Source organism: Pituophis catenifer, unplaced genomic scaffold (genome assembly GCF_029215685.1).
Source record: "Pituophis catenifer annectens isolate HBS135680 unplaced genomic scaffold, rPitCat1.0.hap2 SCAF_7, whole genome shotgun sequence".
NCBI lineage: Eukaryota > Metazoa > Chordata > Lepidosauria > Squamata > Colubridae > Pituophis > Pituophis catenifer.
Window position 1 is genome coordinate 76467155 of NW_027256887.1, and position 60948 is coordinate 76528102.

At 40.2% G+C, this 60948-nt stretch overlaps 1 protein-coding gene across 1 annotated transcript; it reads left to right on the forward strand.

Annotated features, from left to right (window-relative positions):
* The first annotated feature begins 32412 nt into the window (after positions 1 to 32412).
* Positions 32413 to 59459, forward strand: WNT5B (Wnt family member 5B). The gene is made up of 4 exons (XM_070947946.1): positions 32413 to 32492; positions 34565 to 34812; positions 47818 to 48110; positions 58318 to 59459. Exons 1-4 carry the CDS (start codon positions 32413 to 32415, stop codon positions 58774 to 58776), a joined length of 1080 nt encoding a protein of 359 aa, XP_070804047.1. The 3' UTR covers positions 58777 to 59459.
* Positions 59460 to 60948: the final 1489 nt, after the last annotated feature.

Consider the following 60948-nt stretch of genomic DNA (forward strand, 5'->3'; position numbering starts at 1 on the left):
TCAGTGGTGCATGAATCCAGGCACCAAGGACAACTCAGAAGTCCTAGTACTTTTGAACAGTTTTATTAGTTGATTAGTTTCAACACAACTGCACACTAGAACTTATCTAAACTTGTCTAAAATAATGCATATACCAACTATTTCCTTTTTTAATTTTCTGATATTTTAACTTTCATAAACATGCTTTGGTTATCCTCTTTCCTTTTTGTCAACACTCTTTCTTTGTATGGCTGTAGGTGTATAAATTATAGTATACTGTAAATATTTTAATACTAAATAATTAGTTTAAGATTGAAACTATTATCATGTAATATAAGCTGCAGTGGGTTTTTTCCTTTCTCTAAAGTTATGCTTAATTTGTATAAGAAGCTAAATAATTTATGGTTGAAATATTGACATCCCAAATCATAATTAATGCTCACAGAAATTTGACATTTCTTCGTTTTGAATACCTTAATCCTTTTAAGAAATATGTTAACTTTTATTATTTTTATATTATACATTACACTGAAATAATATGTATCAAGACTTATAACTATATAATGAAAGAGAAAAACAATGCATTTGCTTAATCCTTGAATCTAATGGTATCAATATCTATATACACACACACTATAGATAGATAGATAGATAGATAGATAGATAGATAGATACATACATACATACATACATACATACATACATACATACATACATATACATATGTACATACATACATGGGTATGTGTGTGTGTATATATATGTATACACACATACATACAAGATGTATATTTAATTTCTACACTACCACTAACACTGGATGGTTTACAATAGCATGTTGTACAAATACATGTGCTATATTTTTAAATAATATAGCTAAGCATTTATGTGAATATAATCTGTATGTGCAGGTCAGTTTTTGTTTCTGCATCATAAGAAACATATGAGAAATCCTCTCCAATTCTCCCAGTTTGTTGAAAACCGGACTGTAATGTAGGCAGTAATTAGGTTTTTACAAGCTGAAATCACATATTGGTTAAGCCATACTGTTCTGTGTTTGGGTTTGACTTATGGTTTTTGTGGATTCAGCCATTATACTTTATAAACTATAGTTTATTATGTCTTCATATAACAAGCAGTATGAATAAATCATCAATCTTTTTGGAATCACACTTAACGAGGTGTTTTATATATTAGCTAATGAATGAAAAAGCCCTGTGAAAATTGGTTAGTGAAGTTTGGTCTTCGAACAAGAAGAAAATAGATGAAATCCACACAAAAATTTTGCATAATTGCTTTTTGTGAATCTTTCCACTCATTTCTTTCTTGGGAAGGAATTTAATATTCAACTTCTTTGAATGATTTAACTCTTTAAGTGTATTAAGCAATCCTCTCTAGTATTTTCATTTTAGCAAATCTTTCTGTTTGTAAACAAGGCTGGAGGAAGGGACCTTTGAGGTATTCTACCTAGTCCAATCCCTTGCCCAAGGCAGGCGTCCTTATAAAAATCTGGAGAAATGGCTGTTAAATATTTTCTTGATAACCTCTAGCGATGGTGCACCCACAACTGCGTAAGGCAAGCTGTTCTATTGATCAGTCATATTCTCACTGTCAGGAAATTCCTCCTTATTTCCAGTTTGGATCTCTCTCTGTCAAACTTCCACCCGTGGCTTCTTGTCCTACCTTCTTCCTTTCTTTATTCTTATATATGTAGCCAGAGGAATTGAGCCACCATCATAGCTAATCATATTTATTCTCATTAGAGTTAAACAAGTACACTAACAACTTTTTTAAAAAAAGAAAATGGATCTTTCTAAATTATGCCAATTGCATGTTATTGGATATCAAATCAGTAGGATTAAACTGATTTAAACGCTAGCAGGCTGTTGGGCTGTGATTTTAACACCTGGGTTTAAAGTAGTGCTATCTACGTTAGGAGGGTAGACATGATGGTTTACAGAATGAGGGTTTAAAACAAATGCTTTAGAGGGATCTGATCCATTTGGTTGCACCCTAACTCTACGGTTTAGTACAAAAAAGGTAGTGACGGGCTATCTTTGACTTTGCATTCACATTACTCATAACTGGCAAACGATCAAGGAAATTAAATAAGTGAGGCTGAAGAAGGGCCAACCAGAAATGTTGCTTCCTCATAAATGATGTGTGTGCATTTCCTGCCATACTCTAATTTTTTTTTTCATGTCCAACTGATCGGCTTGCTTGCTTGCTGAGAGTAATTGGACTGATATTAAGATTCTTTAAAGTGTCTTAAAATAGCCTTTTTTTAAAAAAATGCTCTCTTAGTATCTTTTCAACATGAAGAGACTCATACTGTAAGGCTATTTCCTTTGTTGGTGCCCAGAATCCTTAACTCAGAGAAAGCTAATTTGAGCAAGGTCTTTCAAGAGACAGCCATCTGCCAAGTGATTACTTGGTGCAAAATGTAAGCACTTGGCAAGCTACTTAACAGCATTTTTTGAAGCCAGAGGACGGGATTTTACCACATTTCCTGTGGCTAAGGTCGATCCATAAGTTGTAGACGTAATTTTTGTAATAGGAAAGAACTGTTTATAAAAGTTGACCGCTGTGTGAATGGTTGTTTTATACAACATGCCTAGCCATAATGTGGCTTATTTTTTGTGTGAGTTTTTTTTTTAATGCAGGCATTCTGGTTTATTGTTTAGCATGTTAGACGAACCCAGTGAATTTCACTTCCTCAAGTCAGCAACGTTGGCTCCAAGTAAAGGAATTTTGTTTTTTTAGAAGCCAAGGGACCAAGCAAAAACTGTTTGACCAGCAGACAGATTATTACATGTTCTTTGTAGGTTAATATATTTTTTCCTATCAGTATTTATTTTTTTCAATGAAAACTTCCTGTATTAAAAAAAAGTGAAAGTTTTGAGCAAAATGTGTCCATGTGTGATGTGTAAACCGATTTATGTCTTAATGATTTTGATTGTAGAGTTCACAAATCGTGGTTCCTGAATAAAGCATGTTTACCCAAGCCAGGAACTAGCATAATGTATGAATTCACCTGCCCGCTCTTTGCTGTTTGAGTCTTTTTGTGTTCAAAATCTTTTTGGAGTTGGGGAATTTTTATCAGAAAGTAGGCTTGTAGAAAAATACTTAGAAATCAGCCCTATTTTCCCCTTTTTGATTAATATTTGGCATCCATAAAGATTGCTGTTAATTAACAAATATCCAAATAAGATAAGACATGTATTTATATATAGTGACTTAGAAGTCAAGTTCTAGTACATGAATTAATATATTTTTGTCCTCTGCTTGGCATATGTTTCATAAGAATAAGGAAAAAATTCTCTGCAACAGAATCTTGCTTTATCCAAATAGCAGCTGTTTGCAATTTTTCTGAGCTTCCAGAAAGTCATTAAGACAGATGGGGCAATCGAAACATACATTAAGAGGGTAATTTATCAAGGAGATGTTCATTTTGACTGCCTTGCTCAGCATGACCTTTGCAAATGCCCCCATCTCTTTAGTTCTGATAGGATTTTTGATAGGCTAAAATAGGTACCACTGTGTTATAGCTTGCTCTTTGAGATCTTGGACATCAAACATCTTTGTAGAGATCCAAATGTCCTTCTTGGTATTCACCAATCATTGATCGGCTTCACATATCACACAAGTCATAAAATCATAAAAAGGGCTACCCAAGTCCAGATCCTTGTTCAGTGGAAAAAAGCAAAGTAATTTCACCTAAATGTCTAAATTTATGTGAAGGCTTCTAGTACAGAAGCACCTGTTTTCACAGGTATGTAGTCCTGCTATCAAATTGCTGTTCTTGGTTCATTTGGGTTTTGTTTTGTTTTTTGACATTTAGTCAGAATATTCTGTCCTTTAAGTTAAATCCAGTGTTCTACGACCTATCGTCCTTGTTCCATGTGACATATTTTCAGCCACTTGAAGAATGCTGTCATCCCCTATCTCAGCCTTCTCTTCTCAAGTCTAAATTGAACTTGTTGTCTAGTCACTTGATCGTCTTCACAGACATTCTCTGAACCAGTTCCAGTTTTTCTGAATCCTCAAAGTCTGGTGGCCAAAACTGGATACAGTATTCAAGTACAACCAAAGCAAAATAAAGTGCAACAATTATTTCTTAGGACCTGGGAACAGAGGTGGGTTTCAGCAGGTTCTGACCAGTTCTGGCAAACCGGTAGCGAAAATTTTGAGTAGTTGATCAGGAAGAAATGGGGATTTTGCAGTATCCTTTCCCTGGCGTGAGGAGGGACTGGGGATTTTACAGTATCCTTCCCCTGCACGCCCACCAAGCCATGCCACATTCATCAAGCCATGCCCACAGAACCGGTAGTAAAAAAATTTGAATCCCACCACTGGACGTACTTCCTTTTTTTTTCTTAATCAAGTTTTTATTATTTTTAAATTTATACATATCATTGTGTGAATGGCGCGATGTTTGAGTATCATACATTTCAATACATATAAACATATTCCTAATTATTACATTCCATTTTCCTTATTTCAAATTATTTACTCCTACCTTTTACACAAAATTTTAATTTTCATATAAATATTAACTAGTATGCAATAACATCTAAACCGATGTGCTTTAGCATCCGTATTATGGACGTACTTCCTTGTTGGAGCAGACTGAACCTTTTCTTTGTTACCTGTTAATATTTTGCTATTTCCCTGAGTAGCTGATATACTCATTCTTATCTTTTTCTTTAATTTGAATGTATGGCAGAATCCTTTTTTTGTTGTTGTTTTTGGTATTCTTTGCTAGCTCCAGCTCATTCTGAAAGTTTCCTTTTCCTGAGGCACCAGTCTGCAGTCCTGGGATATCTGCTTGATTTTTCTTTTGTAACTTTTCTCTCTCATCACCTTCCATTCATCTTTTTTTTTTTTAATTTTGGATTTTCACAAAGGTTTTTTATTGGTTTCTTTGGCTGTCTTCTGTCTTTTATTTTCTTGGAATTGTTTGCAGTTGGGAATTCCTACAACGTTGGACAACAAAAGCACAACAATATTGATTCCCCCCCCCCATTAACATTTCCTGCGAAATATGCCATTGATATGTGCACTTATTAAAATCTTAACTTTTTAAAAATCCAACGTAAACAAAGGAACTCACTCGGCATTATTTTTATTTGTTAACAAGAATTCCAGTCTTATAACTCTCTCTTTCTGTATCTCTTCTACTTTTATTCCCAGGTAAAGTCACTGTTGCTTAGTAGGAGGTCAAGTTCAAATCCTCCAAAGAGAAAATGTTCAGCAAGAGAGCAAACAACTTTTAGGAAAAATCACATTTGGGATAAGTGGTGAAATTCCAGTAGATGTTGGGTAATTAAAGTTCCTAACACTATTCACATCTGCTGTTTGGTTTTGAAAATCCACATATGGGTCTTCCCTTCGTTTGGAAAGAGATAACGAAAGTCAACAATATGCAGTTTTTATTTATTCCTCCACTTAAATTTAGAGGTTACAGTACTACCAAATTCATTGACATGAATTTCTGGGCAGATATGGATATTTTTTTAAAATATCCCTTTCCATTTTTTCTTCCCATTAGGTTTATCTTACATCAGTTAAAATACATTTGCCTTCCTGCATTAAAAGTTCAAGCTCAAACTGATTTCCCATACTCTATACCGGTATTATAGTTATGTGGTGTATAGAGACGCGGTGGCTCAGTGGCTAAAAGGCTGAGCTTGTCGATCGAAAGGTCGGCAGTTCAGCGGTTCGAATCCCTAGTGCCGCGTAATGGGGTGAGCTCCTGTTACTTGTCCCAGCTTCTGCCAAACTAGCAGTTTGAAAGCACGTAAAAAATGCAAGTAGAAAAATAGAGACTACCTTTGGTGGGAAGGTAACAGCGTTCCGTGTGCCTTTAGTCATGCTGGCCGTATGACCACGGAGACATCTTCGGACAGCGCTGGCTCTTCAGCTTTGAAATGAAGATGAGCACCGCCCCCTAGAGTCAGGAACGACTAGCACATATGTAAAGAAGAACCTTTACCTTTTATACTGGTAGTCCTTGACATGACTGGTTGCTTAGCAACTATTTGAAGTTATGACAGGGCCCCACATGATGCCATTTTGGGTGCTCAGCAACCACTTTTTTAATGGTCATTTGCAGCGTCCTGCAGTCACACAACTATAACTTGATTTGGCTGAAAACCCAGAGTTTGGGGTCGCTTAATGACTGCCATTAAAAAGGTCATAAAATAGAGCTGGTCACATGGGTGATCCACTTAATGATCAATGGTAGGCTCCATTATGACCATAAGTTTGAGAACTACTTCTAGACAATGCAGACCATGAATTTTATCAATCAATGCTCATCCTGCTTATTTATTTAGTAGTTTAATACACTAATACTCCTATTTCTTCTATTAATTACAGTGTAATACATTTTAACTGAGGTCGTTACAGTTTTGGCTCCAAATTCCTCTGGTTTCCGTTTTAAAACCTATCCTGGTGAAGTTTGTCCTTCAGTCAAACATTTTTTTGAATTTACAGTTTTTATTAATTTATAACCTGACATACAAAGACAATACAAAAGTAAATATTAGGGAAATTAGGAAAGGAAAAAGGGAAGTGGATAGTGAGGGAAAGGGGTGGGGTGGGGGGAGGCATTGACTTCCAACTCCTTTGGTGCAGTAAAATAAGGCAACTTTTTACTTTTTCAAAATAATATGAAGTCAATCTTTTTTTTTTTTAGATATTGTAGTGCAATCAGAACACAAAATACAAGTTGGGTGGATATGACCTCGTAGATCACTCATCACTCTTGTCAAAGACCTTGGAGTATTCATCTCATATGATCTAAGTGCCAGAGCTCACTGTAACAGCATTGCTAAAAAAGCATTAAGAGTTGTTAACCTAATCTTGCGTAGCTTCTTCTCCGCTAATATTGAACAGCAAACTAGGGCATACAAAACTTTTGCTAGACCAATTCTTGAATACAGCTCATCTGTCTGGAACCCGCACTGCATATTGGACATTAATACAATCGAACGAGTCCAGAGATACTTCATGAGAAGTGTCCTCCACTCCTTTCCCCGCAACAGAATACTTATGCCACCAGACTTGAAATTTTGGGCTGAGACAACTTAGAACTTCGCCATCTTCGGTCCGACCTAAGCATAGTACATAAAATTATCTGCTACAATGAATCACCTGTCAATGAAAAGTTCAGCTTCAACCACAACAATACACGAGCAAACAATAGGTACAAACTTAAGGTAAACCGCTCCAAACTTGATTGCAGAAAATACGACTTCAGGACTTCAGTAACAGAGTTGTCAATGCCTGGAATGCACTACCCAACTCTGTGGTTTCTTCCCCAAATCCCTAAAACTTTAACCTTCGACTGTCTACTGTTGACTTCACCCCATTCCTAAGAGGTCTTTAAGGGGCATGCATAAGCGCACCAGCGGGCCTACCATCCCTGTCCTAATGTTCCCTTTTATTCGTATCCATTTCATGTATTCATAAGCATGTTTATACTTACATATAAACTCATAGCTTATCAGTTTTGCAAGGACCCTGCAGCTGCTTTTAAATTTGTGAGGTACAAAATATATTCTGTGTTTCTTACCTTTGGATGTAAGTGTTGATCATTGGGCTTACTCCTTTGTTTCTTTTTCCTCATAATGGGCTTTCTCTCTCAGTTCCTGCAGTAGCATTTGCTTTGTTTTAATCTGATAAATTTTTAATGTATTTTAGGAGTTTAAGCATGGCTGTTTGCTGCTGCAACCCTCTTTTTCTCTGAACATCACTGCAGATTTTCAGTTCCTACAAATATATTTGTTATGGTGAAAGTTGGACCATAAAGAAGGCTGAGCGTCAAAGAATTTGAGGCCTTTGAAATATGGTGCTGGAGAAGACTCCTGCGAGTCCCTTGGACTGCAAGGTGATCAAACCAGTCAGTCCTAGAGGAGATCAACCCTGACTGCTCTTTAGAAGGCCAGATCCTGAACATGAAACTCAAATACTTTGGCCACCTAATGAGAAGGAAGGACTCACTGGAGAAGAGCCTAATGCTGGGAAAGATTGAGGGCAAAAGAAGAAGGGGACGACAGAGAATGAGGTAGCTGGAAGGAGTCACTGAAGCAGTCAGTGTGAGCTTAAATGGTCTCCAGGGAATGGTAGAGGACAGGAAGGCCTGGAAGAAAATTGTCCATGGGGTTGCGATGGGTTGGACACAACTTGGCAACTAACAACAACAAATATGTTAATTTTTTTCCCAGGCAAGAAGATGCTATAAGCACTGCAGCATCCTGTTCATTCATCTTCCTATATGACACTAGTGCTATCAAACTTTTGTTATTTGTTCCTTCCTTAGCCTCTTAGAACAGTCAAGTACACTATGTTGACTTTTGCTCTGCTTGAATTTCTGTGTCAAACCTCTTGTTAATTTGTGCCTTGGATACTAGCTGCGTTATATTCCTTCTGTTTCTGCATTAGCCTAGGCTTACTCAGCAGAAAGCAATAACTCTGAAACCGGTAATAAATCAACAACTCTTAAGATGTGTCCCTTGCAATTAGTAGTAATTCAGGAAGTGATGTTTTCACTCCACACAGCTGATCAACAGGCCCTCAAAAGGAGTTAATTTGTGGCTCTTTCCCCTGATGATCTTATCTACCAAAATCCAGGTAATTTTTCATATGTCCTTCCTCCGTTTGCTTGCTTCCTGACAACTCAGTTGGTTGTCTTCATTTTGGAGTATTAAGTTCTATGAAATAAACCTCTGTGGTTTGTGAATCATAGTTTATGACTGGGTATATTGTGTGATCCTAGGAAGATGGGCTATTTAACAAACCATGGTTGAAACATGGCTTGCCTAATGCATGAGTTCAGTTTATATGATTTTATAACTTTTTTCTCTTTGCTATGTCTTGCATATTAGTGTACCACACACTATGGGATCATGTTTTTGAAAAGTTGTCTGTGTTACTTATGGTTTTCAGTTTATTTCTGAGGAATGAGGAATATAATTTAAGCTTTTACTGCATCTTGCCCTAATTATATTTCTAGTCAACAAATATTGTACTTGTAGATTTCTTTCAAAGGCCAGTTTTGTTCTAATATTAGCTCTGGGTTTCGGTTGGGTTCTAAACATCTAGCAAGCCTTATTGACTAGGCCAGAATCAAACAAACCAAAAACATGTAAACCGAAGAGCAACTACATAGCTCCAGGGCTGTATGTAAACTCCAAATCGCCTTTCAGTGGTCTTTGGAGATTTCCCTTTGAACATGACAGCTAAAAACTGATCAGACAGTTTCTTGCAAGAAAAAACTACAGTTTCAATCCTAAAATAAAAACATCACAAAATTTAAAAAGACAAAAATTAATTCCAAATGGTCCCGCCCAGGGGTGGGTTCCACTTACCTTTACTACCGGTTTGCAACGGGAGTACCGGGAGCAACCCACCAATGGTCCCACCCATGAGTGATATTTCCCACTCCTTTGAATGTTGTTGGGATTAATTACTATGGTTTGCAGATACAATGAATGGATTGTCACACTACGTGAACGCAACTCTTTTAAGATTCCTCCTTCCCTGAACAGAGGTTTAGTAGACACATCTTCACTGAAGTTACATGAAAATATGTGAATATTCAGATCTTGTGATTTGGGGGATTTTTTCCCAAACCCCAGCCTATGAGAGCCGTAGTTGTTTTTAATATTGAATCTTGCATACAAACATTTTATCCTTGGCCCCCTTCTTAGAGCATGACTTCATTTAATAATAATATTTATGGCACACAAATCTGGGTAGCAACAGCCCTGTGGAGTCTGAAGATCTTAAATGTCAAATTGCATTTATCACAAATACACAGTTTTCACCTTTCAAGAGCCAAGCTCCCAAATATGACCACACACATTCCAGTTTAACTACTTTGAAAACTTTCCAAAAGATAAAGTTGCTATTTAAAAAGTTTATAATTTACATTTTAACCCCAATCCAAACTACACTAATCTTCAAAGGGAGTTGAACTTTTATTTATTAGTTACTTGAGAGAATGGATTATTTTACATGTAATTCAAATGGACTAGACAGTGTTTTTCACTCATACTCTATATTATACTATTTGTGTGGCCATGATGAGGTAACAAGATATATATTTCATTTAGATTCACTGTTAGAAATCAACTATTGGTATTAGCGGAATGGCGTTTGAATAGGTTGTTTGGAAATACAGTTTTTATATCTACTTACTCTCTATAGTACTCTTGAGGTACTCTCTATGGCCCTACTACCTAAGAAAAATTACAATAAGGAGAAATTTTGTCTTGGAGATGAAGTGCTAACCCTATATTGAAAATCAATCCGTTGTAGTCACTCTTTCCCAGCTGGAATTTATTTATTCATTTTAAAAATTGTATTAGCCTTGCCTTTTGTCAATATGGTTTAAATCAGTGTCTTTCAAAACTTGGCAACTTTTAAGATGTGTGGGCTTCAACTTCCATAATTTCCTAGCAGTATGCTGGTTAGGGAATTCTGGGAGTTGAAGCCCACACATCTTAAAGCTGCCAAGGTTGAGAAGCACTCCTTTAAATCGTTCTGCAGCAACTCACTGTATCTGTATACTATTACAGCCGAGCGTCAACCCTCCTTCCTTCCAAGGACAACCCAGGAACGCTGGGTCTGCTTTTTTCCTGGTACATCTGTTTCCATGCATCTTGGTATCTTCCCATTCAACGAATGCATACAGAAGAATTGAGGGGGGAAAAATGGGATGAACTCTTAATATAAACAAGCAACAACGGGAGAGGAGTTCATTAGTTGCTTTTCGCATAAACAACCATTCAGTCTAAGTTGCAAAAAAAGGTCTAGGAAGAAGAGATTCAAAACAGAGAGATTTCACCTTAATGAATCCATTAATAACAGAGGGCTGGAGGTGGTTACCTTAATGCCATTTTTTTTCCCCATTGACACTCCTCCTTGAAATCCGTGATTCCTGCTTCCTTGACTGGGTTCTGCAGTATGGAATTGACAGATGTAAACGTTGCAACACAATCTGGCTTTGTTTAGGCATCATACTAAATGACAGTATGATTTATGATAAATCAATTTATGGGAAAGATACAGCCTGAGCTTCTGAATTAAGCATTCCCCTTACCTATTTCACTTCACTTGCAGAAGCATTTATTTCCTGGTTTAAACTAACCATTTGTCACTGCTGTGCTAAATCATGATTTTAGTCAAGCCCATTTTATACAACATAACTAGGAAGAGATTTTCTGTTAAATTTATAGTCTTGAGCATCACATGAAGGATCCCTTAGTTTGTTAAACTATTCATAATGGCCTTATTCACTTATTGCACTAAGTTGAAATCAAAAGAATTCATTATGCCGTGACCCCAACATGTGAAAATAGTCATTGTGGTTTAAAGCAATATTTGGTTCGTTAAACCAGCAAAACATCTCGGGCCTGAAATTTTCTTTTAAAACTGACCAGAGATTATTTTAATCTAAAATCCTTGATTCAACTGCAATGACAAATCACTTCTTGTGTAAAGAAAAACTAAATTTGACAGGAATCCTTATGATTATGTGGGGGGGGGGGTAAAGTTGAAAATATGCAAAGTAGAGGTTTTATCTTTTGCACATTCTAGCTTCTATGTTGTGCTTGAACCATGCTGACTGTAAAGCAATTCAGATAATCCATATAAAGTCGCAAGAATTTGATCAACCATAAGATAGCAGTACAGAGATACTGTAGAGAAAACTCTTAATTCTTTGGCTGAATCAGACTCTAATGTTAATGAAATTTATCAAGTTCCTTTGAACTAGCTTTTGACTACTGGAAAGATCAGGCAATATGATTCTGTATGGCCCTACATTCAATTTGCTCTAGTAATAAGCACAAAATCTAAGTACTGTTCTTATTTCATAAAATAGGATAATTCTGTTGTATGCCATCTTTTTTTTCCCACCATGATTTTTACACATATTATTATTTGTTATTTTTTATACATAACTTGTTTGAATTGTTTAAATTATATTTTCAACTTTTTATTATTTTAGTAGTTTTTGAGAAAATCAAGGAAATTATTGAACAATGCAGCATAGAACTGGTAGCCCTGAATAGAGAAGTATCTATCTATCTATCTATCTATCTATCTATCTATCTATCTATCTATCTATCTATCTATCTATCTATCTATCGGGTGAAATCCAGCAGGTTCTGACAGGTTCTGGAGAACCGATAGCGGAAATTTTGAGTAGTTTGGAGAACCGGCAAATGCCACCTCTAGCTGGCCCCAGAGTGGGTGGGAATGGAAATTTTGCAATAACTTTCCCCCAGGAGTGGGGAGGGAATGGGGATTTTGCAGTATCCTTCCCCTGCCACACCTACCAAGCCACACCATGTCCACCAAGCCATGCCCACAGAACCGGCAGAAAAAAAATTTGGATTTCACTCTGATCTCTCTCTCTCTCTCTCTCTCTCTCTCTCTCTCTCTCTTCATCTATTTCCACCATTTGGTTCAGGATCAGTTTACATAATAATCTATTCATATTGCAAAATTGTTTCTTAGATATATATTACATTTAACTAAAGTTTCATGTATTGCCTTTCCATGTATTCTTTGTAAAAAATACAGCACCTCTTGGAGAAAATTAGAATACACTTTTCACACTGAACAAAAATATTTGTTGCAAATTGCAATACTTATTCATTGCTTCTAATGACTGCTCATTCAAGGTACTGATCTAGTCTATGCCTCTTTAACACATTGTTCAGGTTGCCCTTTAAACCTCATGACTTCAAGAATTACAGAAGGATGCCAGGAGCATAAGAAAATGGTTAACATTACTTCCGTAAAGTTAATATTTTAGAAATTACTGTCTCTGTGAACTGCATTCAAGACCCACTACATCTGTAGTACTTTTTGCCATCCTAACATAATAAGTCATGCTTCCCATACTGTTCCTATTTCATCAGCCAGAGTTTTTTGCAGCTACTTCTTATATATGTGCATACATATATGTACGTGTACAGTGTGTATATATGTATGTATGTTATGTTGGCTGAGACTGATCACTGATGGTAATTGTAATACAATACATTAGAGGGTACCAAATTGGGGAAGGCTGTCTAGAGAGATCTTCAAGATGGCAAGAATGGTAAAGATCACACACTGAAATATATTTTTGAGGTTAATTCTAAATGATTCAGCAGTAATGCAATTTTCTACTCGGGGACATGCGTCATTATCCATGATGGTTAGAATAACAGTGGGGAATAAACAAAGATAGCATCCCTGTCTGATAACAGAACTAGGCCTGGGGGTGCAAAATTTTCAGTAGAATATCTCTCCCGCTTTCTTCTTGCTACATTTTACCTCAGTAGAAGATATAAGAGGAAAGATTTTTTAGTTTACTGATGTCAATAGTCCAGTAACGGAGCTCATGTGGAGACCTGAAATAGAGAAATAACTGTTCGGTTTTAATTAATTTGTTTGTTACCTGCTTTAAAATATACAAATCTGTTGGATTATTTCGAATGCCTTGTGGTTATGTGATCAAAATTCAGATGCTTGGCAACTGACTCGTATTTATGACGGTTGCAGTGTTCTGGGGTCAGATTTCCTTAACAACTGTGTTACTAAGTTCACAATTGCAGTGATTCACTGAACAACCGTGGCGAGAAAGATCGTAAAATGGAGCAAAATTTGCTTAACAAATGTCTTGCTTAACATCATAAATTTTGGGCTCAACTGCAGTCGTAAGTCGAGGACTGCCTGTATTGATAAGCCAGGGATATATTCAGTGGTGGGATTCAAATAATTTAACAACCGGTTCTCTGCCCTAAAGATTTCTTCCAACAATCAGTTCATCAAACTGCTCAAAAAGTTAACAACCGGTTCTCCCGAAGTGATGCGAACTGGCTGAATCCCATCACTGGGTATATTGCTCAGGGGAAGCAGCTTTTAGTAGTAACACAAATACTCTTAACTCTTCAAAATGTTTCTGCCATTTATGAAAATCTTTTGATTGGAACACCTGGCTCTCTGGTCTTCAGGTGTGGGAAAAGTTGAGTAGATGGATGCCAAGAAGGTGTCCAAAATGCCATATTGCCTGTAAGCCTTTATTTAGTGAATATGGCAGGCACGGTGAAATAGCTGGTGTTTGTGCAAGGCCGAATGTTTCTATGGCTCAACAATCTGGATCAAAGAACATGCAGAGTTTCTGTGATTTGGCTGTTTTTTTAGATAGCATGTTCTTAGACTTCCATCTGTTACAACTTATAAATTATGGTTTCTGGCTTGGAGTAATAGTTAATCCTAGCCAAATATATTCTGTTAAACAAATAATGTTAAAGAAGCCATTAGTGAACCCAGCACTAAGTTATGGTTTAACTATGGTGTGCTGTCTAAGGCCATAACTGCTTGCTTTTATTTATGGTTTGTTGACTAAGCTACAGTTGCGTAGAGTCAAACAACACACTAAGCCAAGATGAATCAAACCGGATTATAACTCAGTCCATTGTATGACTCCAGCCATTGTGATTTGATAGCCATGGGTTATAGTGTAACCTGTTGTATGAATACAGCCAATTGCATCTCGACAGATAAAACATAGCTCAATATTAATACAGTATGTGTGAACCCAGTGGTTAGGTTAATATTGGGAGTGAGACATTGGCCCCCACGGAGAGGGCGCGTAACTTGGGTGTCCTCCTGGATGCACGGCTGTCTTTAGAAGGCTGTGGCCAGGAGGGCTTTCTATCAGGTTTGCCTGATATGCCAGTTGCGCCCCTTTCTGGATCGGGACTCCTTATGCACGGTCACTCATGCCCTCGTCACTTGCCGCCTGGATTACTGCAACACTCTCTACATGGGGCTCCCCTTGAGGAGCACTCGGAGGCTCCAACTGGTGCAGAATGCAGCCGCGCGGGTACTTATGGGGGCGACATGGCGCTCCCACATGACACCTCTCCTGCGTGAGCTGCATTGGCTTCCAGTGGTCTTCCGGGTGTGCTTCAAGGTATTGGTTCTCATCTTCAAAGCGCTCCATGGCTTAGGGCCCGGTTATTTATGAGACCACCTTCTGCCACTGATAACCTCTCACCGGCCAATATGCTCTCACAGAGAGGGCCTCCTCAGGGTGCCGTTGGTCAGGCAATGTTGGCTGGTGACCCCCCGGGGAAGAGCCTTCTCTGTGGGGGCACCTGCCCTCTGGAATGAGCTACCCCCAGGGATATGATTGATCCTGGACCTCCGTACCTTCCACCGGGCTCTGAAGACTTTTTTATTTCAGCAAGCCAGGCTGGGTTAAAAATCTTTTAATTGCTGAATTTTATGGGTAAGGGGTTTTAAATTGAGGGAAGCCAATATAAATTTAATTTTGTTTTTTATAGTATTTTAATGTTTATATTGTATGTTTTTTAATTTTGGCTGTTCACCGCTCCGAGTCCTTCGGGAGAGGGGGCGGTATAAAAAATTAAAAAACAAACAAACAAACAAACAAACAAACAAATAAATAAATAATAAATTACAATATTTGCGGTAGATTTACCATCCTGTCCCAATCCAATCATTATGCTTTATAATCCTTAATTTATGATTTAGAGAGAGAGATGAAAATCACGTTCATTACTATTGCAGTTCAGGAGAAATTGACCTAACTGAAGTTTTGCCTGAGTGTCCTGATGCCAGCCATCTCCAACCCAGTGTCCTTTAGATGTGTTTAAGATCACAACACCCAAATTTTCCAGTGAGTGTAGCTTGGGAAATCTGGGAGTTGCAATTTCCATACATCTGGAAAACACTAAGTTAGGAAAAGCTGTTGTATTATTTCTGAGGGTATTCAACTCCTATGACATAACTGATCCAGACTTTTCTCCCACCACCCATGGTGGTCTTTGAGACATTTTAAACAACTTGCCCTGATTTCTTAACTGCTATGTTTCATTTTTTTAATGCACTCTTTGCTCATCGTTTATAAAGTATTGTTCGCTCATGTATGCAAGACCTTATATAAGCGGTAGGTATTTTTATGGCTGTTTTCAGCAGCTCATCTTCTCTAGCCCCAGGACATCTGACGCTGCTGGCTGCTTCTCGCAGATTTTTCCTTTCCCATCAAATTCATTCACACGCATCTTTTTATCTGCTGGTTTTTTTTTTTTAACTGGTCTAACCCACACTACCCCACGTAACGGGTGAGCTCCCGTTCCTTGTCCCAGCTTCTGCCAACCTAGCAGTTTGAAAGCACATAAAAAATGCAAGTAGAAAAATAGGGACCACCTTTGGTGGGAAGGTAATAGTGTTCCATGCGCCTTTGGCATTTAGTCATGCCGTCCACATGACCATGGAGATGTCTTCGGACAGCACTGGCTCTTCGGCTTTGAAACGGAATGAGCACCGCCACCTATAGTCGGGAACAACTAGCACATATGAATGAGGGAAACCTTTACCTTTACCTTTAACCCACGCTGATCTTAATACTGCTCATGCTGCTTTCTGGAATTTGCGCTGTATAGTATAAAACTGCTGGAGAACTTGAGATGAAAGTAGTGACATTTTTGATAGCTTTAAGAAGCCTGAAAAAAGTGACACTACCGCGGCTGTTTTGCCAATTGCCCTTAGCCATAATGTGGCTGATTTATTTGTGGTTTGGTATGTTATAAATAAACAACCATTGTAGGCTATCAGCTATGGTTTGTGGCTTGAGGGGTGAACTCAAAAATTGTTTATCCAATGAACTGTTGCAAAACAGCTGTGGTTTACGGGAATCCCAGGCAATAACAAGGACCTGAGATAACTGGGGAAGGCTATTATAAAAATGCAACTGGCAGGTAAAAAGGCTAGAAGAAGGTACATTCAAGCTTTTTCAAAAAGCTGTTGGGTGCTTAAGATTTTAATCCTAGACACCCAAATAGAGAGATTGAATTCCACTGCTTACGCTAGCTAGTGTATGTTAATGCTAACTGTTGGATTGTTTTAACCACTTCGTCATATGATCCAAAAATAGTTCTGCCCATACCACATTATAATGTAAACCACGGCTTCCAGACGTGTTCTCAAATTATGCTAAGGAAAAATTTAAATTCATGAAAGATATAGGACTGGTGCAGTGATGCTACATTTGGGGACAAGGCTGAAATATTTGCGCCTTTTTTTCTTTCTGGGTTTGAGAGTTAAATAAAATAGTTTAGTGAAATTGGAGGCTTAATGTGTCCTTTTAGGTGATATTTCATTCTTTTTTTAAAAAAAGTCTTTGTTGAATTAAAGCTGGAACCATACATCACTTGGACTCATGTTTTGAAAATAGAAGTCATCAGTGTAGAAACTAATTTAAGTAGTTTATTCTACTAATTACCCAACAATCAAGGTTTCATACTGAAACATCAGTTTTAAGATATAAGTGTGAGTGCAATTTATGTATGTCTGCTGAATGTTGATATACTCACAGGACGCACATCATGGGAGTACGGGTTAGCTTTACCGAACATGAAGTTACAATTATGAATATGGGTATTGTCATCAAAAAGAGCCTTGGTGGCACAGCAGACTAAAGTGCTATTAAGTAGCACCAGCTGCCTGCAATTACTGCAAATTCAAATCTCACCAGGCTCAAGGTTGACTCAGCCTTCCATCCTTTCGAGGTAGGTAAAATGAGGATCCGGATTGTGGGGGCAATAAGCTGACTTTATTAAAAAAGAACACCACTTGTGGGGGGGGGGCAAAAGCCCTACTAAGCAGGTATATACAAAAGTATGAAGGCTATTGCTTAATGCATTGTAAGCCACTCTGCGTCTCCGGAGAAGGGCGGCATATAAATAAATAAATAAATGAAAATTTACTCACCAAGCATTATTAAATTACTTATGCTTATGAGAAAGAAACTCACAAAGACAATGTTACACTTTTGGAGCAAGATCCCATCATCCAATATACTAAAGTTGAAGAAATAGAAGAGTCAGATTCTACGAAACCTCAAAGGGTACTTATAACCCCCCTCCCTCCCTAACCCTAATCTGAACTTCCGGTAGGCCCATTTTTCGCCCTCCCCGAGCCTCCGCGCACGCCCTGCACTTACCTGCATCTAAAACAGGCCGTCTGGGGACTCCTGGGAGGGGCAGGGTGGGCAGGGCCAGCCAGGAGTGGAATTTGGGGGTTCTCCAAACTGCACAGAATCTTAGCTTTAGGTTCTCCCGAACCCCTGCGAACCCCCAACATTGTGATATTTACCCTATCCTGTTTTCTTTGTTCCTTGGGGAGTTCTGATTTGGATTTAGCTATATATATAAATCAGAACTCCCCAAGGAACAAAGAAAACAGGATAGGGTAAATATCACAATGAACAAAAGGCCACCATTTTGAAAAGGAGTCCAAAAAGCAAGTGAGAACCAGGAAGGAAAATAAAAGTGCATATTGTGGAGGCACTTAATGGCAGGACCTTAAGCTGGAAAAAGGAGCCACATACAAAGCAATGTCACAGAGCTTTATCAACCTGACCTGCTGTAGGGTCAGCAGGAGACTAGATTAGTATAGATTGATCAAGAGCGGGCTAAAGTTCACTAGGCAAAGAAGCACAGTTTTGTCTATTAGAAAGTGAATCATAAATCAGATAATCTAACCAGAGTTTCTGACATCACTTCAGCAGCCGTTTCCAGACTAGCCTCAAGTGCTCCCCAGTTTACAAGTTTGGGATGGGTTCAGGGGTGAAATCCAGCAGGTTCTGACAGGTTCTGGAGAACCGATAGCAGAAATTTTGAGTAGTTTGCAGAATCGGCAAATATCACCTCTGACTGGCCCCAGAGTGGGGAGAGGTTGGAGATTTTGCAATATCTTTTCCCCAGGAGTGGGGAGGGAATGGGGATTTTGCAGTATCCTTCCCCTGGAGTGGGGTGGGAATGGAGACTTTGCAGTATCCGTCCCTTGCCATGCCCACCAAGCCACGCCCACCAAGCCACACCACACCCATTAAGCCACGTCCACAGAACCGGTAGTAAAAAATTTTGGATTTCACCACTGGATGGGTTGGGCTTCTTTTATTGACTTGGGGTTTCTCGGTAAAGCTCCACCTAACCCTTCAGAAGAGGGATAGTATCAAGGTCGCATGAAATGTTAGTATCATTTTGGGAAGGCCCCAGTTGGGATATTGTGTCCAGTTTTGGTCACCACTATACAAAAAAAGATGTTGAGACTCTAGATAAGGGTGCAGAGAAGAGCAACAAAAAATGATTAGGGAACTGGAGGCGAAAACATCCGATGAATTGTTGCAAGAACTGGGTATGTCTTATCTAAAGAGAAGGATTAGGGGTGACATGATAGCAATGAGGAGTGTGTGTGTGTGTGTGTGTGTGTGTGTGTGTGAATGAACCTATTCTCCAAAGCATGTGAGGGCAGGACAAGAAGTAACAGATGGAAACTTATCCAACCTAGAATTAAGGAGAAATGCCCTGATAGTGAGAACGGCTTTCCTTCAGAAGTTGTGGGTGCTATTTGTTCAGAATGGTACAGGTTCTCCTGCTTGAGCAGGAGGTTGGACTAGACTAGAAGACCTCCAAGGTCCCTTCCAACTCTGTTATTCTGTATTCTCTTTTATCTAAGATTGAACTAAGAGCTGAGGTGGCGCAGTGGTTAGAGTGCAGTACTGCAGCTACTTCAGCTGATTGCTAGTTCAGCAGATCAGCGGATCAAATCTCACCGGCTCAAGGTTGACTCAGCCTTCCATCCTTCCGAGGTGGGTAAAATGAGGACCCAGATTGTTGGGGGCAATATGCTATTTAGTATACTGTCTTTGGTGTAAGCCGCCCAGAGTCCTCGGAGGCACGTCCTGGGCGGCATAGAAATATGACTAATAAGAAAAATAAATAAAAAACTACAGGCAGAATGGTTTCCTGATTTTTAAATTGGTTGCTAAATTCTGGGGCTAGTACAGTGATGAAATCCAAATTTTTTTACTACCGATTCTGTGGGAGTGGCTTGGTGGGCGTGGCAGGGGAAGGATACTGCAAAATCTCCATTCCCACCCCACTCCAGGGAAAGGATATTGCAAAATCCCCATTCCCACCCCACTCTGGGGCCAGCCAGAGGTGGTATTTGCCGGTTCTCCGAGCTACGCAAAATTTCTGCTTACTGGTTCTCCAAACTGCTCAAAATTTCTGCTACTGGTTCTCCAGAACCTGTCAGAACCTGCTGGATTTCACCCCTGGGCTAGTATCTTACTAATAGCTTTTGTGCACATTCTGAGTCACCTATTACTAGTCTTTGATGAAAAAGAAAATACGGAATAGGATAAGTACCACTGTAACCTGCCAGAGTAATTTCTGTGTTTCAAAGCTTGTGGTGCCTAATTCTAAACAATTACAAAAACAATTGACGTAGCTTCCAAGAATTTTTTAATGCTATTTAATATAAAAAGTAAGTTTTTATTCTGTTTTTTGTTGTTGTTAAAAATCCTGCTATTTTAGTAAAACACAAATCTGTTGTTGTTTTTCTTGATCTATGAATCTTTGGTAAAATTATTTGGCTTCATCTCAATTACAGTGAAGTGTTTACAGTAACATTTGCTAGCATTTATTAATTAACATTCTTTATTGTGGTTTTTTTCCTCTCTTCCCCCAAGGATTTCTGTTTATGCTTAAACTGGCTAGGATCTCATGTTGCAATCCCAAAATGTGCCACATTGGGAAAGTGCTTTAAACCAGGGGTCTCCAACCTTGGCAACTTTACGACTTGTGGACTTCAACTCCCAGAATTCCTCAGCCAGCACATTCTGGCTGAGGAATTCTGGGAGTTGAAGTCCACAAGTCGTAAAGTTGCCAAGGTTGAAGACCCCTGCTTTAAACTATGTCTGTGGAGATTCTCAGTATTCCAGGTCATGGTTGTCCCAAAGGTGCTTTTTGAAAAGGCAACTGGATTTTGTTTTTTTCCTTGAAGACATTTCACTTCTCATCCAAGAAGCTTCTTCAGTTCTATAAGCAACCTTGATTTTAAAAACTTGATTTGAAATTAATTGCTTAACGCATTGTAAGCTGCCCTGAGTCTCCGGAGAAGGGCGGCATATAAATCAAATTTAAAAAAAAAAATGGAAACAGAATAGTCATTCACACACGTATGTAAGGCTTGCATTACTATCTTCCATTCATTACTTTGGTGCTAATAGTTTTAAAAAAAAACTGTAGCATCATGTTATAAGAAGGCAAAGTCTAATACAGATTCACATAAGTTTTTTCTCTCTAGGTAGGGTATGAGCCTGTCCTGCTTTTTAGAATGTGTTTGAAAGGACTTGCTTTGGAAATCTTAATCAGATACATTATTTTAAAAAGCAGGATACTAATTAAAATGCAGGAACAACAATAAGTGTCCTGAGAGAAAGGACAGAACAATCTTTTACATGAGCAATGTATGTGAAAAATCACTTTCCTAACAAACAGAATAAGAGATACAAAATAAGGAACAAGAAGATAGTAAACCTTTGCTCCAGGAAAGTTCTGCCAATATCTACTGTGGTGTCCTTGGTGCTCTCTGAGCTTGGTTGTTTTCTTACTGATGTTTCATTACCCAACTAGATAATATAATCAGTGCTAGAAGGGAGTGGGGCTTATGCTACCTAGTTGGATAATGAAACACTGGCAAGAAAACAACCAAGCTCAGAGAACATCAAAGACCACACAGTTGAATCCTGAGCTACATAAATTATCTTCTATTGGAATAACTACTGTATCCATGTTATCTTCTAAAAGATAAAATATGGAATGAAAGATTCCATTGTCATATGCTTGGTTACTGCAATGCTTGAAATTTTAAAAAAATATAGGATTCAAATAAAGCTCATTTGGGTCTAAAAGCATTCTGCTGGAGGCAGAAATGAGCAACACATTCTCCCTAAATGAATAATAAATGATAAATGAATTGTGCAATTTATTTATCACTTCATCTATGTTGTCATTGGTATCGCCTCCAAAATCTTTAGTGATGTCAAAATAGGATACTGCTATGTAATGTATCTTGTCTGGTAGAAGTTTGAGGAACAATCTTGGGACTTTGAAGACAAACAAGTAGGAATGAAAGTCCTGTTTAAAAGAAGAGTTCAAAAAAACAGCTTCCAGGGAAATTCCGTTGTACACGCAATCCCTGCAAGAAAAGAGCATGGGGTGTGGAGTAGGGCGAAAACTTTCTTGGTGCCATAGTCTAGGTTTGATCAGGATCTACTTTGACTGGAGGAGAAAAAGAATGGTGGGTGTGGATGATGGGGGAGGAGGGGAAGTAGATAGTCAAGAATAAAAAATTGCATCCATTAAACCAGGATGGATGTTGTGTCAGGATGACTATTGTATCAGGCGTGGTCTCCCATAATTAAGTTCACTACTACAGATTAGTTATCTTGAGGAGGCCTGCTAAGAGTCCCTTCTCATTGCAAAGTTTCTGAGACTAGGATGGGGTGGCAGATCTTTTCTGGGGTGCCCCATATTGTGAAATGCGTTACCCTAAAGGCTTGGAAGGCATGTTCTCTTCTTGTCTTCAAGAAGGTTTGTGAAAACTTTGTGTAACCTTTCAGTGAGCTTTTGATTTCAGCTGATAGGTAAATGGGACTCCTCTATGCCTGAATATTCTTCTTGTATCATTAATTCATTAATTTACTATTTCTATGCATTTGGTTGGTTTGTTCTCTGTTGTATATTGCCCAAAGTCCCAAGATTTGAGCAGTTAAGAAGTAGGGTGAATACATATTTTCCCCATCATCAGTCTTCCATAGCCTTTAATATGGCCAAAGTCGTGGTTCAGCACAGCCGAGAATTCTGGGAACTGTAGTATCTGTACCGCTGGAGGACACCCAATTGGAGAAGTTGTCTTTCAACTCGTGAATTGGAGTTTGGTGTGCCAAGCTAGTATTAAGCAGTTCCATGAACTTTAATGGCTTGTGAACTGAAGGATCTCCCAGCCTCCCTTATGCGACTGAAGACTTTGAATAACAGCCAATCTCAGCTGCTACATCTATGAACAGATAAAAGCAAATGCATACTTTTACCTGGAAGGACTTGCAGTCAGTGGTGGGATTCAGCCAGTTCGCACCACTTCGGGAGAACCGGTTGTTAACTTTCTGAGCAGTTTGGCAAACTGGTTGTTGGAAGAAATCATTAGGGCAGAGAACCGGTTGCTAAATTACTTGAATCCCACCACTGCTTGCAGTCTTTTTTCAGTGACATTATACCATCTCTTCTGTGCAAGCTCAGCATGGAAAAACCATCCATCAATGCACAGCTTCCTTCACCATGCGACAGGCAGACAGATTTTTCTATTCTAGCCATCACTTGTTTTTTTAAGAATAAAATCTAACTGCAAATATGTGTGTGTGTGTGTGTGTATACATATATACATATACATATACATATACATATACATATACATATACATATACATATACATATACATATACATATACATACATACATATATATATGAGTTTTCTATCGAAGCAACCTGGTTTACCCAAATATGGGAAGGAACATACTGCTTCCTTTTGCCTTTCAGCCCCAATCCAGGAGCCCTCAGGCAGCCGCTTTCACAACAAACTATTTTGTGTTGAATTTATATTTTACTGACAAAGAAATAAAGGGAGACTAGTATAGATCTATTTCAAACTATTTAGCTTTCATCAGCTAGCCATACCCTTCTGGGATTCGAATCTGGGCTTGCCTGCATGTTAGGCAGATGTATTAACCTCTAAGCTATAGGTTCTCCTTGCTTTGCCAGGTTGTACCAGGGGAGATTAAATGAGTTTTCTATCGAAGCAACCTGGTTTACCCAAATACGGGAAGTAAAATATAAATTTAACACAAAATAGTTTGTCGTGAAAGTGACTGCCTGAGGGCTCCCGGATTGGGGGTGAAAAGCGAAAGGAAGCAGTATGCTCCTTCTAGAGGTGGGTTTCAGCAGGTTCTGACCAGTTCTGGAGAACCGGTAGCGGAAATTTTGAGTAGTTCGGAGAATCAGTAGTAAAAATTCTGACTGGCTCCGCCCCAATCTATTCTCTGCCTCCCAAGTCTCAGCTGATTGGGAGGAAATGGGGATTTTGCAGTATCCTTCCCCTGGATTGGGGAGGGAATGGAGATTTTACAGTATCCTTCCACTGCTGCGCCCAAGCCACGCCCACCAAGCCACTGCCACAGAACTGGTAGTAAAAAATTTTGGAACCCACCACTGGCTCTTTCACACGTTTGGGTAAACCAGGTTGCTTCAATAGAAAACTCATTTAATCTTCCCTGGTACAAGATGACTAAGCAAGGAGAACCTGTGGTTTAGAGGTTAATACATCTGCAGGAAAGCCCAGGTTCGAATCCCAGAAGGGTAAGTTTCTTATTTCATGTATGGATCCTGCTGGATCTGGGTAGCCTGTCTTCCCTTCCTTTGGAGAGCTGGACCATACAAGGCATTTTTTGTCCCAAGGCTCATTCTGGGGCTGGAAGGTTTCACATCTGCTTGCCAGGTGGAGCAGGCCACCAGGAGCAGCCGGTATAGCCCAGCAGAGGCAACCAGGAAGCAAAGCCCGGGTGCAAACAAACAACAGCTTTACTGTAGCAGAAGGCTGTAGATTGAAAAAGGAATTGCTTCAGCGGCCTCTGAACTGCTGAGCTGGGTGATTGATGATCGCTGCTGCTGCTGTTTAGGAGGTTGCATACCTTGAGCATAAACATGCGGGTTGCAGACCAAGAATCACTGAAGGGGAAAGTTGGGGTGGGGGGGGTAAAAGGGGAAGGCAACAGGTTTGAACCTGCTGGCTAAAGCTCAGGTCAACTTCCACAGATCCTTGGCCAGAGGGCTGGTCTGGGAAGATGTCCGACTGGAAAAAAACCGGTGCTGAGAAAAGAAAAAACAGATAGACACAGGGCCAATTTAGGGAGATGGGTATCCTGGTCTATGTGGACATGTTTCTATATAAGAGCCTTGGTGGTGCAGTGGACTAAGTGCTGTTATGTAGCACTTAGTTACCAGCTGCCTACAATTAGAGCAGGATAGTACTATCAAGAGCCTTGATAGTACAGGGGTTTAGTGCACCCTGTTATTAACACAGCTGCCTGCAATTTCTGCTGGTTCGAATCTCTCCAAGGCTCAAGGTTGACTCAGCCTTCCATCCTTTCTAAGGTAGGTGAAATGAGGACCCAGTTTGTGGGGGCAATAAGCTGACTTTGTATAAAATATACAAAAGAATGAAGGCTATTGATTAACGCATTGTAAGCCGCCTTGAGTCTCCGGAGAAGGGCGGCATATAAATCAAATTAAAAAAAAAAAAAAATTAGTGCGAGTTCAAATCTCACCAGGCTCAAGGTTGACTCAGCCTTCCAGTAAGTCGCCCTGAGTCTTTGGAGAAGGGCGGCATATAAATTGAACTAATAGAAAGAAAGAAAGAAAGAAAGAAAGAAAGAAGGAAGGAAGGAAGGAAGGAAGGAAGGAAGGAAGGAAGAAAGAAAGAAAGAAAGAAAGAAAGAAAGAAAGAAAGAAAGAAAGAAAGAAAGAAAGAAAGAAAGAAAGAGAAGGAAGGAAGGAAGGAAGGAAGGAAAGAAAGAAAGAAAGAAAGAAAGAAAGAAAGAAAGAAAGAAAGAAAGAAAGAAAGAAAGAAAGAAAGAAAGACTAGGTCTCTGTCTGGTTTAAGAGGATAAGAGGAACAGGAAGGGCACCTAGGGAGATGAGGAACAGGAATTGAATCTATTCTTCTTGGCCATCCAACCATAAGCTGCTGTTCTGCAGGAACGCAGAGACTTTTAGTCCACACTGACTTATGTATTGGGTGTCAGCCAGTGGTGGGATTCAAATAATTTAACAACCGGTTCTCTGCCCTAATGACCAGCTGGGTAGGCGTGGCTCAGTGGTTATGTGACCGTGTGGCCGTGGCCAACTCAACATCATTCACGTTGATGGGCGCTTCGCCTTAGCTGGTACATTGTAATAAGTGTTAACCAGAGAGGCAGTTTCTTTAAGCAGGGCAATAAAGATTAGGCTAAAAACATCACCAGAATGTTTCCTTCCTGCCTTCCTTACAGGATTAGCCCTGTAAAGAGCCTTGGTAGTACAGTGGTCTAAGGCACCCTGTTATTAAGCTGGTTATTAAGACCAGCTGCCTGCAATTACTGCAGGTTCGAATCTCACCAAGGCTCAAGGTTGACTCAGCCTTCCATCCTTTCTAAGGTAGGTAAATTGAGGACCCAGTTGTGGGGGCAATAAACTGACTTTGTATAAATATACGAAAGGATGAAGGCTATTGCTGAGCACATTGTAAGCCGCCCTGGGTCTCCGGAGAAGGGCGGCATATAAATCAAATTAAAAAAAAAAAAAGTGGAAACAAAACAAAACAAAATAAGATTTCTTCCAACAACCGGTTCTCCCAAATAGGTGTGAACTGGCTAAATCCCACCACTGGTGTTAGCTTTTTGAGGTAGACCAGCTCACAAAAGTAGAACAACAGGATTCTAGAAATGTTGTAGAGTGGGATATCAGAATCTCAAAAGCCTATCAGAGTTTCTCTTTCCCCCCCCCCCTCCAATCTTACACCAATCAAAATTAATGGGAGATAATTTTGAGTGTTTTTCTCTCACTTTTTTCTTTCTCAGAACTGGGTGGTAATCTTTTCTGAGACCTCTTCCCCTTTAATAATAGTTTGCTCATTCCTTTCCCATCCCCAAGGCTTGGTCTGTATTCCTTCCCATCAGCCCTCTTGGGAATTATGGGTATTGGTGCTGCAACTTCTCTAGAAGGTATTATGTTGGTGAGCTTTACAGATAAAAGCTAAGCCTGACACGGACAACTCCTGAATACGATCTCCTGCTGTTTTAAACAAGGTTAGATAGCAGCCTACGATGTGTGTGAGTTAAAGAGAGGTTGATTTCAATGTTGAACCGAGGATTATGCTGGTTTCCAGTTGACTCTCACTCCACTCCAAAGCAGGTATGGAATCTGTGACTATGCCATGTTAAGCTATGATATGGTTTATTAGCAATAGCACTTAGACTTATATACCGCTTCATAGTGCTTTTACAGCCCTCTCTAAGCGGTTTACAGAGTCAGCATATTGCCTCCTAACAATCTGGGTCCTTATTTTACCGACCTCGGAAGGATGGAAGGCTGAGTCAACCTTGAGCCTGGTGGGATTTGAACTGCCGAACTGCAGCTAGCAGCCAGCTGAAGTAGCCTGCAGTACTGAACTCTAACCACTGCCCCACCTCGGCTCTGTTTATTCTGTCTAAGCAATTATTCTGTTAAATTCTGTTTAAGCAAGACATGATTTGCCACAGGGATTGGCAACTGGTGGCACTTCAGATGTTGCTAAACTACATCTCCCAGTATCCTTGGGGAACCGTAGTTTTCTCTCCTTGTTTGGCTATGATTCCTAGGAATGGTGAGAACTCTTAACTCAGCAATACGTATCCTGAAATGCCACTTGTTATTTTTGATTTAGCATGAAACCCAGTTTCTATGTTTTAATCGGCAAGGTGAATGGTAGCCTGGGGAAAAGTGAGGGAAAATTGCCACAAGCCCTTTTTGTGGTTGGGAAAAGGCTGTTATAGAAACGCAAGGAAAATTTTCTCCCAACATAGAGTGGAGATGACATTAGGAAGTGGTGTGCAATAATCTCTAGCCAAGCTTACTTGATCTGCTGTTTGGACTAGAGAAGCCTTTGAAGTTTTCCTCTTTCCCAGCCAGCAAACCCTCCCAGAAAGCCATTAAACTCAGCTCTGCTGGTGCCAGTCCTATCTGTTCCATCTTGGTTGCCTTTCTCTACTACTGCTTTACGTTCATGGACCTCCTGCCCTAAGGGGTTGGGGTGGGTGTATATGTGAGGGTGGGGGTGGAATTGAGAGTGTGAAGGCGTATTGTAAGGAGTCCTTTTGAAGAGAAGGTTTATTTTGGGGAGGAGTTGTAGGAGAGCTTTTATTCCCATGCCATAGAGACCAGGTCATTTCTAGGAAGCCTCTGCATGACAAAGGTTTCTCTGTTTGATCTGCCTTCTTTGGATCCTAGACTGTGCATTTACAGTAGTATAACCACTAACCCCACCAGGAACAGGAAGTGGAACAGAAGCATCTCAGGGTGCCCCCTGATGGGCAATGCCGTGGCTAGGAATCTGTATTTCGGTTGAGTTTGAGTTAAGGTTGTCTTCCCCCCCCCCCCCAACACCCTTCCTTCCCAAAAGGCTAAAATTACTCTGGCCTGGATTAAATAGTCCATAAACTTAACTTTAACTACTGATTATAAGTGCATTTGGAGTTAGGACCTTTATTGGCCTTTCCCATAGCTAAAGATGCTTCTGGCAGAAGATGCTAAAAGCGTATGTGCAAAAGTTCTATTATTTACCTGTCCAAACTCTTACCTAGGATTTACATGAGTTTTTTTTTTTCCAAAGCGCTTGTATTAGATAGATAGAATTCTTTATTGGCCAAGTGTGATTGGACACACAAGGAATTTGCCTTTGGTGCATATGCTCTCAGTGTACATAAAAAGATAAGATACATTCGTCAAGAATCGTAAGGTACAACACTTAATGATAGTCATAGGGTACAAATAAGCAATCGAATCATACTAGGAAACAATCAGTATAAATCGTAAGGATACAAGCAACAAAGTTACAGTCATAAGAGATGTAGAATAGATGCCTCGTCTTTGCAAAGCCAGTGTGGTGTATGGGTTTAATGTGCCAGGCAGAAAGCATCACGTTCAAATCCTTATTCAACCATGAAGCCCGATGGATGGTTTGAAATCAGTTTTATGTAAATGCTTGCACAACGTGCTAAACAATGGTTCATAAATCAAACAAGCTGCCTTATGCTTTCAGCCACGTTTTGTTTATTTTTGATTAGCATATTATGCAAAAACACAGCCCCTATTTCTTAAGCCAATCGACTTCCCAGGGTGGTGGAGAGGATACAATGGAGACAGGGCAGGGGGAATGTGTGGGGGGGGGATAGCAGGAGTCATGTCCCTCCCATCAAAACAGGATATGAACCCGAATGTCAGAATCAGCAGGGATCGTGATTTGAGTGCCAGAAAATTCATCTTTCGTGGATTTCTTGATTGATGACTTGCACGCCAAATACAATACATTGAACTTCTCAGGTTTTGGTTGATACGAAAGTCACAGTGGTGGCACATACTGATCTCCAGTGGGTGCAGTTGCTCCGAAGAAACGAAATTGACCTGTGTGAATTTGCATTTTGAAACTAGATAAAAAAACATATAGGGCCAAAGGCCAGATGAATGTCTTTCGCGAGGTATATAGGTATGTATATTGGATTGAGTCACCAAAAATACAAGCAGGCTAAAAATCAAACAAAGAAATGAATGAGAGTAAAAATTACACAGAAGTCTCGTAATACCACCTAAGTAAAATATGTGGGATACATAAGAATGAGGGCTGTTGAGAGACAGATGCTTATTGACAGTTTGACCTTTAAAAGCTTGCTGGGTCTCGTTTTAATCTAAATTAAACTAATTAAATGTTTCATGTGACTTTTTTGCACTTTACTTTTCAGATTAGGGACACTTCCAAGCAGAGTAGATAGCTAGCTCCTAGCCTTTCAAAAGACATTGTGAGGTGAGGTTGCCTTTCTTTTCTTCTTTGGAAAAGGAAAAAAATGTAGAAAATAAATGAGGGTTGCAAACAGAAACTAACAAACCTGTCCCCTTTCCTAGCTGTATGGAAAAGGCAGGACAATTGCTAATAAAAGCCTTATTAGGAAGTACCTTAACTCTGCAGTTTCTGGGGCTCTTGGTAGGCTAAAAGGTAGACTAGAGACTAGAAGTATTGATTGCTAATAGGAAAGTGTTTTTCTGTCTTTTTTTTTTTTACTGTTTTTTGACAGAGGTTGCATAATATCACAATGGTTGTTGTGATGTATAATTTGCTTTTCTTAATGGCTAATCTATCACTGTGATTTGTAAACTACTGTTTATGGTTTAGCATTCTGTGGAAAGCTGAACACTGAGGCTTATTCAATAACCCATAATTCTGAATATCCAGCCACAGCAAAGCAACATAGAAGCTTTAGTATGTTCCAAAGTTGCATACTCATTGCATAAATCTGATTAATGGCAAACTGAACTTGGGCCCATGAAAGCATAAATCTAAGCTGAAGTTGCAAGAAATTTGTTTTTCAGATGCCATTAAATTTACAGTAATCAAAAGACCCAATTTACTAAACTTTCAAAGTGGATCCTTTGCCAAGATGGCTAGATAATCTGTTTTTAGCATGAAACAGTGTTATCCTCGACACAGATAATAAAGGCTAACACAGCTCTATAAGCAAATATTTCTTTAGCATTCCTCTTGACAAAGGGATGCTCTTTGGTATGGAACCAAACAAAAATAAATCATGAACACCACGTTGTTCCCACTTCCTGGTTAATTTTTAAACAGGGCAAGGGTTCGCACTTTCCTAGAAATCTTGCCTTTGAATTGAGAATCCCTTCCCTTATTTTCTGGCTGATCCGGGCGGTGTGTAGTGGAACATTGCTGATTATTCGGATTAGATAGCCTCTAGTCTGTGTTATGAATCCACATGTTTAGGATTGGGAGACCTGACATTAACATAGCTTCCTGGGTTGGGGTGCAAATGAAGTCTTGGCAGTATGAATGGAAGTGAGTAAACTGCAGAAACGTGGTGTGGAAAGATGATCTCCTTCCAGCTTCCCACTCTTGTGTTTTAGGGATGGAATTGATGATTAGCTACGAAAGGAATAAGAATAGTTGTCCTACTCCCTCCCTGTTGGTCTCTTCTTCTTCCTTCCCCACTGTGGTCAGGGCTGATGTAAGGAAATGCTGGTCTTTAGAATATGTGACTGCACACCAATGCATTATGATAATTCGGCATCTCCAGAGGAAGACTGAGGAACCGTTTCTGGACTTCGACCGTATCATAAATACTGTATATTTCCAGGCCAAGCAACTGTTTGTATACTCAAGCCGGCAACTTTGATAGAACTTGATTTAAGTCAAGACTTAATTGATTCTGATGCAAGTGCACACTAATCCACAAAGCTTAATAAAGGATGCCAGCAGGATGTTTGCTGCTTTCACTCTTTCCTGTGCTCTGCTTAGAGATATGCACTGTAATCATAACCATTATTGAAATGCCCAGCTAGAGAGAGAATTTTGAACTGTCAGGTGGCAGTATATCTGTCTTGAGCTTCCTTTTCCCCAATTTCTGGAAGGAGTAGCCAGTATGTTGATTTCTGGAAGGATCTGCGCTGGTTGCACAACAGTTGGTGTGTCAGAATAACCAGGACACAGAGCTCCCTGCCTCCCCTTCTTCTTGGGGATAATTATGGGAGGAAAGAAGAGCCAGAAGTGCCTTGAGCTTCAGAGAAGGAAAAGGCAGGCTTAAGTGCAGAGAAAGCTAGACGTTTGCTTGCTACAATTATTTTTTTTTAAAGTCTGGTTTACTAGACATTTCCAATCTCTTCACCTTTGGGTGTGATTGGTCATAACAATTTGTTCATTGGCGTGCTGTCACATATGAAAATGGGTGGTATATCAACTTTTTCTTTTAATGGTTGTTTCCAACGGTAGGTTGTTGATGCCTTAACTCAAAAGCTAGGACCCCTCTTGTCCTGCACCTTGAAAAAACGGCTTCCAAACATCATCAGAACATCGATCATACTGGAAAGGGCCCCCTTAAACTTTCTTGCTTTGCTGGCTTTAACTCAGACCAGATCCATCTCTCCCTTGTCAGCACTCGCCCCCACCGCCAGCCCCCTTTGATCTATGCCATGTCATACTTTATGAGTGATCTCACCGTTCCTGGACCCAGAGATGGGGCGCCCCCTCCCTCCCTCCCTCCCTGACTCTACCTCTTCTCTAACCTTGGTGGCAAGGGGACCCACGGCCTCTGAGCATGTGTAATGTGCTCCTCAGGGCTTGATCTGTCCTGTGCAGAGTGGGGGGAAGCGCAATTTTTTTTTTTAATTTGATTTATATGCCGCCCTTCTCCGGAGACTCAGGGCGGCTTACAAGGCGTTAAGCAATAGCCTTCATACTTTTGTATATTTATACAAAGTCAGCTTATTGCCCCCACAAACTGGGTCCTCAATTTCTGGTACTGGCCTCGTCTTTCTCCCCCCTCTTCCCCTCTCCGGGCGGGAAAGCTACGGATTTTCCGCCCAACCTGGCTGGGTTTTGGGTGTGGGGGAGATGAGAGAGGACCGCGTGCGGGGAGAAGGGTGGGGGGGGGGGCGGAGAGTCCTTGGCCGGAGGAAGGCGAGGGAGGAGGGGGGCGCGCGCCACGAGCTTCCTCAGTGAGATACCTCCCCCTCGCCGGACTTAAGCTTCTCCCCCCCCCCCCCAGTCCGCCCGCCGCCGCCACTGCCCCTCGCTCGCTCGCTCTTCTCTTCGGCTGACTCTCCCCCTCCCTCCCGCCCGTCTTTCTTGTCCTGCAGGGATCCCAGCTGAGTCTCAGCCTAGCCGGGCAAAGGCGCGGGAGCCGCGGGAAGCGCACCATGCCCGGGACGCGACTGCTCCTCCGCCTGGCTCTCCTCTGCGGCTACACGCAGCTCCTGGCCGAAGCCAGCTCTTGGTGGTGAGTGGAGTCGGGTTTCTTTTTCTTTCTTTCTTTCTTTCTTTCTTTCTTTCTTTCTTTCTTTCTTTCTTTCTTTCTTTCTTTCTTTCTTTCTTTCTTTCTTTCTTTCTTTCTTTCTTTTCTTCTCTCTCTCTCTCTCCCTCCCTTCCCTTCTTTCCTCTCTCTCTCTCCTTCCTTCCTTCCCTTCCCTTCCTTCCTTCCTCTCTCTCCCCTTCCTTCCTTCCTTCCTCTCTCTCTCTCTTTCCTTCCTTCCTTCCTTCCTTCCTCTCTCTTTCCTTCCTTCCTTCCTTCCTCTCTCTTTCCTTCCTTCCTTCCTTCCTTCCTTCCTTCCTTCCTTCCTTCCTCTCTCTCTTTCCTTCCTTCCTTCCTTCTTCTCTCTCTTTCTTTCTTCCTTCTTTCCTTTCCTTTCCCTTTCCTTTTCTTTTTTCCTTTTTCTTTTTTCTTTCTTTTTTCCTTCCTTCCTTCCTTCCTTCCTCTCTCTCTCTCTTTCTTTTTCTTTCTCTCTCCCTCCCTCCCTTCCCTCCCTTCCTCTCTCTCTCCTTCCTTCCTTCCTCTCTCTCTCTCCTTCCTTCCTTCCCTTCCCTTTCTTCCTTCCTTTCCTTCCTTCCTCTCTCTCTCTCTCTCTCTCTCCTTCCTTCCTTTCTCTCTGTTTCCTTCCTTCCTTCCTCTCTCTCTTTCTTTCCTTCCTTCCTTCTTTCCTTCTTTCCTTCTTCTCTCTATCTCTCTTTCTTTCTTCCTTCTTTCCTTTCCTTTCCCTTTCCTTTTCTTTTTTCCTTTTTCTTTTTTCTTTCTTTTTTCCTTCCTTTCTTTTTCTTTCTCTCTCTCTTTTTTCTTTCCCTTCCTTCTTTTCTTTTTCTTTTTTCTTTTCACCATGGTGGTGGTGGTAGAAGAGGAGGCGGTGGTGGAGAAAAGACCCAAGCCCCGTAAAGGGATGCCGACCTCCTTGGGTGGAGGGGAGAATGAGAGAAAGCGAGGGCTCGCTTGGAATGGCTTTCTCTAAAAAGTGATTTTCTCTTAACTTTTCTCCGTTGCCTCGGTTGAAAGAAATCCGAGCTGCTCACCGGGGGTCCAATCAGTGCCTTTGCACTTTTGAAGCACGGCCCGTTTATAAAATGAAATGAGATAACTGATTGTGCCTTTCTTGCCCTCTGGAGAATGAGACGCTTCCAAAACCTTGTTCCTCACCCCCCTTACACACACACACACACACACACACACACACACACACATACACTTACTTACTTACTTCTTGGAGTGCCCTGCCATCACCTCCTCAATCCATCCTATTGATGTAGGTGTAGGGAATCTCTTACATGCCCCCAATCTACAGTACAAGGCAACAGTTTGCAGGTAACTTGCTTTGGAGCAGATTCAGTGGCTGCTGGACTGAAGCCTAGGAAGAGGTCATCTTCTTGTCCCAAAACCATTCTGCATGGAAAGTGTTTTCCCAAAGCTCACAGTCAAAGCAGGCTCTTTTCCCTGAAGACTATGACAGACCCTTAACTTGTGGGAAAGATCCTTTGTGGATAGTTAATTCAGCTACTTAGTTCCAGGGGCCAAAGCTCTATTTAATTATCCATCTCATGGGGAAGCTGATGTGAGTCAATAAACATGAACCAGTTGGACGCTTATGTGGTTGTTCTTAAATAAGGAAACCTTAGCTTCCCCATTCCAAACTATTCTCTTTGAGTTTGGAAAGGTCTATGACAGATGTCTTCAAACTTGGCAGGTTTAAGACTTGTGGACTTCAACTCCCAGAATTCTCCAGCCAGCATAGCAGCATAGCTGGCTGGAGAATTCTGGGAGTTGAAGTCCACAAGCCTTAAAGCTGCCAAGTTTGAAGACCTCTGGTTTATGACTTTATGCTCTGATTCTGCTGAGACACAAAGCCTTAACACTCAAAAAAGGCATTTCTCGACAATCCCAACAGTGCTTTTTTCCCAAGAGGCAACTGCACTTTCTGGTTTTTCTTTGATGGACATTTCGCTTCTCATCTAAGAAGCTTCTTCAGCTCTGACTGGATGGTGGGGAATGGAAGGATTTATTTCTTGACAATGTTTTCCTCATTCCAGGTCATTGGCTATGAATCCAATCCAGAGACCTGAGATGTACATCATTGGAGCCCAACCAGTGTGTAGCCAACTACCAGGGCTGTCCCCAGGCCAGAGAAAGTTGTGCCAACTATACCAGGAACACATGATGTACATTGGTGAGGGGGCTAAGAACGCCATCAAAGAGTGCCAATTTCAATTCAGGCAGAGGCGATGGAACTGCAGCACAGTGGATAACACATCTGTCTTTGGCAGAGTTATGAGCATTGGTAAGTGAAGGAAAAACTGAGAAGGCAAAGGGCACGGGTGGCCATTCAGAAGTTCATGGATGGTTTGCCTGAAGGCATCTGGGATGGAATGGCTTGAAGGCACAGAGAACAAAGCTGGAACAATGAAAACTGCAAGGACAAAAAGGGTCAAAACAAGTTCTGGTTGGGAAGTATTTTAGAGGGAAGCAGCAAAGCTAGATGGAAAGCGGCAGATACTTAACCACGATGAGAAGAGACACTCAGAAAAAAATAAATTGTACACAGATGAGAAGTGGATTGCTAGTAGTATGAATGTTGCATAAGAGCATGGAGATTCAAAAGTCGAGTGAAACCAGTTGGAATGAAAGTGGCTTCTGGAGCAAGGAACAGGGAAATAGACCAAGCGCAAGGATGAAAAGTAGAGCAATTTGGGTGGCATTGCTGTAAAAATAGAACAGCTGTCAAGATAGAGGTAGAATAAATAGTGTAGAGACAGAAAATCTGCCTAAGAGTACGAGGCTAAATTTTCATGCAGAGCTTGAATCCATTAGACTCATCAAAACGAGCACTAGTGGGGACAGATAAATCCCTAATTTAATCCCTAATTAAATTCTGCAATGCCAAATTGAACTGTTGTTTCATCAGTCTCAGACTTGATGTTGCTTGATGTTCTCCAGATGTGAGGAGTTGCAACCCCAAGCAGGTCTGTGTTGCTGTAAAATATAAAAATATAAAAGATGCAGTATTAAAAATGATTTTTCAACAACCTTGTTAGATGCAAGAATTAATGAAAGTTTGTTGATCTCTAGCTGGCCGGCATGATAAATTCTATGAGTGATGAAGGTTTTGTTTGTTTGTTTTAAATAAGGAACTATTTGTTTGAAATTACTTAAAACACTTGGTTTCTCACTTCCTTCAGTTGTGTAGATTAGAACAGCTACTTTTGCTTTCTGTCAAGAGTCTTGTAAAAGTCAAACGATGGAAGGAAAAGCTGTAGTAAGAATGAAATCCTCTAATAATAGGAGACGTCTAATGATAACATACATATTCCTAAGAAAAATGCATGATTGTCTCTTGAGGGCAACTTGAGGGCATCTTTTTATCTTTATCAGCACGATGCATTTATTTGTTTGCATACTATCTAAATCACTTGTCATGACTATAATCTTCCCAATCTGAGCAATGTTCTTATCAGTCACCTCTATATTGCCAACTTGAAGAGCTCTCAGAAAGTATTAATCACTGAGTAATTAAAAGTTTATTACTGCCTTTTAAAATGAGATGCGTTGGAGAAAATACTGATGACGATATACTGATGGATCGGATTTCTAGATGTGTAGCAAAAAAATGCACTTTGTACTTGGTTTAGATGCACACTGTTGCCTGAATATTATCCCAAGGCTTAGCCGCAGTATTAAATTTTGTTTTCAAAGTTAGAATCAGGCTCTATCCAATTCATTTTAATTCACCATAAATTTAAAATTGATAAACTATGGGCCAAATTTAATTATTTTAAATCTATTTTTAATCGTACTTTATGTATAAATGTTTTTATTTTGGCTGTTCACCGCCCTGAGTCCGAAAGGAGAAGGGCGGTATAGAAATTCGAATAATAAATAAATAAAAAGCGCCTGGAAAGGCAGCTTCAGAAATTCCTCGTCTTTCTGATGCTGTGATTCTGTCTTAAAGATAAACACCTGGGGGCAACAGGTTGAAAGAAGGAAAAAAAGTTGCAGTGTGAAAGCCACATATGGGGATAAAGCATTAAGCTTACATACTTACTGGTATGTCGGTTTCACTCCATTTTTCCATAACAAAAACTGGCACTGAGGAATCTCCTGATTCTCAGCACTGTCTCTGGTGTGCCTCAGGTGATGTATGGTGTCATCAGACTATGAAAGAAAGGTTGGTATCATAGTGTATTCTGAGTAGCTGAGTCACTTTCTCCCAGTCTGTAACCCCCTTCAGATGAGTAAACCTCAACTACCAGGATTTCCAACTAGCCTGGCCATTGTTGAGAATCTTGGAAGTTGTCCTTGCATCAGAAGGAGAAGGCTTGGCTCTGAGAAGTCCTGCTTTGGCAAAATTGGAGCTAGAAGATCTTTAAAAGGGGGAGGAACAAACTACAATGCCCAGGAATAAAACTAGCAACCCTAACCTTTTTCTGAACTCCCTTCTTTCTTCCTCTCTACTTCTAGAAGGGTTAATCTAGCAAAAAAAAAAAAAAAAAGCCAATTACAATCTTACCTGAGAACCTGCTTTGTTGAGAAATACCTTTTTAAAAAGCCTTCTGATTGAGGGGTCTTAGGTGCTCTCTGAGCCTGATTGTTTTCCTGCAGATGTTTTATTACCTGAAGTAGGTAACATCATCAGTGCTGATGATGTTACCTGGTTTGGGTTGATGAAAAGTCTGCAAGAAAACAACCAGGCTCAGAGAGCACCAAAGGACCTCTCATTTCAACCCTGAGCTGCACATAGTCTCCTTCTCTGATTAACCTGCCTTGTCTTCTTCCCTGCCTTTCCCAAGTGGAAGATATCCTGGCTTGCAAGCCCTTGGCAGGAAGGAGGTGGGGTGGGGTGGGGAGCCCTGATAACCACTTTGCTATTTGCTTTCTCCATGCTGGTGCACCTCCAGGAAAGGCAGCAGGAAGCCTAGCCCTATCCACTACCTTGAGACTTCCCCAGGGTGCCAACTGCTAAGTGGCAAAAGGCACTCATTGACAGATCATTGCAGAATTTGAATTGAGGTGTGAGCTGGATATATTGTTCTCGGTCCTTTTGAAATGCAACTCTCCCCTGGTAAGAAATGGAGAAATCCGGGCTGAGGTTTGATGTGTAAGGATAATAAAAGCAAGGTGTTAAAATGCAGCTCCCTCTTTTCCCCCAGCTTCTCAAAGTAGAAGCCCCTTTAATGGATTCCCTTAGAAATCCACTTCGTTATTCAGGGCTATTGTATTTCAGTTTGATTAATTGTAACACATTACTCAATCCAGAGCTGGCACTGATGTTAGTCAGAAAAAGGCAACTACCCAAAGCAGCTGATTTGGAGCTTAATAAGAGATCAGCAAATAGATATACTGTATTTTTACATCTGTTATTTTTCCACTGTTGTCCCAAGGAGAAAGAGTACAACTTTGGTACTCTTCAGTCTGCACTTTGATTTTGTGTGGGTGGGTGTAGGCAGGGCATCTTCAGACAATTGCAACATTGCTTATATTGTGAGTTGTAAATGATTAGAGCTGTGGCACAATGGATAAAGTTACAATAGCTATGAAGATGTAAACTTAAGTAAACACAGCGAGATTCACATTTGATTAGACAAGTTTAGTACTTAACAAGGGACATTAAATGCATCCTTCCCATAAGGGTAATTTAAATTAAAAAAAAAAACTCCTATGTGTAGAATGTAGATAACACTGAAAAATGACCCTTTTCCATGGCCTATCCTGCCATAAAAACATTCACAAGTGAATGTTATGTGTGTTTATTTGGGAGTAAATTCCATTGCCCTTAGTAAGTGCAACCTAAAGGATGGAGTGGTAAAAGGGCAGCATTTCCTTAGGGTCTATTAGGGGCTGTAGAGTGATGGTTGGGGCAGAGTTGACACCAGTAGCAGGTGGAGCCAGGGCCAGACGATGAGCCCACCATATGCTTTTTTTTTGTTCTTTCCTGCTCTGCATGCTGCTGAGTAGGGATCAGATTGCTCCTGGTGCTGAACTGAACTCACTGGACCACACAGTTTAGCCGGGCCCCCCAAACTTTCAGATTGTTCATCAATTTTCTCTTTCTTTCTTTCTTTCTTTCTTTCTTTCTTTCTTTCTTTCTTTCTTTCTTTCTTTCTTTCTCTTTCTTTCTTTCTTCCTTCCTTCTTTCTCTTCCTTCCTTCCTTCCTTCCCTTTTCTTTCTTTCCTTTCTTCCTTCCTTCCTTCCCTTTTCTTTCTTTCTTTCTTTCTTTCTTTCTTTCTTTCTTTCTTTCTTTCTTTCTTCCTTCCTTCCTTCCTTCCTTCCTTCCTTCTTTCTTTTTCTTTCTTTTCTTTCTCTCTTTTCTTTCTTTTCTTCTCTCTTTTTCTTTCTTCTCTCTCTTTTCTTGCTTGCTTTCCTTGTAATTTAATACTACTTTAACAGTACTATGTTACTGTAAGTTTGTTTTTTTATACTATAGCAACAGCAATGGATAGTCCCATTGACCATTGGAAGTCAATATTGACTACTCTAGGGAATCCTGGTTTAGAACTTGGGTTGAAGTTCATAAAAAATGAGGCTGAGGGGTAGTGTGCAGTGCGTTGAACTAAAACAGGCTGACATAGATTCACGTTTCTCCTATCTTAGGTAGAAAATCGAAATCAGAAATTGCATATATTGACAATTACTGTTAAAAGCAAAATCTCTCTCTCCCCCCAAAAAAGTTGGCTTATTCATCACCATTCAAGCCATCCTGCTTAGTCTCTGAGCCTAAACAAAGTTAGCAGAATATACTGGAGTGGAATATACTGGGACGTTAACCAAAAATCCAGAAAATGGCAACACTCTTCTACATTATTTCTAGGAAAACTAAACAGAAATGTCCATAAAGCTATGTAGACTTGAGGTTAACTAGAAGGAGACAGCTGTTATGCAATAGTATCATATTTTCGCTCAACATTTACAAATAATGGGAAAAACATGACTTTACAGTTTTATTTGTATACTGCTTTTCTGTTAAAATATGCCCCCCCCCTTTTTTTTGGTCACTATTGGTATTATGTATATCCCATGCTAACACTGTTTTTGTTCCCTTATTTACTTCTGTCTCTGATGGTTGATTGATGAGACAATTTTGCATTGTACTTTAGGACTGAAATCTACCCCTTATAGTGCAAATGCTTCAAAATGGTCCTGAGTCTGGCGCTACAGCCTAATGTTGGGTCGACAGAGTTTTTAGGGAAAAAAGATTGTCAAAGCCATGATTTTCACCATTAAAAAAAAAAAATCAGTGTTTGTCCCCAAGGATTAATTCAGAAGTAACACTTCTTGAGGGGGAGAGCAAATAAAGTCAAAAGAAGCTTGTTTCAAATCCTGTCCGTGTTCCCTGTTTCGTAAAGGACTACAGTTTTATTCTAGAAATGTTACATACAGTAGTGGCCAAAATTGTGGAAACCTTTTGGGAAAAGTGTATTTTTGAGGTTTGATAGATAATAACACCACTTTTTTTTTTTTTTTTTTTGGAGTTTCAAGATAATCATATTCCACTGCTGGAATGGCCTGGGAATAGCCCAGACTTTAACCCAATTGAAAATCTATGGAGCCAACTAAAGAAACTTGTTAGACAGAAGCAACCCAGCAATAAAGCCCAGTTAATAGAAGCAATCATTCAATCTTGGTTTCACATTATAACAGCTGCAGAACTAAAAGACATGGTTCACTCCATGGGAAGACGTTATAAGTCCGTAATTCATGCTAAAGGTTACCCAACTAAGTATTAACTGACATGGTGATAATTTTTCTATAGCTCGTTTTTGCTACGTGTTTCACTTTTCTTCTTTATACTGTAACTATTATTCTAGTAGCAAATCCTTCATAAAAGTTATTGCATTACATTCTTGATTAAATTATCTTTCCATTGATATATAATTTTATGGTACTGCTCCAAAAAAGTAGTGTTATTAGCTAGTGTTAGAAAATACACTTTTCCCAAAAGTTTTCCACAATTTTAACCACTACTGTACATGAAATGAAGTATAGTTGACCTCATTAACAGTTTTCTTCAAGAGCTTTCCCATAGTTAGATATTCTCTACCGTAAAGGTTGCAAGCTTTCATTTTGCTGAGTTCTTTGGGGGAGACCAATTGGGAACTTCATGCTCTTAGAGTTGGCAGGGACGCCCATTTTCCCCTCTTTCTTCTTTACACTCACTGCCATTCTTTCCCTCTGAACTAGTACGCACATCGCACATAGCTTTATTGTGGCTTGGTTCGGGGTTTTTTTTTGTGTAAAGCATTGTGTAAACCCAGCTGTTATAGGTTTATAAACCACGTTGGAGCCATCCCTGCCCTGGTGTGATATGTGAACTCAGCTTTTCTCTTTTGGACATCCCATTCCCCCTTCCACCCCATCCCCATTGTTCTTTTTTACTTCCTTCCCACCCAGGACGATGCTGGAGAAGAGACAAATTGCTCTTGCCAGAGATCCGTACTAATTGTTTGCAGAGGGCTTTTGAAATTAGTTTGAGGATGAAATTAGTGAGGTTGCCCACTCTTGCTCTCTTTGGCTGTTCTACCTGCTTAATTGCTATAAGAGCATAAATCTTCCTTAGAAGAACTTTGCTGCATCAAATTGTTGGACTGATCGCTTTTGTCTGCGTTCTCCTCCTAGCAGTAGCCATCTGGGAAACGGATGGTACATCTACTTCCTACTTGATCAGAGTTAGAGTCAGCTATTTTGAGGTTTATGGTCACTTCATGAGCAATTGCTTGATCGCAATCTCTAAACTGATGTTTCAGGGATCACTCTGAAACAAGTACACTCTTCTGAATGTTCTTTGGAATAGATTTCTTTTTTACTCGACACAGCGAGGAATTAGATGACCCCAACAGCAGTCACAATAAAACCACAAGAGGGAAACAGGTAGTTTTATGTCTTTTAGCTGTTACAAGAGTTTTTGTTTGACCAGAATTGTGTAATGATGCCAATAGCTGGACAGATGCACGGGACACTGATTTAAATAGTGCTCATGCCATCCTTTGTAAAACAAATCCAGGAAGAATTCCTGTAAGACAACCCAAAGAACAATAAATTAGAATATAAGGGAGTGGCTGATGTACTAATGGAATCAAGAAGCTGCCGGTCTCTTTACTGCCAATCCCTCCCATAGGTTTGAAAATCTTGACTCCTTAGTAGGAAAATTTGAGAGGCTGTCTTCTTATAGCAATAGCACTAGCACTTACACTTATATACTGCTTGATAGTGCTTTTACAGTCCTCTCTAAGCGGGTTTACAGAGTCAGCCTATTGCCCCCAACAATCTGGCTCCTCGTTTTACCGACCTCAGAAGGATGGAAGGCTGAGTCAATCTTGAGCCTGGTGAGATTCGATCTGCCAAAGTGCTGGCAGCCGGTGATCAGCAGAAGTAGCCTGCAGTGCTGCACTCTAACCACTGCGCCACCGCAGCTCATTATGGTTCTATAAGTTATGGTTCTATAAGTTAGTCCTGGACTTAAGAACCACAATTGAATCCAACATTTCTGTTGCTAAGTGAAACATTCGTTAAGTGAATTTTGCTCCATTTTATGACCTTTTTTACCACAGTTGTTAAGTGAATCACTATAGGTAGTTAAGTTAGTATTATAGTTGTTAAATGAATCTGGCTTCCCCATTGACTTTGTCAAAAGGTCACAATAGGATCACCTGGCCTTGAGACACTGCGACCATCATTAAATATGAGTCAGTTGCTAAGCGTCCAAATTTTGATCACACGAGGATGCTATGACAATTGTAAGTGTGAAAAAGGGTCATAAGTCACTTTTTTCACTGCCATTGTAATTTTGAACGGTCACTAAATGAACTCTTGTATGTCAAGGACCACCTGTACATAATAAAAAAAACCTTTGCTAATTGTGGCTATTTCAATACATCGTTGTGGAGGCATCCCCATGCATTAAAGGAACATATTCTGAGATCCCTTTAAAGTTAGCTGTATGTGCTGATTCAAAGTTCTTGTAAGATGCTTGTTCATTGCAATTATTGGGAGCGAAATGTGGTGGATCTGGGCAGGATGGGGAACCACAATAGTACACGGGCAAACGATTGATACAAACTTAAGGTAAGCCACTTCAAACTCGATTGCAGGAAATACGATTTCAGCAACAGAGTCATCAATGCCTGGAATGCTCTACCTGACTCCGTTGTTATAGCCTCAAACCCTCAGTTTCAACTTCAAACTGTTTACCATGGACCTCACCAGTGGTGAAATCTAAAATTTGTTACTACCGGTTCTGTGGGCATGGCTTAGGGGGGTAATGTGACTGGGTGGGCGTGGCCAATTTTTTTTTTACTTTTAAAACCATTTTTTCTACAACCTCTTCGGTGAAGAGGTTGTAAAAAAATGCTTTCAAAAGGCTCTGACGATCCCAGCTGAGTTGCCTGATTGGCAGAGGGTTTTTTTCTTTTAAATGCCTCTGCCGATCAGGCAACTCAGCTTGAGGCATTTAAAAGAAAAAAAGCCTCTGATGATCGCGCGGCTCAGCTGGGCATGGCGGGGGGGCAGGGATTTTTGCTACCGGTTCTCTGAACCACCCCCCTCCATCGCTACCGGATTGGGTGATCCGGTCCGAACCGGGAGCATTTCACCCCTGGACCTCACTCCCTTTGTAAGAGGTCTGTAGAGAGGAGGCGTGGATAAGCGCACCAGGGTCCCTACCGTCCCTGTCTTACTGTCCCGATTTATTTGTGTTTACTTCCCTTCTTTATCTTTATGTTCATACCTATACTTGTTATCTTGTACATGTTTGACAAACAAACAAATAGATAGGATTTATAACAGGCTGAGCATGCTGATATCAAATACTGTAGCTTACAAATTATGAGGAAAACTGAAGTGAGGCATCTGATTTAAGAAAGGTATCTCTGTAAGTTGGAGAGAGAAACCATTAAGAGATGAGCCACAGTGGAATTGAATGCATTGATTATTTTTCCCAACCATGTTCCCAGTGGTGGAATTCATAATTTTTTATACTGGTTCTGTGGGTGTGGCTTGGTGGGCATGATGTGGCTTGGTGGGCGTGGCTTGGTGGGCGTGGTGTGGCATGGTGGGTGTTGCTCGGTGGGCATGGCAGGGGAAGGATACTGTAAAATCTCCATTCCCTCCCCACTCCAGGGGGAAGGTTACTGCAAAATCCCCATTTCCTCCCAATCAGCTGGGACTCGGGAGGCAGAGAATAGATGGGGGCAGGGCCAGTCAGAGGTGGTATTTACCGGTTCTCTAAACTATTCAAAATTTCCGCTACCGACTCTCGAGAACTGGTGAGAACCTGCTGAATACCACCTCTGCATGTTCCACTGTTATTTAACAGAGATAGACAGGACAAATTTCGTTTTCCCAGCCTAAAATTTACAGGGTTTCTCTGGGCAGTCATTGACGTTCTATCCAACAGCTAAGCTCTCAGAGTTCCTGTGAGGATAGAATATAAAGGAGAGAACATTGCACATAATGTTGAATAAAATGTATCAATGAAATAGTACTGAATATTAAAAAAAATATATTAGTCTAAACTGGATTCCCCCCTCCTTACTTTTTTGTGATTATGACAAATATGGCTTTACATAGGTTGTGACACCTAGCTCAGTGTCAAGTGAACCTGAGGAATCGCTAAATATCAGGAGGGTAAAATATATATTTATTCTGTGTAAAGGACTAGCTTTGTAAGGTTATTCAGAAGGCCAAGAAAAGGCTAGTAATAAAGGCGCTGCAATTTTTTCCCCAATCATCTGGGCAATCCGTCAAGTAAGTAGAGCCTTTTTCTATTTCTGTAGAGTTCTCTTTTTGTCTTCATGGGGCTGGTTTGGACTCTCTTAGTCTTGCTTTAATCATTGAACCTTATTTATGTTTGTTGGCAGTGTATGGATTTTCTGAGTTCTAGCTATCGTAACTAGCACCGCTAATGTGGAGTTTTATAGGACTTCCAGCATCAAAGTTCATATTCTTGCAGTGCATCTGGAACTCAGTTGAAATTGTTGCCAATTTGTTATACTTGTTAAAGATTATTATCAGTTACTTTGTCCACACAGATAACAACCTGATCCTAATGTAATTATATGAACCCAGTGACTGGAATTCATTTATTAGAAATAGGCAGTGGTGAAATCCAAATTTTTTTACTACCAGTTCTGTGGGCGTGGTTTGGTAGGTGTGGTGTGGCTTGGTGGGCGTGGCTTGGTAGGCATGGCAGGGGAAGGTTACTGCAAAATCTCCATTCCCACCCCATTCCAGGAGGATACTGCAAAATCCCCATTTCCTCCCCACTTCAGGGGAAGGATACTGCAAAATCCTCATTCCCTCCCCACTCCTGGGGGAAGGATATTGCAAAATCTCCATTCCCACCCCACTCTGGGGCCAGCCAGAGGTGGCATTTGCCGGTTCTCCGAACTACTCAAAATTTCCGCTACCGGTTCTCCGAACTACTCAAAATTTCCGCTACCTGCTGTATTTCACCCCTGGAAATAGTTTGCCAGATCAGTTTATTGGATAAACCACAATTGGCTGTATTATAAACTACGGTTGAGTAAATCTACACATGATAATAAACCAAAGCTGAATAAATTAGAATGATATATAAGCCAAGTGGCGCAACTCTCCACAATTATCTACAAGGGATAGGCAGATACTGAGATCTTTCTTCTATATGGATTCAGAAGGTTACAATGATAGTCAATCTTGGGTGATCTCAGAAGCTAAGCAGGTCTACCATAATATAGCACTTGGACTGGAATCACAGAGTTGAACCTCAGAACCAGAAGTAAAAAAAATAAATATCTTAGATATATCTGTATCTATAATGCTGCCAAGAATTGCTGCAGTCACTAAGAGTCAAACACAACTTGAGGGCATCTTTTCCATTTTAAACAAAAAATATCATTCATCAGTTGGAGTTCCCAACCTGGATCGGTCATGACATTTGCTATAGCTACTGGCAGTTTCCAATTCCTGCCTATTCCATCTGCATCATGTAACAAAACCTCAAAGATAAAATTCTGTCCCTGTTCTAACATCCTCCTCCCATATTGTACAATCTAAAAGTAAAATAAATTGGCACGAGGAACTGTTATTCCTGAGAGCAATCTCTCAGACCTTCCTTCGATGCTGGAGAGGGTGCTTTATTATACCTCTTTGCCTTCTTGGAAATCTTTTGGCTCACCCAAATCTTTTGATAACTCCTTCTTGTCTGTAGCTGGTTAAGTTTTGACTTCCAACAACAGCTATTTAGTAACAAAGCACCTATGTTCTAATAGAACAGGACTCCTGCTTTCTCTTCTAATTTCTAACTTTCCCTTGTATTCATACACCCCAGCTCCATAATCCTGAAAGAAATCTTAAAATAGAAAGCAACCTTTATTCAGCTGTTAACATTAAATAGTGGAGATTTTTGTAGACCGTTATTAGTTATGCAATCACACCCATCAAGATATAAATGTGAGTTAGAATCTTCTAACACCTCCTCCTCCTCTCCTCTCTTCTCTCTCTCTCTCACTCATTCACTCACTCACACACATACACAGCACGCAGGATTCAGCATTCCTGCAAGGCAAGTTAAATTATGAATGATTTTAACAGATTAACAGAGTTGGAAGGGACCTTGTAGGTCATTTAGTCCAACCCCCCTGCCCAAGCAGGAGACCCTGCCTACACCATTTCTGACAAATTTGCCCCTTATTATCTATGGATGTTGCTGCTGAGCCAGGTTTTTTATCTAGTGTTTCACAATTAAGTGCAACTTTTTCACTACTGTTATCATACTGCTTTCATTAGTGCAACCCTATACACTTACTGTTTGGGAGGAAATTCCATGGACAGTATTGGGCCTATTCCTACATCATCATCTGAAAGTTTAGTCCAGTGGTGAAATGTAAAATTTGTTACTACCAGTTCTGTGGGCGTAGCTTGGTGGAGGAGGGGTTAATGTGACTGGATGGGCGTGGCCAACTTTTTTTTAACTTTTAAAAGCATTTTTTCTACAACTGAAGAGGTTGTAGACAAAATGCTTTTAAAAGGCTCTGATGATCCCAGATGAGCCGTGTGATCATCAGAGGCTTTTTTTTTTTACTTTTAAAAGCATTTTTTTGGCTGAAGAAAAAATGCTTTTAAAAGACTCTGATGATCCCAGGTGAGCTGCCGATTATCAGAGGCTTTTTTTTTACTTTTAAAAGCATTTTTTCAGCCGAAGAAAAAATGCTTTTAAAAGTAAAAAAAAAAAAAAAAGCCTCTGATGATCGCGTGGCTCGTCTGGACATGGGGGGGTGGGCAGGGATTTTTGCTACTGGTTCTCCAAACCACCCACCATCATCACTACCGGATTGGGTGATCCGGTCCGAACCGGGAGCATTTCACCCCTGGTTTAGTCCCATTCTAGTGTGCAAAAATTGTACTGCTTTGGCTGAAATATGTCCATCATTAGTCTTGTTTCTCACTTATATAGCTTCTTTCTTTCTAATCTCTTTAAATACTAATGAAAATGTTTTTCTCTTACATAGTTGTATGCAGTAATTTTATCATTATTCTATTAGATATATGGATTATAATTATTGAAAGTAGTATATTTAACCCCAATTCAGTCATTTGTTCTATTCAGGGGAAAGATCATCCAAATTCATTTATCACTTTGGTAGTCTCAATACCCTAAAGTCTTCAGAGAGGAATGGTGACACACCGAGGATCGGTGGATGTAACAGATGGTGCCTTTCTTTTCAGAATACTACTCTATCTGTTCTTGGCTGATGTTTATTCAGGAGCACAAAACCAAGGAGAACTGAAGGATATTTTTGTATTGGAAGAAATTGAAGAAATTATGGGGGGTGGGAGAGATGAAATACGTTTGAGCTATAACAGAATGTGGAATTTGGTAGAGCAACCATCCCAATTGGACACCTTCCCGTTGTTTTGAATTCAGAATTCCCAGAATCAATTTGTAATTTCTACAGTCCTGGGAAGGACCCATATTGAGCAAAGCTGTGTTTCCAGTAGAGCCCCAAAGGACCTCTGGGTCCCTATCAGAGGTGGGTTTCAGCAGGTTCTGACCAGTTCTGGAGAAGCAGTAGTGGAAATTTTGAGTAGTTTGGAGAACCAGTAAATACCACCTCTGACTGGCCCCACCCCCATCTATTTTCTGCCTCCCGAGTCCCAACTGATTGGGAGGAAATGGAGATTTTGCAGTAACCTTCCCCTGCCATGCCCACCAAGCCACACCCACGGAACCGGTGGTAAAAAAAAATTGAATTCCACCACTGGTCCCTATCAGTTAACTCTTGTGACTTTGATGATCTCTTCGCTTCCCCTCAGGTAGCCGAGAAACTGCCTTCGCGTACGCTGTCAGTGCCGCAGGAGTCGTGAACGCCATCAGCCGCGCCTGCCGCGAAGGAGAGCTCTCGACTTGTGGTTGCAGCCGGACAGCACGACCCAAGGACCTGCCCCGGGACTGGCTTTGGGGTGGGTGTGGGGACAATGTGGAATATGGCTACCGGTTTGCCAAAGAGTTTGTGGATGCCAGAGAAAGGGAGAGGAACTATGCCAAGGGATCAGATGAGCAGGCCCGGATACTCATGAACCTACAGAACAACGAGGCAGGGCGCAGGGTAAGATAATTTTAATTCTCTTCTATTTCTCTGTAGATTAGCTTTCTCATCTCTCTGTGCTCCTAGATGTATTTTACTGGAATTCCCTTTGGACCATCCAGTAGGGCCACTGAATGGTATTGCTTGTTCCATTGTTATCTTTTCATTGGTTATTTTAGGAGAGAAAAGAAAAAAATTTAGGAAGCTATTTGTTCCAGTTCCCCTCATCCCAGCCCATGGAGAGGAAGTTCTGCATTTAAATTTTAAGGGCCAGGAGACTAAAACATATGAGGAACAGTTACAGAAATTGTGTATGGCTAGTCTAGAGAAAAGAAGGACCAGGGATGACATGATAGCAGTGTTCCAATATTTGAAGAGTTGCCACAAAGAATAGGGAGTCAACTTATTTTCCAAAGCACCTGAAGGTAGGACAAGAAACAATGGATGGAAACTTAATCAAGGAGAGAAGCAACCTGGAATTAAGGAGAAACTTCTTAACTGTGAGAACAATTAACCAGTGGAACAGCTGGCCTTCAGAGGTTGTAGGTGCTTCATCCCTGGAGGTTTTTAAGAAGAGACTAAACAGCCACCTGTCTGAAATGGAATAGGGTCTCCAGCTTGAGCAGGGGGTTGGACTAGAAGGTCTCCAAGGCTCCTCAAAACACTATTCTGTAAATAAATAAAAATCTCATTTGAGAATGCTAGGCTAGGATTTACTAACACTGGCGTCTCCAACCCTTTAGCGGCATTTGATCCCCTACATCAGTGGTCCCCAACCCCCGGTCCGCGGACCGGTGCCGGGCCGTGGAGTACCTGGCACCGGGCCGCGCAGCGGCCGGGGGACATAAACGCTGCAGCGCAAAGGCTCCTGGGCCGTGCGCAATGGGCCGTGCGCAAAAGCTCCTGGGCCGTTCCCCCACCCCTGCGCGCGCTCAGCGGGCCGCGGCGATAAAAAGGTTGGGGACCACTGCCCTACATGATCTCCCTTGGTGTTTCCACCCTGCAGAAAATACAGTTTCTGGAATGATGGACAACAAGACATACAGTCCCATTCTGTTTTCAAGGAAGGTCATCCATCAGGGATTGGAGAAGGGATTGTCTCAGTTATAGACACAGTCCTGACCCCATCCCTGCTCCACTGCACTCAGAAGATTCAACTTCTAGCTTTATTGCCTTGTTTGTTTACCTTTGAAGGTTATCTCGGCTTGCCCTTTCCTCCCCCGTCTCTTTCTCCTCTTGATTTCCGTTTTTGCCTTCTTTCCCATTAGCCTGAACCTTATTGTTCCAAGGGGCTCTTAGGCATTGGCAGACATGCTGCATTATTTATCTACACAACATGTAACAGGCCTCCAGCATCAGTCACTCGAATACCATTGAAGCTGAGAAGAAGTTTGATTGATAAACTGTATAGTAATTCTTTACAAATTCGCTTGAGATTACATCTCTTATGAGAGAAGAACCCAAAAGGAATTTGAGGTGGAGAATAACAGAAGGGCTGACATAAGCAAATCCCTTTGCCAGATCCTTGCAACTTGATACAAAGGGTTGGCTTTTTTGAGTGCAAATGTCTTAGCTGCCTCTGGCGCCTCCGCTCTTGATCTATTGCTCAAATATCTTTACTCCCATTTTTGGAAAAAAAAAATATGATAAAGGAGGAAACCATTTAGCTATTTATTCACTGACATCTCTTTTAAGTCAGACACATAGAGCTGAGCATCTAGTAAACACACTATTCTGAAGTAAGAAATATTGATTTCATTCAGATTGTGATCTCAAATGAATTTAGGATTGTGGGGCAATCCCTTTATTTTTGCAAATAACCATGGTGTTTCTGGAAGGATAGCGGCCACTGAAATTCCAGCAGCTTCCTTAGCAAACCATGTTTCTGTTGTACATGCTCCCCTGTACCTCTTAAGGCTGCCAAAAAAAAAAAAAAAAATACATGCAGTTTTTAAACAGCGTCAATTCATACATAATTTCCAAATCATAGGAAGTACTAGTTCCACTATGATCTGCAATAGTCAGATCCCCACCTTGAATCTTGTGTTTAAACTGGACATTTTAAAAATGATTCAGGTAAATTGGGACACATTTAGAAAAAAGCTGTAAGGATAATTGGAGAACTAGAGGCAAAATTCAATGGAGAGAAATGGAAGGCACTGGATTTCTTTAGCTTTGAAAAGAAAAGATTGAGCGGGAAGGCAAATTTCAATTGGATGTCAAGATTTTTGTAAGGGTAAGAGGAAATTTAAGTGTGGAACCAATTACCCAGAGTAGTGTTGTGTTCCCATTATATATGTTCAAGAAAAGGTTAGACAACCATCTATCAGAGATGCTTTAATTTACATTCTTGCACGGTTCAAAGGGTTGATCTTGGTCACTTAAATAGCTTCTTGACAATAAATTTAGTGTGCAGTTCATTGAATTACTAGCAGATTATTCTTCCCCCGACCTCCACTTGGAAGAGGAGTAGGATTCATGTCAACCTTCAAGTTAGACCAGACTAGAAAATCAGAGTCATGCAGGCTAATACCACTTTTATTATAAAGTTATAGTAACAAGATCTTGCAAGTCAGAGTGCCTTTCCCTCTCCCTTTATTTTCATGAAAATTAGGGAGAGTATTGTTTGAGATTTTCCTCAGGGTACAATTTAGCCCCAGACTCAGGTTTCTTTTATCTGACTATTTTTTTGGTAGTAGCTCTTTCTTCTGTTCCTCAAGGTCATTCCTTCTTCCCATTACAATGCTCCTTAGTCTTAACATAAGGCTCTTGACTCTCCTTTATACAACACTGGGGCATTTTAGGGGAAGATATGCCACCATAAGAACTAAGAGCCTGTTTAGTCTAACGCAGGAATGTCAAATTTGATTTCATTGTGGGACGCATCAGGGTTGTATTTGATCTCAGGGGGGCGTGGCCAGGGGGCATGGCCAACTCAACATCACTCATGTTGGGGGGACCTGTGGTGGCCAGAGTGCTCTGCCAGCGAAAACAGGCTCCCGAGCTCCGTTTTCAGTTGTGACAGCTTCCTGAAATCCCCTGCCAGTGAAACGAGCTCTGTTTTCACTGGCTGAGCCACCACGGGCTGATCCTTTGCTGTTTCCAGGGCAGCCTTGAGGGCCAGATCTAAGCACCCCATGGGCTGGATCTGTCCTCCGGGCCTTGAGTTTGATACTCCTGGTCTAGCGGTTAAAGTACCAGGCTAGAAACTGAGACACTGAATTTTAGTCCTGCCTTAGGCATGAAAGGTAGCTGGGTGACCGTGAGCCAATCATGTTCTCTCTGCCTAACTCACCTTACAAAAGGGGCGGGGAAGGATGGCCCTTTTATGACTTGTGGACTTCATCTCCCAGAATTCCTGAGCCAGCCACCCTGAGCCAGAGTGGAAGCCCACAAGTCATAAAGGGGCCATCGGTCCCCACCTCTGCCTTGCAAGGTTGGTGTTATGGGGAAAATACAAGGAGGAGGACTGTTACATAGGTTCACCACCTTGTGTTATTTATAAAAATAATAATAAAGGCAGGATAATAAAAAATTCAAAATAAATCTAGTTTAGTTTTCACCTTCAATTGTCAAATGATCCAGTGAATGCTAGAGTAAATCACCATGCATCTTACTTGTAGTTTGATGCTAAATTATTCTTTTGTTCTTTGGACACCACCGGAGCACGGTGGCTGAGAAATGTAAACTTGCTTTTCCTACCTAAAAGTTTTATATATCTTGTGTTCATGTCAGTGTAACAAAGAGTTAATAATTTGCTGGATCTAACAGGAAAAGCAGGGAAAAATAATTAATGGATGGATCATTCCAGTCCTTTTAATCTATACATCAAGAGTTTTGGGGGGGGGGGGAAAGAATAAGGACCATATTACACTTGAAAAACACTGCTGTATACTAATATTGTTGTAGGTACAAGAGTTGCTGATTGTAAAACGGCAAGGGTGTGATGTATTGCACATACTTAAAGGTCTGAAAGCAAGCAAGCAAAAGTTAAAAGACCAAGGCTGCAAACAGCACTGAATTAAAATCAATATATAAATCCAAGTAGGAAATGCATCGGTTTAGAGATTGTAAAATAACAATCCCTAATAATTATCAGCCTCTCATAGGCCTTTTAAACCACCTAAAAAAAGCATCTGGATTAAAGAAAGAATAAGAGGACAGTTGTGTGAATTTTTCTTGGAAACACATTATTAAGGAGTTAAACTGCAGCTGAAAATGTCTGGTTTTTAACTACACCTGTTAAACCTGGGAGTGATAGGTATGTTTTGTGTATTGGGACTTTTCCACTGGCTAAGAATTTTGGCTGATATGGAGCTAATACATCTGGAAAAGTTCCAAGTCAGAAAATACATTTTTTCCCCTAGCAATTGAGGATTTGCTAGGATTTGAAAGAGGAAACAAGGTTCTTTAATGAATCCTGTTCGTAATATTTTAAAATATTGTTTGGCATTTGTCTGCTACTCTTTTGTGTGGGACCCACGGCAAAAGTCTGATGGAAATTTTATTCAAAAGATAACACCAAGAAAATACAATTACTTTTCCTAATATTAATAGAGTGACTGGTTTGAAATCAAAAGAAGAAGAAAAATACAATTTTTTCTTAGCAGATTTTAGATAGCAAAAGAAAAGGTGAGAATTCCAATGTTTCTGAAAATTTTCAGGCATGCATTTATTGCTTTATGTAGAGAAGGAAGAGTGTTCCAGGCTTCAAAAGTCAAAATGTCCTCTATATTCTGCAGCCTTGGTGGTACAATGTACCTCTTTTTGTGTGGATTCTTAGTTCCAGCCAATTTCTTATGCTGGATTGGACCAATTTTGTTTGCATCATTTGTTTATCACTACAAATTGCCTTGAAGACAGTTTTGGTTATTACCATTTTGTTTGGGATGGACCTAAGCCACACCTCCCACTGCAGATAAATAGAGCAGACCATAATTTTGCCAGGCAGAGAAAGCAAAAATTGATTCAGTATATCCCTGGCTAGAGCCAAATCAGTTTTCCTCTTGAAGTGGATTTTAAAAGCAGCCACCACGAGAAACAGTTGGCAAAACAGCTGGCTCAGTTCAAATTGGATCTGACCGAGAAGGAGGCTCAGCAGAAGCTCAGAGTTGGACCAATGTCAACTTCTTGATATACAAATCAAATGTAAGGACTAAAAACTGAAGCATTGATTTTTTTTAAAAAAAAATGAATGCCTAGAATGAAGCGTACAGATTTTCTTCAGCTTCCAATTTTCTAAGGTAACCAACAATTCACCAGAATGACTCCTGCCAGATTTGAATATTATTTAAAAGAAATCAGGGAACTAATTCGTATAATATTTTTATATTCAGCTGATGTGGCCTGGGTAGTAAACTTGTGGTTGATGTGTTATATTTCTTGGAGATGCTATTGTGGTTATTAGCTTAGTAAATAAATTTAAAGTCATTATCAGTGTAATGATTTACCGTAAGTCTTACCTTTCCTGATATACTTAGGACAGTGTACATACATGTAGTCCTTGGCTTACGACTATAATAGAGTCTGCCCATTATGGTGTTAAGTTATAATAATAATAATAATAATAATAATAATAATAATAATAATAATAATAATAATAATTATTATTATTATTATTATTATTATTATTATTTCATTTCTATACCGCCCTTCTCCTGAAGGACTCAGGGCGGTGTATTTTATTTCTATACCGCCCTTCTCCCAAAGGACTCAGGGCGGTGTACAGCCTATTAAAAACACAAAAATATACAGACATCAATTAAAAAATAATTAAAATTATTAAATAATTTCGGCCCAAATTAAAACCCAAAAAGTTAAAACACCCAATTTAAAATCATTTACATTGATAGCCCGGCCTGGCGGAACAGCAAGTTCTTGAGGGCACAGCGAAATACACGGAGGTCGGAGATCTTGCGCAATTCCGGGGTCAGTTCATTCCACAGGGCAGGAGCTCCCACAGACAAGGCCCTCCCCCTGGGTGTCGCCAGCCGACATACCTTGGCCGATGGCACCCTGAGGAGCCCGTCTCTGTGGGAGCGGACTGGCCAGTGGGAGGCTACTGGTGGCAGAAGTCGGTCTCGAAGGTACCCAGGTCCTAAGTTTTATAGTTGTAAATCAGGTCGCCTACATGACCGACCTGATTTTATAACCTTTTTGTGGTGGCTATTAAGTAGTCGTTAAGTGAATCCATTGTTCACTATGGGTAATTTTTTTTGGCCAGAAACCAAAAGTAAATGCTGGTTTTCAGTACAAATGACATAAAACATGGTCATGTGTCTGCAGGACACCGCAAACTGCCATGAATGTGAGCTGGTTGTCATGCACACAACATGTGGTCATGTGACTAAAAGGGAGGAACAGCTTTTGGAAGTTTGGAATCAGGTCTTAAGAAGTCCTGAGGAGAATTTGTGAACTTCCCTGGGAATTTTCTGCACAGACATTAATCGGATCTGTAGAGATTCTCAGTCATCCAGGTCATGGTTGTCCCAAAGGTGCTTTTTCAGGAGGCAACTGGACTTTCTTGTTTTTTCTTTGAAGATGTTTCACTTGTCATCCAAGAAGCTTCTTCAGCTCTTCCCCACTATCCTGTCAGAGCTGAAGAAGCTTCTTGGGTGAGAAGCGAAACATCTTCAGAAGAAAACAACAAGCCCAGTTGCCTCCTGAAAAAGCACCTTTGGGACATTAACCAGATCCATTTCTGCTTAGCTTCAATTCAATTTTTATGCCACATTCCTTCCGGCAACTTATCTATCCATTCCTCTCACCTTCTATGTAAAGAACTTTTTAAAAAACAATTTGTAGCATGTTTACATCCTCTGTAAACATGCCACTATCAAAACATTTTCAGTCTTAATCAGTGGTAAAATGTAAAATTTGTTACTACCGGTTCTGTGGACGTGGCTTGGTGGGGGGGTAATGTGACTGAGTGGGCATGGCCAACCTGTTTCTTTTAACTTTTAAAACCATTTTTTTCTACAACTTCTTTGGCCGAAGAGGTTGTAAAAAAATGCTTTTAAAAGCCTCTGACAATCAGGCAACTCAGCTGGGATCGTCAGAGCCTTTTAAAAGCATTTTTTTCTACAACCTCTTCCGCCGAAGAGATTGTAGAAAAAATGCTTTTAAAAGGCTCTGACGATCCCAGCTGAGCCGTGCGATCATCAGAAGCTTTTTTTTTAACTTTTAAAAGCACTTTTTCGGCCAAGAGGTTGTAGAAAAAATGCTTTTAAAAATTAAAAAAAAAGCCTCTGATGATCACGTGGCTCAGCTGGGCATGGGGGGGGGGGCAGGGATTTTTGCTACCGGTTCTCCGAACCACCTGCCACCATCGCTACCGGATCTAGCGATCCGGTCCGAACCGGGAGCATTTCACCCCTGGTCTTAATATAGTTTTTAATTTGCCATGCACAACACAGGAAGTGGGCATTTCAAGACAGGATGTATAATTAGGGTGATTTTGCATTCATATTTACATACAAAATGTAAAGAAACTTTCTGACTTTATCAATGCTTTTTCCCCAAATGTTAAATTGCTTATTATCAAATTAACTTTCAATATACATGTAAGACACAACCATCCCACATATTTTATAAGACCAAGCATTGAAATGATTGCGGCAATAAATAAATAAAATCTCTAGCAACAAACCTATTATTTGATAATACGCTATAGGTAAGCTTCAGCTTTGATGACTGTGAATGGCTATACCTATATTTCCAAATAGGTATTCATCTGATTCATATATAACATTTTTAGATGCAAGTTTTATTTTTTATTTTTATTTTTTTCTTATTAGGTAATAAAGCAGGGGTGTTCAACCTTAGCAACTTTAAGACTTGTGGACTTCATCTCCCAGAATTCCTGGGAGGAATAAATGCTGGCTGGGGAGTTCTGGGAATTGAAGTCTACAAGTCTTAAAGTTGCCAAGATTGGACAGCCCTATTATAAAGTAATAATGGGAAAAGGAATTGATTGGCCACCAGGTGGCGAACAAGATGCAACTTGCCTTCTCTACAATAATGTTGATTACAATTGTAGGTTTTGAAACTCAGAACTTGACATGAAGGCAGGATGACTCAGCCTGAATTCTGTCTATTTCTTTAAAAATTGCACATGGAAGGGTGAACTAGACTCAAGGACATTTTCCCCCCAAATGCCATCACTCAGCTTAACAACTAATTCCCACAACACTGTCAAATAATTTACTATTACTATTATTCTTCTCTTCCTTGCTAGTATCTATCTCTTCCCACTTATTACTATAACCATGTTTCTTGTACCTTTCAATTTATATTGTTTTTATTTGTTTCCTAGTATGATTTGATAGCTTATTATATACGCTATTATTTGATATCTTGACTATCACTAAGTGTTGTATCTTTTTATTCTTGATGAATGTATTTTATTCTCCTTATGTACAGTGAGCATATACACCAAAGACAAATTCCTTGTGTGTCCAATCACACTTGGCCAATAAAGAATTCTATTCTATTCTATTCTATTCTATTCTATTCTATTCTATTCTATTCTATTCTATTGACTGACATACCTTTTGCATGAGATTTGTCTAGGTTGCGACTCTTCTACTATCTTCTAAGGTCATTTTACCTTATATCAGAGAGAATCAAGGAGGGGCACTGTTATGCTTCCTTGTTTTTCAGGGCTGAGCTCATATGTTACTAATAGTCTCAGTGAACCTTTTCCAAGGTCATCTCAGTACTCCTCTAATAAAACTCTGTAGCTGACATTTCTTGCTAGAGAAACACTGAATTATTAAGGACAAAAAGGACCCCTTTCTTGAGAAGTGGAATCCCTATCTGTCCTGTTTCTAGACCAATTCTGTCCTAGAACTGATCACCTCCAAATTACTCTGAGCCCCCCAAAAACTGATGCTTATCACTCTGTTCACTGGAACATAGGTACTGAAAGGCAATTTAGGGTTTTGCCATAAAGGCCTGAATCTGTACAATGGATATACAATCTTCCATAATTCTCAAATGATTTGAGTATCCCAGGGAGATTTATGAAGATAAAATTGATCTCCAAGACAAAATCTACCAGAATACAAAGGTTGGGTAGAGATTTAGCACACTGTGAAATATTTAGACCAGAGCTGAAAAATGCAGATTCAAGTCTTCAGTTGGCAACACAGATCAATAGGTAGTCCTGAATCAGATGTAGGTGGTCCTTGACTGGCCATTTTTGGTAAGTTATTATTATGAGACTGATCTGAATTTACAACCTTTTTTGCAGCAGTCATTAAGCAGATGTGGTTGTAAAGTATAAAGTCATTAAGTTCACTATCGATGTGGTTTTGCAAAAAACTGCAAATAAATGCTAAATAGTTTTGGGCAAAACTGTCATGTGACCACAGGATGCTGCAAATCCCGGGGGGCGGGGGGGGAGGGAAGGGGGGCAGGTTTCCACCTGATCTTCAGAACTTTGAATCCTGGGTATAATTAGCCTCCCCCCTGTAGATCCATTGTAACTTTGACTGGTAGCTAAGCGACTGGTCATAAGTCAAGAGTATTGGTACTCCCTCTCCCGCACAACTACCCAGAGAACATCCTGTATATCAAAGCAAGCAATTTGCAGCTTTAGAGACACATTTGCCCTTTGGCTTGCTTCGTGGCTTTCAGTGGCCAATTTTTTTAAAAAAAATCCTCCATAAGCATACACATTGAAGAAAAATGGGAGCGCCCCATCCTATACTCTGTTAAAAACATGATCCTGTAAAAATGAATTAAAGAAATGCATAAATTAGACAGGGGAAGCTACATATACAAATACGTCTCTTAGCAGTTTAGAGGAAAATAAAGGATGAGCTCTCAATACCATAAAACAAATATTTTGAAAGTGTTTTCTACACTCATCCAGGAAGTGTCTCCTGCATCAGTACCCATGTTTCCTAGAAAATAAGACCCTGTTTTATATTTTTATGAACCCTGAAATAAGCACTTGGGCTTATTTTCAAGGAGGTCTTATTATTTTGGGGGGCGTGGAGGAAGATGGGGCTCCTCTTGCCGTCTTACAGCTCTGCGTTTTAAATATTTTCAGGGAAGGCTTATTTTTGGGGGGAGCCTTATTTTAGCGCATGTGCTCAAAAGCCTGATTGGGCTTATTATCAGGGGATGTCTTATTTTTGGGGAAACAGGGTAAGCGTACTATGTCGTTAGGTCATCCCGCTATTAGGTGTTGCGTTGACCCAATGGGTTTTCTCTTCCACAGGCGGTGTACAAGCTGGCTGATGTGGCTTGCAAGTGTCATGGAGTCTCGGGGTCCTGCAGCCTCAAGACATGCTGGCTGCAGCTGGCCGACTTCCGCAAAGTGGGGGATTTTCTGAAGGAGAAATACGACAGCGCTGCTGCTATGAGAATCGGCCGCAAAGGCAAGCTCGAGCTAGTGAATAACCGCTTCAATTCACCCACCCCTGAGGACCTGGTCTACATTGACTCCAGTCCGGACTATTGCCTGCGTAATGAGACCACTGGCTCCCTGGGCACACAAGGGCGGTTGTGTAATAAGACTTCAGAGGGCATGGATGGATGCGAGCTGATGTGTTGCGGCCGGGGCTATGACCAGTTCAAGAGTGTGCAAGTAGAGCGTTGCCACTGCAAGTTTCACTGGTGCTGTTACGTCAAGTGTAAAAAGTGCACAGAGATTGTTGACCAGTATGTCTGTAAATGAAAAGGCCAGCGAGACCTACAAAGTCTATATGATAATAAATCTATATAAATCTATTTTATATATATTTGTATAAATAAATAGAGGAAGATGTTGATGTTGTTGATGATGATGTAATAATTATAATTAAAGAAGCTTATTTAAGAGACTGAAATGCTTCCACTAAAACAACCGGGCGGGTCAGGATGCTCCTTTTTAAATTATTTAGTCATGGAGCAAGGAAAAGGAAACAAACAAACAAACAAAAGACCAAGGATGGTATTTCTGTACTTGTTCTCTTGAAACGACTCTCAGCCAGAATAAATGAGAAAGTCGAGGTATGGGGCTGGCTCCAGATTCTTTGCCACGGAAGCAGTGAGAACGGTGATGGTACTAATTAATGGCAGAGATGGTCCTTCTGCTAGCTGATAGCTGAAATTCAAAGAAGATACATGTGTCTTGAGGGCACAGCCAAAGAAAAGCGCTTTGGAAGCGCAGATGGATTTCCAAAAGGACGTGAAACAGTTCTCTTTGCTTAACAACACACCAGACTCCAAAAAATAAATAAAGAAATAAATGTCCATTTTAATACTGAAGACCAATTTCCAAGACAGAAATCCATGCAAGACTGTCGCAGAAGAGCCTGGGTTCTTCATCCAAAGTTTGAAACAAAATCTTTACCTCTGACCTCAAATGTGCTGCTGCATCCTTGTCTCATGGGTGGGTTGGGGGGGGAAAACTTTGCAACTGGTTCTTCTACGTCTTGTGAAATCCGGCGGGTGGGAAAGAGGTTTGAAAATAGAATTCTCTAAAGCTCTGAAAAAAAGCCATGCTGTCAAAGTGGGATGATTTTCTTCAGCTGGTTGATCTGGTTTTTTGCTTGTAGAGAAAAGACCTGTCCGGGTGCCTCTTGTGGATGGAGAAGAGACTGTATTCTGCCTAAGTGCCTTTGAACTTTTTTAAAAAAGACAGATATACGTATGTGAGATTCTACAAGTACACCAAGCTCTACATGGATGTGAATTTGAATAGCCATGGGGGTGGGGGGGGCAGTTCTTTTTTCCAGTATCCAAGATGTACAGTTATTTTTTAATATTAAATATCCCTTGTTTTTGCCCTCTCCCTTGTTTTTGTGAGTATATTTATTACCTGTTGTTGCTGCTAATGCATTTCATACCAAAGAGCTTTCAGCCAATCTAAACTTCTTCCTGATTTAAAACTTTATAATTTCCAACCTGATTCTCATGTTCTGTTCTGAGATAGTAAAATCAACAGAAATTATTTTTTGGAAGTTAAAGTTTCCTTACATGGAGATAGGTAGGTAGGTAGGTAGGTAGATAGTAAGTGTTCTTACATGGCAATAGATAGATAGACAGACAGACAGACAGACAGACATAGATACTGGCGTTTCTCATTTTAATGTATTTCAGGATGAGAAGCCTATCTTTGCCAGGTAAGGAATCAGTAAAAGGAATTTTGATCATTTCTGTTAATGAATAATAATGCCATTAAGCTATTCTGTGCTACCTGAATCCTGGGTGAGTGGAATATTCCAGTATTGCAATCCCTTTCCTATTTGCCAAACCTGTTAGTGTGAAACTATTTAAATTGTTTTCACAATGCAATTGTGATTATGATTATGATTGTCAGATTATTATGATTGTCAGATTATGATTGTCAGATTATTATGGCATAGGGCCATGACTTAACTATTGATACAGAGTGAAATTTATTTCATTTGAAATATGCTTGTAGAAATAATCTGGCAGCAAAAAAAATCTACCTCTCGGCATTGTTGTGAGAAAAAATAAGATGGGGAAATATACTCTGCCTTCAGATTTCCAATGAAATTAAATGATAGAGAATTGTTACTCATTCTGTGACACAGAAATAGGAATTTCAAAGAAAAGTCTGAAGATTATTCCCATTTTCTTAGGCCCACCAATTGGCTAGAAAGTCAGGTGAAAAGATCAAGTGATGCAGAAAACACTGCTACCTGTCAGAGTATAAACGATACAAATCTTGATGGACAAATAGCCTGCTCTATAAAGTAGCATTCTATGGTCGATGTAGGTGATCATTATTGATTGATTTATATCCTACCTTTGTTACTTTTTAAATAATTCAACGTGGCAAACATACCTAAAACTACTTCGTCCTCCTATTTTCTCTATAGCAATAACCCTGTGAAATAGG

What these genes read in the sequence shown, in the direction of transcription:
- WNT5B (XM_070947946.1), top strand. Translation starts at nt 32,413, where the DNA reads ATGCCCGGGACGCGACTGCTCCTCCGCCTGGCTCTCCTCTGCGGCTAC. An exon ending in TGGCAGAGTTATGAGCATTG is followed by an intron (nt 34,813 to 47,817) that starts GTAAGTGAAGGA and finishes GCTTCCCCTCAG; the next exon opens with GTAGCCGAGAAACTGCCTTC. An exon ending in ACAACGAGGCAGGGCGCAGG is followed by an intron (nt 48,111 to 58,317) that starts GTAAGATAATTT and finishes TCTCTTCCACAG; the next exon opens with GCGGTGTACAAGCTGGCTGA.